Genomic DNA, 72,089 nt, shown 5'->3' on the forward strand with positions numbered 1-72,089 from the left:
TTTTTTTATGACATGGGAACCCGTAGCCGTACCCTTCGGGTGCGCACAGGGTAAACCCAACTCCTGTGCAATAGCTCGCAAACCACACAGAAGAGGTAAACCTTACTAGGCAAGCCTCGTGCGACGAGCTCAACCCAGAAGAAAAATCCCCTGATGTCATAGGCAGGGGGTTTCGAACCTGGGACTTTCATTATGAAAGCCCCATGCTCAACCAACTGAGCCACCCTTGCGGGTAAAGTTTTAGAGGTATTCTTCCCTATATCATTCCAGTAAATGGTGGTCCGAAGCAATTTACACCGACAATAACTTAGATTGTTCATAGTACTTTGTATTTAGTTCTATCTTTAATTCCGCCACCTACAACTGTACTCCAATTTTATTTTATTTTTAAAAGGGACATTTATGACTTATGACACTCCAATTTTCAGGGTTGCAGCTTATTTGTCACTATTTCACCTACAACTGGACCCCAAATATTTAAGATTCCAATAGGTTATGTTTTACTAATTTAGTCATATAATTATATTAATTTTTCAGAAACCTAATATGAACTTTATATACGAAAAATATGAATGAAATTCTAAGTCTTGAGCGAGATATACACATTTTATACCTTTCTCATACATAAAATTTTGATCATAATGTTTAACCCTTGATCGAGATATACACATTTTATACGTTCTTCATACATAAAATTTGAGCGATTATTTTAAGTCTTGAATGTTGTATCAAAGTTGTATACAATGTTGTTGTAGTTGTATTAATTTTACAAAAATCTAACATGAACTTTATACACGAAAATGTGAGCGAAATTTTAAGACTTGAGCGAGATACAAATTTCATATTGTTTTCATACAAACAAATTTTGAGCGGATTTTTTAAGCCTTGAACGAGATATACACATTTCATACATATTTCATACTGTTTTCATACCCTAAATTTTGAGTAAACTTTTTAAGCCTTGAGCGAAATATACACATTTCATACAACTTTCATACATAAATTTTTGAGCGAAAAAAATATTTAAAAAAAAATATATATATTTTTTTAAAATGTTTTGTATAGGGTTTGTAATGTTATGTTTTGAAAATATAAAATTATTGTCACGTTTCGTAAATATTTCTCCTTAAGATGTATATATAAGTAGTTGTCCCATTTTTAATTGCGCGAATTGGACCGATTCTTGGAAAACTTAAATCATTTTTTCGGCACTAGTTCTAACCATTAAATAAAAGGAGAAAACATAAATAGCCAATTAGTCTATTACTATAATCTATATTCAGTTAGTCCTACCAATTTTATACATAAATTAGTCTAGAGTGGAGTTAAACAACGGGAAGAGAAAAAAAATCCTTCAAAGACCTAAGAGATAATTACGGAAGTTTTTCATGTGTTATCTCCTATGAATCAACCCTAATTTCTCCATTAATTACATCATAAATATCTGTAAAACATTTATATCCAATGTTTAGAAAACATGGACGAAAGAAAGCAAAAAAAGTTTACCATCTCTTCACAAAGGTCAAATATGTTCTTGAACTATGCGAAATAGAACTAATTCACTGATCGTTAATAGTTGGCCACTGGGATAAATATGTTTTCACCTCCATTAAAATTTAAGTACTAACTATGCTCTTATTTTCAAATGGCAGAAGCTTAACACGCGGTGATGTCATGTGTCCCGCAATTAAAATTATTTTCTGCAACAAGGAGCAAATTTAAACCTTTCGTATAATTCAGGAGCAAATTTGACCCTTCTCCCTAATTTTAAGTTTTTAAATCTTCCGTATAGTTAGCGATAAATTTGACTCTTCTTCGTAATTTCGAGTTTTTAAATTCTTTTTGTTCCTATTTTCTCTCTCCGACCACTATCTCTACTACCAATCACATCTTCGCTTCCCTTTTCCTTACTCTTTCTCTCTTTCGGCCAACTCACCGCCGCCTTCACCATCAAGAGAGAATGTCCCTCTTACCACCGTACGTAGACTTAATAGGACCACTAATCTGATGCCACGTAATATCTAACCATTCAAAGTACACGTGACAGGCTTTGAAAGGATTAATGGACTTCCCCTTCAATGGTTGTTTCATGTGATTAACTTGTGGGGAATTCTTCTGCCATGGGAGTTTATATTTTACGTATGTATTGACGGAGCAAAACGTATTTATCCAATCAGGTCTCGTGTAAAACTATTACAGATAATATTTATAATTATTATTACTACTACTTAATAAATTGGTAAAATTAAAATAAAATAATTAACTTTTATGTTAAAACTAATTATATGTATTCAATGTCAATATTTACTAAGAATATAGCTTAGTATATTATAAGAATTTTTTACACTGTAGGCCCACTGAAAGGATATAATTTTACAAGTAAGTATCTTTAATATGTGGAATTTGTAATGTAGTAGAAAATAAAATAGGTTACCTGCTCCAATATGTAAAGGATTAAAGGTGACCTAATAATGTGAAAATTCTTTACAATAATGATGTATAAGTTTAAATTCATAGTACATTAGTTATCATCAAGTTACTAATTAATGCAAATCATAGATATTTACCATTTTGTTTGTATGTAATGTAACTTTTGTTGTATTATGGAAAAATTCACAAGTGACGTTCTAATAAACTCGTACTTTTTGTTAATTCGAAAAATTGATTAGTCGTTTATTAAGGTGATATAGGCAGAATTGACAAATTAAATTGGCGACAACCATCATGCTAGGTGATTGTTTCCAATTTCCACAAGCTTCTGATTTCCGAATGTTTGACTAAATGCAATGAATTTGGGCATTCACAAAATGAAACAAAAGATAGGTCAATCAAACAAGCTGTCTGTGCCTTGTGGCCAAGTCTCCCTCGAGGTTAAATAATTACATACAAACAAAACGCGATCAATTCTAAGGACTAATACAACGTAATGAACAAATGGTCCTGAATTTGTAATAAACTGCGTAAAAATTTTATGGCTTGAATAATAAAATTTTGATGCTGATATTGCTTCTTAATAAAAAGTATGATTTGGTAATTTAGTAGATAAAATCTTTGGTTGAACATGCGGTGGCTTAATAAAAAGTATAGTTTAGTTTCTATGCCGCTTTTTAACTTAGTCATGTTTGATCGGTATGAGATATGGGTTTGATTAATGGGTTCAGTGGCGGAGGCAGGATTTCAGTTCAGGGGGTTCAAAAAATAAAATAAGCACGCTTGTGTTGGCAAATGAGCGGGTCGGATCAGGAATAACTTAAATACATAAAGTATGCTTAACGAAGCACATAGCAATGGTAAATCAAAAAACAACTAACTTGCATGAGAGAACCTTAATAGTCCAATAATATATAAAATTTGGAATATAAGTAATACCTTGCAGACTTTTATCTAAATCACGCAGTAAGGCATACTTCCTCCGTAAATGGTTCGGAAGAGCTTCTATATCTGAGACAGTGTCATCAATGTAGCAAATTGTTAAAAATCAAAGTAGAACTACACATAGGAACTAATTCCTATATAATAAATCAAGCATCACTCTTGCACAGACAATACTAAAAATCATGCTCGAAGGCCGAAGCAAGAATAGTGTTGTCAAAGGCCTGCTTGAGGCGTACATAAACCTCGAAGTTGGGTGAAGGCACCTCCGCTCATGATGAAGAAAAATATCACAATAAAATCCCACAATATAGGTAATAAACTAAGAAAAAGCTAATAAAGTAAGAAGTTTCCATTAAGAAAGGCAACTTGAAGATGCCATATTACAAAAGTAAAAGCTTGGGAGCTTTTGAAGCAAAAACAAAGAAACTAAGTTAGACTACACAAGCAAGACCATGGAGTTCACAATTGTACTCTACGAGGTTTCATATCTTGAAATGTCTTAATAATAGCATCATTAGAAACATTATCAAATACATCTTTTTCTAGATAAGGCACCAAACAACCGCTAAAAAAATCATCACTCATTTGACTCCGCAAGTCATTCTTGATAAACTTCATTGCTGAAAAAGCTCTTTCAACGGATGCAGTGGCAACCGGCAGAAGCAAAGCAAGTTTCACTAAGCGGAATACAAGAGGATAATTTGAATGCTTCTTTGTCTGAACTAATTTTTTTGAAAGATCACAAAGCCCTTTTAGATTGTAGAACCTTTCATCAACATCACGAACATCAATAATGTAACTTGCAAGTTGATTCTCAAGAGAACCCATATTGAATTCATTAAAGTCATCAGGATATAATTTAGCCATTTTCATTATTTTCCTGATATCAAAACTTGAAAACAAGTCAATTGGATTCAAACAAGAAATTCCATGAAGCAAATCAGTTGTCGCTTCGCCAAAACGATCTTTAAGTTCTTGAAGTTGCCAATCAATAATATTGCAAAATACCTCAACACGATAATGATGAGAGACTTTATTGTCACCAAGTCTCCTTCGTGATCTTAAAGAGCTAACATATGGCTCCTCAAAGTTAGGTACCAAAATTTCATGCTTGATACAAAACAAAGACACCCTAGCAATAAGAGAATCCCATTCTTCATCCCTATATGCTTGCAACCTTATTTTTGCTACTTCAACAAGTAACATGGCATTTACCAAATCTTGCTCCTTTTTTTGTAAGCATTTATTAAGCTCATTTGTGATTGCTAAAACATCACTCATCAAATGCAACATGAACGCAACCTCATATGTTCGACAAGCTTCAAGATATCCCATTGCTTTGGCTCTTTCATCCAATAATCGTGCATCAAGAACAAGTGATTCAAGAACATTAAGAATAGAGCCAAACATAAGAATAAAATTGTTGAAAGATTTAAAATGAGATCCCCAACGCGTATCACAAGCTCTTGAAAGACCAAGTTCTTGATTCAAGCCACTACCGGTTGTAAGCTCACCCAAATCTAGTGCCTCTTGAATTCTTTCTTTTTGAGAATCTCGAAATTCATCCATACGCTTAAAAGAAGATCCCAATACATTCAAAATATTTGAAACCAGCACTACAAGTTTTCCCACTTCAATACATTTTTTCGAGACCGCAACAAGAGTTAGTTGAAGTTGATGAGCAAAACAATGAATGGAATGGGCTGATCTACTTTCTTGCCTAATCAACATTTTAAGGCCATTGATCTCACCTTGCATATTGCTTGCCCCATCGTAACATTGTCCACGCACATATGATAGACTTAAGGAATGTTGAGCAAGTAAATTAACAATTGCCCTCTTTAGAGATAAAGCACTAGTATCTTGAACATGAACAATGTCAAGAAGCCGCTCCATCACAAATCCATTTCTATCAATATATCGTAAGACAATAGCCATTTGCTCCTTGCGTGATACATCAAAAGACTCATCAACTAGTAAAGAAAAGTAGTCACCATTTAATTCCTCAAGAATAGCTTTAATTGTTTCTATCTTATAAAAAAAAATATTTGAAGTTAAGAGAAGGCATTTGTAAGTTAATTTATGTCCTAATTTGTCTTTTTGCTGCGATTAGTGAGAACACTGAGATATATTCATTTATATTAAAATTACAACTGAAAAATTGCATCTGAAAGTTGACTATCATATCTCCAAGATTCCATGGGTATAATCTAAAAAGCAAGAGAGAAAATTTTGCAATTGACCAATTCTCAGTCACTCCGGGCAAATTTAAAGCAATCGAGCTAAAATTTATATCAAATATACAAAATAACAACAACAACAACAACAACAACAACAACAACATACCCAATTACCCAGTATTTTAATTATGGTATGGGAGAGATAGAGAAGCTAAAAACCCTCAATGGCAAGACGAGATCTAGAGAAGCTCCTGGATCTACGGTTATTGTTTCTACCTTTCTGCTGCATCAGCTAGTTGTCAAACAATGGAAATGAAAACAAAGAGGATGTGTATGTCTTTGATGAATGATATTTAGTGGGTTATATATAGACATATTAGAGACGTGGCTGGTGAAGGTGAAGATACAATGAATAGACGATTAATGGGACCGTGCCACGTCAAGTTACTCTAAATAACAACAACAACAACAACAACAACAACAACATACCCAATTACCCAGTATTTTATTCTCGCAATAAAGCAAATATATAGAATTTTAGAAAAGATAAAAAAAAAAATGGAGAAAGGAGGGATCTAAGAACTTACCGAAGAAGCCATGAACGGAGACCAGAGAGCAGTGGCGGAGGCAAACAAATCAGCAAAAAAAACTAAGCAAAAAAAAACTGAGCAAAAAAAAAAAAAAAAAGGAAAGAAAGGTGTTAGGTGAGGTGACTTTGACGGAAGAGAAGAGAAAGAAAACATTTGGTTTGTTGATTTGAATCCAATTAGATTTGTCCCCTACAAAACTAGGTCGTTTTGTCCATTTATTTTAATTAAATATAACGTTACTAAACTACGTCGTTTTGTCTAATGAACAGCTGAAATAAAATGTTCAGGAAAATATTGCAAGTGAGGCTGCTGGGGTTCGAACCCGCGTGTAACGGGCAACTCTGAACCCCCTGCGCCACTGAGCTGCGCCTTTCGTTTGTTTTGAGGGGGTTCAATATTAAATATATACACATAAAATAAAAATTTGGCCTTATATAAACAGTGTAATTTTTCGACTGAGGGGGTTCGGATGAACACCCTCGGATATACATAGATCCGCCCCTGAATGGGTTTAGTAGGTTTCTCCTTCGTATACAAATGTAATCTTTTAATCTATTTCAGTTCGGGTGTCTATTGCTATCGCCCTATTTTCTCTTAGGGATCGTTTGTTACACGGATTGAATTATCTCGGGATTATAATCCTGGAACTAATTTATTTCATCTGGGAGGTGGGATAAAATAATCCCAAAATCAATGGGATAAAGTGGGATATCCACCATTAAGTTTGGACTTTATTTTATACTCTATTTGGTACATGGTATAAATTAATCTCAGGATAATTTTATATCTTCTATCAAACATGGTATAAAATTAATTTCAAAATTAGTGATAAGATATCCACCTTATACCGTGCACTTAGGGGCCGTTTGGTATGCGGATTAAATTAGCCGGGGATTATAATCTCGCATGCAACTAAGTGAACAAGTCAAAATGATCACTTCATCTATAAATGTTTTGCTCGAAAACCATGTGAAATGCAACACTGCCGTGCCAGACAAAATTTGTACCTTATGACTTATGAGTTCACTTTCATATCTTTGGTTGAACATGCGGTGGCTTAATAAAAAGTAAAGTTTAGTTTCTATGCCGCTAAATGTTTTGCTCGAAAACCATGTGAAATGTTTTTTATTTTGTAGATGCAACAATGACGTGCCAGACAAAACTTGTACCTATGAGTTTGCCACGTGGATTTTGGGTCCGACGTCCAGCGACAAAAAATTTGGTAAGTCCTTGCCTTTTCTATGAGCCCGTTTGGATTGGTTTATAAGTTGATCAAATCAGTTTATAAGTTGATCAAACTAGCTTATAAATTATTTTATTCACTTATTTGAGTGTTTGGTATAATAGAAAATAGTTTAAATTAAGTTAAAAAATCCTAATTATCCTTAAAGAAAATTTGGCTCCAATAAGTGATATTTCCCTCCAAAAATTTTCCCTCCAATACAAAGCAGTTATTAGACATAGCATGCTTAAGCTTTTCATTCTTCCGATACGTAAAACTCATAAATTTATCTCCCTCTAATATTTTTATATAATTTATACATACATAGCATGGACATAGAAAGCTTTTTTGGTAGTCTTCTTAGCTGACATTTGTTTTTGTTTGCTATTTTAAGACTCTTTTGTTTTACGTTTCTTTTTGTTTGGTTTCCTAATAAAATATTCACTAAGTCTACTTAGTGGTTTGTTTAAATTTTTTTTATATATACACCTAATTTAGTTATTTAGTCAACCTATATATGCGGTCTATCAATACAAACTACAAGTTAATGTAAATGTACCCTATAAATATCTTTTAAACAATAGGAAAAAAAAGTCCTAAATTACATACAAAAATTATCTAATTTTTTGACGAAATTGCATTTATTTTATATAAAAAATAATTGAATTGAATCAAAATTTAGTAAAAATATTTACTCAATCCTATATAATATTTAGCTAAATTGAAGTAATTCAACATGTCAATTACAGCCAATCATAGTGTTGATTGCTTGTCTCATCCAGTTTTTGTCCTTTTTTTAAAAATTGATTGAATTAAATTAAAACTTGCTAATTGTTCTTCAATTATATCTAATACTTATCTAAATTCTTGCTAGAATAAATCTTTAATTCAAAGTCAACAATAGTGTGACTACTTGTTAAACCCACTGTTTAAAAAAAAAAAATTGATTGAAGTAAATCGAAATTTGCGAATTGTTATTCAATTCTATCTAATATTTAGCTAAATTGAGATAATTCAATGTTTTCATTATAGTCAACTTGTTGTTGACTAATTGTTACATTCACTATTTTTTTTTAATTTTCTTAAATTAATTTAATTAAATCAGCACTTACAAAATATTTATTCGATCTAATCCTATCTAACGCTTAACAAATTGAGACAATTCAATGTTTTAATTAAAGTCAACTACTTGTTACATCCATTATTTTTTTTAAAAGTTGATTGAATTAAATTAAAAGCCGATAATTGTTACTCAATCATATCTAATACTTAGCTAATATGAGATAATTTAATATTTCAATTAGAGTCAACTATAGTGTTGACTGCTTGTTACATCCTTTTAAAAAAAAATGATGGAATTAAATCAAAACTTGCTAATTGGTACTCAAATTTATCTAACTCTTAGAAAAACTAAGACAATTCAACATTTCAATTAAAATCAATCATAGTGTTTGACTACTTGTTATATCCACTTTTTTTTTTCTTTCAAATGATTGAATTGAATCAACACTTGGGAAAACTTTTACTTAATAATGGTTGATGCTTAGCTAAATTGAGATAATTCAACTTCAATCAAAGTCAACCATAGTGTTGACTACTTGTTACGTCTCTTTGTATCGTTTCAGTTTTATCGAATGCGATGAAGAGACACCACTTGTTACATCGTCTATTTAAAAAAAATGAATTAAATCAAAACTTGCTAATTGTTATTCAATTCTATCTAATGCTTAACTAAACTGAGATAATTTAATATTGCAATTAAAGTCAACCATAGTGTTGACTACTTGTTACATCCATATTTTTTAAAAATAATTGACTTAAATCAAAACTTGTTAATTATTACTCAATCATATATAATACTTTCCTAAATTGAGATAATTAAATATTCCAATCTAAGTCAACCATTATCATAGTGTTAACTCTCATAACATCCACTATTTTTGTTTAAATTGAATGAATTAGATATGAACTTGCTAATTGTCACTCAATTCTATTTAATAATTAACTAATTGAGATAATTCATATTTCAATTAAAGTCAACGATAGTATTGACTACTTGTTATATCTACCTTTCTTTTTTAATTGATTGAATTAAATCAAAAGTTGTTAATTGTTACTCAATCCTATACTTAGCTAAATTGAAGCAATTCAATGTTTCAATTAAAGTCAACCATAGTGTTGACTACTTGTTACATCCACTATTTTATTGATTGAATTAGATCTAAACTTACTAATTGCTACTTAATTCTATCGAATACTTAGTTAAATTGAGATAATTTTTATGTTTTAATTAAAGTTAATCATAGTGTTGACTGCTTGTTACATTCATTATTTTTGTTTAGATTGATTAAATTAGATCAAAATTTGTGAATTGTTACTCAATTTTATTTAATACTTGACTAATTGAGATAATTCAATTTTTCAATTAAAGTCAACTATATATTGACCACTTGTTGCGTCTATTTTTTTATTAAAAAAAATTGATTAAATTAAATCAAGAGTTGCTAATTGTTACTCAATCCTCTATAATGCTTTGCTAAATTGAAGCAATTCAATATTTCAATTAAAATCAACCATAGTGTTGACTACTTTTTACATCTACATTTTTTTTTTGTTTAAATTGATTGAATTAGATCTAAACTTGGTCATTGTTACTCAATTCTATTTTATACTTATCTAATTAAGATGATTCAATGTTCCAATTAAAGTCAACTATAGTATTGACTATTTGTTACATCTACTTTTATAAAAAAAAAAATTGATTGAATTAAATCAGAAGTTGCAAATTGTTATTCAATCCTATCTAATACTTAGCTAAATTGATGGAATTCAATGTTTCAATGAAAGTCGACCATGGTGTTGATTACTTGTCACATCATTTATTTTTGTTTAAATTGATTGAATTAGATCTAAACTTGCTAATTGCTACTCAATTCTATTTAATACTTAACTAATTGAGATAATTCTATGTTTCAATTAAAGTCAACCATAGTATTAACTACTTGCTACATCTACTTTTAAAAAAATGAATGAATTAAATCAAAAGTTGCTAATTGTTATTCAATCCTATTTAATACTTAGCTAAATTGAAGCAATTCAATATTTCAATTAAAGTTAATCGTAATATTGACTACTTGTTACATCCACTATTTTATTGATTGAATTAGATATAAACTTACTAATTGCTACTCAATTCTATCTAATACTCAGCTAAATTGAGATAATTCATTGTTTCAATTAAAGTCAACTGTAGTGTTGACTACTTGTTACATCCACTTTTTTTTTAAATGATTGAATTAGATCTAGAGTTGCTCATTGTTACTTTTTTTCATTTAATACTTAACTAATCGAGATAATTCAATGTTTCAGTTAAAGTCAATCATTGTAATGACTACTAATTACATATACTTTTTTCTTTTAAAATTGATATAATTAAATCAAAATTTGTTAATTGTTACTCAATCTTATATAATACTTAGGTGAATTGAAGCAATCCAATGTTTCAATCAAAGTCAATCATAGTGTTGAGTACTTGTTACACCCACTGTTTTATTGATTAAATTAGATTTAAATTTACTAATTGCTACTCCCTCCGGATAAAAAAAAAGAGTCCACTTAGCCATTTGCATACCCCTTAAGAAACTACTCACTCCAAGAAAAAAGTGTGTAAATTGACTAAATAACCCCTAATTAAATAGGCATTAAGATTTGATCACATAATACTTAATAGGGGCAACTAGAAAGATAAGGTTAATTATTTCTTGATTTAATAAGTGGACACTTTTTTTGACCCAAGAAAAAAAGGTTAAGTGGACACTTTTTTGGATCCGGAGGGAGTACTTAATTCTATGTAATACTTAGCTAAGTTGAGATAATTTAATGTTTCAATTAAAGTCAACCATAGTGTTGACAAACTCTTACATCCACTTATAAGTTGGTCAAACCAGCTTATAAATCATTTTATTCACTTATTTGAGTGTTTGGTAAAATAGAAAACAACTTAAATTTAGTTAAAAAGTGCTTAAAATAAGCCAAAATAAAGAAGTTGCTCAACGCCAACTTATTTGTTTTTGGCTTAAAAGCCATTTTGGTTTGACCAATAACTTTACTCTTTTATCCCTTATATTTTTTGTTAATTTCAATACTACCCTTACTTCTAAAAATCGTTTAACACTTTTATCCAAACACGTAACTGCTTATTTATAAATTAACTTTCAGCACTTAAAAGTACTTTAAATACTTATGCATAAAAGCCACTTTTTTTCAGCTAATCCAAACGGGCTCATATCTCCTCTCTGAAATGTCTGCTACTTGCTTACTTAATGTTTCCATTCACCACTGTTTCTCGGCCTAATTAACTCTTACTCCCAATTTTAAGTGTCTTAGTTTGACTGTGCACGAAGTTTAAGAAATAAAGAAAGACTTTTGAATTTTGTAGTCTGAAATCAAATATGTGTAGTTCTTTAAATTTTGTGGTCTTAAACTTGCTATGTAAAATGTTGGAATTGAAAAACTTAAACTTGCTCGGATGGTAAACACCTTCCACCTCCAACTAGAAGATTGTGGTTTCGAGTCACTAAGGGAGCAAAAAGGGAGCTCCTCGGGAGAAGGGTAAAATAAATAAAAAAATCTATCACTTCTAAATTTAGTTAGTTCTCTATTTCTTCTTCTCACAAGCAATTTCATAATTTATTCAAAGACACTCAAATAATCAACACCCCAATTGTCTTTTCACAGTCACAGGTCGAAGCTATGTCAGAAAAAATATTGTTTGAGAAATTTCTCAAAGGAGATGGTTTGCATTGTTATTCCGGTGGTGCCCGTAAATAATGGAATACGCATTTGAAAATGAATTGAAGGTTAGCAGATGGAGACGGGAGATGTGGCAAAGTAATGAGGATGTGGGGCCCATGATTCCAAATTATTTGGCAGTTGGATGGTCCGCTTTCCATTTGGAAAAGATTGTCGAGCAATAACATGCCGCCACAAGTATGACTAGTTAGGGGAAATTAGATCTCTTGCCATCGTACAATTTGAATAAAAAAATTGACTTTTTCAGATTTTTTTTTTTTAAATCTCTTATGTATAAAAAATAACGATCTCTCGTAAGAAGGTCATAAAATAATAATAAAAAAAATTGTAAAGAGTTAAAAAGTCATTTCTCGTGACTAGTCATGTCTCACAACGACTCCCTTTGTTTCAATTTATATGAACCTATTTCCTTATTGGTCCGTACTACAAAGAATGACCTCTTCTATACTTGGAACACTTTACCTTTATGCAATGATTTATAGCCACACAAAATATATGTGACTCATTTGAGACCACAAGTTTAAAAGTCTTCTCTTCTTTCTTAAATTTCGTACTCAATCAAATGAGTTCACATAAATTAAAACGGAGGGAGTATTAAAATTTGTCCATCACATGGTAGTCATGTAACAATCCAATATAGGGCGAAGTGTACAAATACCTCATTTTTGGTCATTTCATTTAAGTAATACCCGTCTTTTTTTTTTTTTTTTGTAACACGAGTATCCACTGTTTCTTTTGAGGGCAGCTATTTAATAAATGACATATCTTTATTTTTCTTGCAATTTATAAACCTTTTAGATAGAGCTGTCAATATGGGCTAAGGGTCGTGGACCGACCCAACCCAGTCCATGATTTGATAGGGTTGAGCTTGAATTTTTGGAGTCCATTTAAGAACAAGGCTTTTTAGCACGGCCCGAGTAAGCCCACTAGCCCGCGGGCTTGAGTGCGCGTGGGTTGAGCCAGTCCTTGGGCCAAATAAAAAAATTAATTTAAAAATAAAAAATAGAAAGAAAGTGAAGTTGTAAAGACAACCCTGTCACAAGCAGATTCAGATGTGCTGGTGTTGATACGTCATAAGTGCCATGGAAGTTTCTTTGAGAAGTTAATTGTTACTTTAAATGGATGGAATACTGTCATTTTCTTTTGCGTTTTATTGAGATCTATTTGAACAAAGCTAGGTTAATATTCGTATTTAGATAATTTATTGCTACTCATTAACTATTTAGTTTGCTATTAATATCTCTATTTGGTTCGAGTGATCAATTTTTAATATGTTAAGTGTATGTCAAAAGTTATTCAGTTTCATAGAAGGTTTGGTCCCTACAAGGTCATCTTCTTGCTTAGTTATACCCAAAATATTTGCATAGAATGGTAGAGATTTCATACTGAAGCCATACAATCAAATCTTTACTTGAAGCCAAACTTAATATGTACTATTAGAATCATTTTATTTGTGGATTTGAGACTTGGTCAGCAAGTAGTAACACCATGTAATAATGTAAATATTTAAGTTAGCATTTTTAAATAGGAATTTAAATTAAAGAATTATGATTTTTTTTAAAAAAAAAGGTGGGCTGGCCCAGCTAGGATCGCAGCCCACGTAGTGATGGGTTAGGCTTGTTGTTTAAAGGTCCATCAAAATGGTAGGCCAGCCCGGCCTGGCCTGTCAAATTCCAAAGCCCATGTGGGCTAGCCTGAATAGGTTGGACCAGCCCGTTTTGATAGCTCTACTTTTAAATCTGAAGATCCATTTTGAGATAACTGAAAATCCTATGAAAAAACATTAGACAACAATCTAAAATCCAGTAAATGTTAGATAACAGTCTAATAATTTGTCAATTTTAAAAATTATATTTGTATAACTTGTAAAAATAAAGATAAAAAATAAACGATGGCCTAGAGGACACTTGCATACAGGGAGAATGACGTATATATACATAAGAAAAGAGTATATTTATAAATATGACGATACTTTTAGTTAAGGTTCTGTGGAGAAACAATAATAGATAAGAGATGACTTGGAAAACAGAAGAAGATATGAAGTCTACGTATCCGCACTTATTTCCATCCCCAGAAGAGGTTTAAGACGAGACGCCATTGTCCCTATGTATGTATTTCTTTTAATGCCTTCGGGTCATGTGTGGCCATGTTTCTTGCTGTTGTATTGTAGCCCCATAAGGTGATGTTATTTTGGGTTGCTGTGACAGAATGGTAGTGCCATATTACAGGGGAAACTCTGGCAAAATTTTTGTAGAATTCCCGAGAACCTAACATTCGAGGACGAATGTTTCTAAGGGGGGGGATCGTTGTTACACCTCGGACATTTCATGTGGTTGTGCTGTGAATAGACTAATGCAAGCTTAAGGTGAACATAAAGTCCATATGACCTTAAGGAGGGTATTTGGTAGCTTAAAATTGTATACTACAAGATTTTTGAAGTATTACAAAACAGAGAAATTAAGTTCGTTGAATGAAGTGAAGTATAAGTTGTATTTGGGAAGGTTTAGCAATTATCGAGTTGATGATTATTTAGTAATGTCTTAAGGAGGAGCTATAGGGATCCTTAGATGGTTAATGAAGTGTTATACAAGTGTCAAGAAGGTCCCACAAGGATTGGAAGTCAAACGAATCAACTAGAGAAAGTTCAGAAAAAAGTGGGTTATACGACCACTTATACGGTCCGTATAAGGGTCCGTACAACCTTTACAGAGAAGTTCAGTCCCTGGTGGTATTATACGGTCACTTATACGGACCGTATAAAATTGTACGGATCGTATAAGTGTCCGTATAACTCAATCGGGTCAGATTTTCTCTACTTATAAATAGATGACCCAAATTATTATTTCTTATTTCCTTTCTTCTCCACACCTCTTGAGAGCTCTAGAAAGTTCGTCACACCATATCAACACAAATCCAAGAGAAATCAAGGATTAATTACGAAGAATCAAGAGAATCAAGTGAAGAAAGGCTCACTAGGGTTGATAGGAGTCAAGAATTCCATTGGTATTGAAGTTGGGGTTTCTTTCAAGTGAAGTATATTCATCCAAAGTTCAATTTTACATGATCAAAGGTGATTTTTACATCTATTTCATGTTATTAAGAGTATTTGGTTGTTGAATAACTTGAATGAAGGAAGGAAGAAGAGCTCAAACATGGATTTAATGATATTCTTGAATAATAACTTGACTTGAGTCATAGTTCTTGGTATGCCATGAGTATAATTTTGTTGTGGATGATACTAATGACGTTGAGGAAGTATTATGTGAAAATGAATATGGTATTATGTTGTAGCTATGGTTATGAATGACTTTGAAAAGGAATTTTGAGGATTGAACAATGTTAAACTTGAAAAAAGTCTATTGATTATGGTATTATGGGTGTTGATATTGATGTTTGGGAGTTGTTTATTATATGGAGAAAGTTGTCGAAACAAAGGAAATGCTGCCCAATTTTCATTAGTTCTTAGTCGCTTTAGTTTAGACTTAAGCATGTTTCAAATAATTTAATTTAGTACGAATTCTCTTGAATGTAGAGTAGTGAGCTTGGAAGGAGAACGTTTAGTCGTTAAGAAGACATAAAGGTATGTAAGACTAGTCTCTTTCTTTCAAAGGCATGACTCTTATATCACCATCTCCTATATATGTTCTCATGACCTTTTTACAATCCAAAAGTTGAAAGTCTAAGATTATTAAGAGCTTCCTATGAGATAGAGATAAGATGTGTTCTATGATAATGATGGGGATGACGATGATTCTATTTCTAGAGATTATAAATCTTATGAATTGATGCTATTATGAGAATAATGATCTTATTTTATGATTTTCTTGATGTTGTTCATTGTTGATGATCTCACTTCATGATACTAGTTCCTTCAAGGTGAGACATAGCGATGGTGTTTGTTCCATATAATCGGAGGTTACCGACTTTATGTCACTCCGATAGAGTTATAGCTTTTACTTGAGCTCTCATGCATGCTTTATGTTATGTATATGTGAGTTTACACCGTGCTTAGTTGGCCGGGCAGACACTACTATGATGGGCGTAGTGGGCAGCTATGATGATAATTACATCGTGACTAGTTGGCCGGGCAGACACCACTAGTGGGTGGCATAAGATGGTTACCCCGGACGCGGGCTAATGATGATCACACCGTACCTATATGGTCGGGCAGTTTATGTGTGTATATATATGTATGATATGATGTTGTTTTAATATAAAAGTTAGCATGCATGACTCCGCCTTAAGAGGCAATTAGTTACAAGTTATCCCTTCATCTTATGCTCTCTCATTTCTTTATTATGTTGTTATACATGCCTTACATACTTAGTATATTGTTTGTACTGACTTCCTTTCTTTTATGGACGCTGCGTTCATGCCCTCAGGTAGATGATGTGCCGTGAAATTATGGGATATTCGATGCTAATTCCTTAAACTTTTATGACTCTTTAAGCACTTTTGGTGTTACTTTTCGTGTATTTAAATCGTTTTGTAGGATAAGATGCCCGGAGAGCATAACGGAGCAAAATGGAGCAAAAAAAGCTGAAATGCAGCACATGCGAGCAGCACTTGCTGCAGCATGTGCTGACAGAGATATAAGCAATTGAAGATAGTTGGTGCAGCGCCTGCAACACCACATGCGAGTAGCATGTTGTGCCTGCGAGAAGCACTTGCTATAGCATGTGCTGCACCACAGCTGCTTGCACAACATGCTATAGTTATGCACAACATGCGACTCGCAGGTTGAACATGCGACACTAGATGCGAGTAGCATGTTGTGCACGCAGGGTATTTTTGTCCACAAATTGTTCCCGTTTTGGCAATGCTATAAATAGAATGCTAGGGGACAAACTCATCTTTGACATAAAACACAAGTTCTTGGAGGCTAGGGTTTACACCACACTTTGAAGTTGAAGCTTTGGTTGAGCACTTTCTTGAACCTTTACTTCATTTATTTAACTTCTTGCTTTGTAATGAATATCTAAGTGTGTAGTATTTCATTTCTATACTTGAACCTTGTTTATGGAAGTATAAATTGTTAAAGTTTGGATTGAAACTCTTGTTTTGCTTATGTATTGAATGATTTTTATATCTAATGAAGTGGGTCTTGGTTTCTTTAATTAATCTCGTTTTGAATGATTCTTAAGGGAGTAGCTAACCCTAAGACTCGCCCATTTACTTTGATTGAGCTCGGAAGAGGAAATCTAGGTTGGGAAAGATTAATTAACAAGAATTTGGGTCATTAAACCCATCTAATAATTTGAGCTCAGAAGAGGATAGTTATTTGAGGTTAAATTGATTGGACCTAATATCACACTCTAAGGCTTGGAAAAGCTTAGGGTGAAATTCATTGATTTGGTTGGAAAACTTTCAATGAGATTTTAGAAATCATTATCTATTAACATAAACCCGTTCTTAGTTGTAAAATCGTGAAATACATTGGATCGTTACTTTAGCGTAATTTCCTTTGTATCCAAACTTGTGGCCATCGATCATTTTACCTGCTTTCTAGTTAGTTTTATCTTTGTTAGTTTTTAATCAAAAACCAAATATTGAATAAGTGTTTGGCTTAGCTTAGTTGGTGATAATTCCTTACTTGTTTAAATCGCCTAGTATATTATTCCCTGTGGGATCGACCCCGACTCATAGTTAGATAAATTATATTGCGACGACCGTGTACACTTTCTCTTTGAGGAGTTTGGACGTTATCAGTAGACAGGGAGACGACATAGACACCTATGAGCATTATCAGCAGATATACAAGAGCACTCCACTACTCCGGAGTTGCTGCTTATTGGTATATTCTTTTGTGTACATATTTGGGGCATGGCGGGTCCTGTCCCGTCCTTAAGATTTTCAGTATTCCAGTTAGAGACTCGTAGACATATGTGGGTAGTAGATGTCTTATGATCTTTTTAGTGTATGTCTTGTATATCATTTTGTAGTCTCGGGGGCTTACACATTTGTATATATATGTTTTGAAGGGTAATTGAAGACTGTTTCATATTAAGTGTTGCTTTGAGAATTGCATTTATTCAGGACGAGGCAGATGACAAAAGAAAAGGTGGTGCTCGGTAGGCTAGCTCCGGGTGCCCGTCATGGCCCTCTAGTTGGGTCGTGACAATCGTGCCATGGGTATGGAGTCTCCTTTATTAGGGAGCTTAACCCCAATATGGGACTTCCTGGCACATATCTAAATTTAGCCAGACCTCAATGTGAGACCCGGACACTGGCTAGAAAACCCAAAAACAAATTATAATCTCTCCAGATAAAAAAAAGTCTCCACTTAGCCTTTTTTTTCTTGAGTCAAAAAGCTTGTCCACTTATCAAATTAGGAACGAATTAATCTTATTTTTTCAGATTTGCCCCTATTAAGTGTTATGTGATCAAATTCCAATACCTATTTAATTAGGGGCAGTTTAGTCAAATTGCCTATTTTTATCTAGGAGTTAATATTTTCTTAAGGGGTGTGCAAATGGCTAAGTGGACACTTTTTTATTTTATCCGGAGGGAGTAATAGACTAAATATTGACGTTCAATTATTAACGCGCAACACACATTCTTAGAGACTAGTTATTTTAAAAGCATGAATATAAATGTTGGTGGACCAAAATATCCTTCAAATATTGAACGACTTTTACGCCCTTTGTAAGATTACACGTTTATTTGAAAATTAAAAATTGAATATTGGATAAAATTGTAATATTAGAGTTTTACTAAGTATTTAAAACTTTGATTTCCGATTAAGAATTGGTATTTGACTACAATTGTGAAAGGCAAAATACATCAAATCATACTTAAACTATACCCAAAATGTTGAGTTCACACTCAAACTATACATGCGACCTATTACACACCTGAACATCTAAAAAGTGAATTTAATACCACCCTAGAAGTTGATGTGGCACAAAAAATATTATAATTAAAAAATAGGAGAGTGAAATGTAATTTTAATGATAAAAAAAAAACTAATTTTAAAATTTTAATATTGAAATGAAAAATTATAATTTTTTTAAAGAAATTAGATTTTCATAAATACTTTTTTTTTCATTCCTTCTCCATTTCAACCCCCCCCCCCCACCTAAAAAAACTCACCCCAAACCCTTCATCTTCATCTTCATCGTCATGAGCACCACTCCCACCCCCTCCCCTTTCTCCACCTCCACGCCACCCCACACCGACGCCCCAAACCCTTTTTCTTCATCATTTCAAAGCCACAAATAAAAATCGAAAAATTCAAACTTCAAAAAATGGTTCTCTTCAATTCCACAATTTTTTATCTATCAACTAATGGATCAAGCCTATAAACTTTATACATCAGCAGGGGCTAAAAGTTCATAGCTAATTAGTTTTTAAAGAAAAAGAGTTTTAATTAAGCAAAAATTTGCCACCACCACTGTTGCCTCCATCATCCCCACCTCTCCACCACAAACAATTTCACCACCCACCATCAAACCCACTACCGACCATTGCCCCTATCTCCTCTGTCTTCCTTATCGCTACCTTGAAAAATGAAGAATGGTTTTGGGGTGGAGCAGTGGGAAGAAGAAAAAGGGTTTGGGGGTGGGAGTGGGGCTGATGTGAAGGTGGAGCAGAAGAGAAGGGTGGGGTGGCAGTAAGGTGGAGGAGAAAAGGGGGTTGGGTAGCGTAGAGATGGAAGAAGGAGTGGGGATGGGAGTGGTGCTAATGAAAAAGAAGAAAGAGGGTTTGGGGGGATTTTTCATCATCATCAGAAGAAGAATGCAAGTGGGGGAGGGCGGTGTTTGGTTGGTGGCGGGCTAGCGGCAATGGTGGTGGTTCAATGGTGGAATGGTTTATTGGAACATTGTAATAATTAATTAGGTATTAATTAATGTAAATATAATTAACAAAAGAAAAATCAAATGAATAAAGAAAAGGAAAAGTATATAGTTGTTTTTAGAAGATTTCCATGTGGCACTGATGTGGCGGAGAATGTGTAACACCTCCCCTTGTGCAACTGGTTATGTGCGCATCAGGGTGGTATTAAATTCACTTTTTAGATGTTCGAGTGTGTAATAGGTCGCCGATATAGTTTGAGTGTGAACTTGACATTTTGAGTATAGTTTAAGTGTGATTTGATGTATTTTGCCATTGTGAAACTATAATTCTAAATCTCTACACTATAAACAAAGACAAAGTAGTACTTTGTAGTGGATTGGTTGTATATATTATTATTTCAAAGGAGATGACATATTTTATGTGGTTAACTTAATTGTGTAATAAACACTTGAGAATACGCGAAACTTTTTTTTAAAATCGAAAATATCTAATAAGAACATTTTATCATGTGTTCAGGTGTTCAAGTGGAACATGCTGTAGTTTGAGTCTCTAAATGAAATTTACTGACAATTTTAAAGGGCTGTCAATATATTCCACCTAACATATTTATATTTTTAATAATAAAATATTTATAATTACAAATACTATATAACTAATTCAACTAAATGCATCATCTTACATGTTCAAATGATATTAAATTCAATCGTTATATCAATGTAAGAACATTCATTTTCATTATTTAAACAAATATTGCATTTAGTGTAACATCAATAGCTATATATCTTTAAACAAATTGTTCTTCTTATCGTTTTAATTAATTGACACAATGCATACGTACAAAACACATACACTAAAACTAGTACATATATATATATATATATTTATTGTATTGTTAGCATACATAAACTCCCTAGTTTCTTTATTAGGTTAGCCATGATATTGACATGGTTGGTGAGAAGCTGTCTTCTGAAGTCAAAATGATACTCAAGAACTAGAATAGCTCTTGAGAATAGACTTTTTAATTAATAAGCAAGTACTCCAGGAAACATTTTCTCAAACTGGATATATCATCTGTGCTTTGCAAACTCATATTGACCCCTTTAAAAAAAAAAGGTCGAATCGCCAAAATATAATGTCCTTAGGCCATTCACCATCTTAATTAGGGTAGTCATATTGGCCAATTAAAGGCTTTGTGGGACTAATTTCATCCTTCTCAAAATTTTCCTCTATTGTTCTTCAACTAAAGTCAATAAACGTTTTCACGTATTTCTTCAAAAACGTTAATCCGTTAGCAGTAATTTTATTCTTCTCTGAACAAGTATATTTCTGATCGTCATAATATAAATATAGCACGTCACCTAATTGTTTTAATATCTTATTAGTTTAAAGGGGAGTTAGAACTAGAGAAATGATAATAATTGTCGTGTATGATCAAGAAGTCATAGTTTCAAGTTAGGGAGGCAGCTTTTTGCAAAAATATATGGTGAGACTGCGTACAAGAGCGGATGCAGCATATCGTTAATGAGTTCATCCGAACTTGCTATTTTTGACAAAGGAAACAGATTTATATTTGAAAGCCACTAAAATTTCACTAAATATTTGATTTGAACTTATAATCTAAGAACATTACAAGTCGACAACTTCAAGTTTAATTTCTTAATTTGAGATTATGTAATGGGTTCAAACAAGTTGAACAGGACCTCATCCCGAGTTTTGCCATCTTGAACCCCAAATCCATCCCCAAATTGGTACATGACATAGGCCATTCGTGCCTCGTTTATTACATGCTTAACAAGTTTCCTATGTGATGTAGAAAGCGTACTAAAATGGTAATTGATCTTCTTCCAGGAATCCAAGATTATGCTTTCGATATGCTCTCTAGCTACATCCTCTGACACATTTTCCTCTTGCATGTAACATAAAATTGATGAAGCAACATCACCTCTCTCTAGTTCCGCCTACAATATGAGTACAAATATTATGAGAAGTACTAGCATACACCAAGTGGAAAAAGGGGAAATTTTTTTAGAATAGAATGAAGAAAAAAAATGAGGTAAGTTTGAGATCTAATTTTACCGCTGAGGTACCCTGGTCATTGCAAAGTCGAATTATAATTGAAGTGTGGTAAACAATTTCTTGGAAATTTGCGCATAAATCAAGCCTTTCACTTATTATTTCATTTGTCAGACCAAACATCACATGAAAGGAGAGCAATGGACCGGAGGATGAGATCAACCCATTATCAAGATACTCTGCAAGTGTTGGTATATGGCCTTTGCGGTACCACATAGCTTCCACCAGCAATGATTTACAGAAGTTGACCCACTGAATTATTGAAAACATCAGAAGACTTTGGTCAAACATATGTATAAAAAAAAATCATGGGTACAGGAATAATTTGACCTTTTCAAGTATAGAATTTAATTTTTGACGTGAAGACAAATTGGCTCTTTTGGGAATGGATCCTGTGGTCTTTTCATGCTATAACATAGATAGGCGATATTATAAATTGGCATGAGAGAATACATCTAGTTTTAAGGCAGTAACCTAGCACCTTAGGTTGATACTCCTATATATTTTCGAACCTGTTCCACGTTTGTTAATTTATCTTAGGCTACGTTTTTGAGCATTTTATTAAAATAATATCTTTAATCTCCTGAAACTTTGTATTTTCTGTTGCCATTATCTAGTAAATAAAGAGAGAGGGATTCGGAATGGGGAAACCCCTAGTCATGGGCAGGGTGAAGTTACGAGTTCGGCAGGGGGCAATGGCTGTAGCACAGACTTTATATTTGTTGAAAAAGTCACTTGGTTATGTATAAATAGCTTATTATGTATCATATTGATGTCCTATCTTAAAATTAAAAATGTAAATCTAAAATCATGGATCCGACTGCTTCTTAGTTGACGCGACTCTAAATTAGTCAGAACTATGTTATAATATATGAAAGACAAGCTACTTTAGTACTTACCACTTGTTTCAGATAAGGTAATGCTGAGGATCCACACTTTTGTTCTTGAATTTCAAACGATATCTCTTGCATTGTATCATCCAATGCTCTGAAACAGATCTGCATACACTCTGGTAACAGTTGTACTTCATTTGCATCCCACCTAATTTAACGTAAAAAAAGTCGTTTTTATGATTACTTTGCATTTAAATAATAGCTTGATTAATTTTAACTTGTATCAAATGTTTTAGGTTGGTTGTGAGGACCTACTTCTCTATGGCACGAGTAAATTTCTGCACATCAGCTAATGAACCGTAAATATCATAAACATCATCTATAATTAAAATTAATTGAATCACTTTGGTGAGCCATTTTCTCATGCTTCCATGTTGAGGCTCAGAGGCAATTCCTACAGCGTAGAAGAAGCTTTCTACTATCCTGTCCCTTGTAAAGTACAAATCTTCAACTATGGAAAGATTCCTCCACCATCTGTTTAATTCACAAAATTAAAAAGTAATAATATTATTTTCAAATCAGAAACGACAAGAAAGTGATTCTCATCTGCCTTAATTAGCGGGCAGAATATTCAGTGAAATAGTTGAGGTGACCGCAGTCTGTCAACACACAAACCGTTTTAAAAAAAGGTGATTAATTAATTATCTTATTACATCTTTGAGATCTTTTTGGTGCGTGGCTTGAATTATATTGAAGTTAAGTTTTGCTAACTTGAGCAACATTGGATTATTGTTGCCTTCTAGTACATCTTGGGCATATATGTGTTTTCTAACGTCATACCATCTTACTCTTCTTGCCAACGGATAATTCAAGCTATTAGTAAAACTGTCAATATCCGGTGATATAGATAAAATACTCTTGAGGTTTTTGTCGTTTAGTAAATTTTCACCATCCATGCTCAGATATGATCCTTCCAAAAGCTCCAATAATGTTTTGATATCTGAGACTTTCTTTGTCACGAGTTTCCCTTTGCCATCGAAGAAGTCCTTTAACATATCTGTACAGCAACAAAAACTTGAAATTTGGAAGATGGATACACTCAAATAATTAAGAGATAGTAATGAAGTGCATATATATTTACCGTGAATCAATATTAATTGGTGTATAGTCTCAATAGACTTAGAAAATAATTAGTTAGGGAATTTGTAGTTAATGTTAAGGTAAGTCAGAAAAAAAAAATTCTCTTAATATGCTAAACTGAACATGTAAAAATGAAAATTTATTTTTAGTATTATATTGAACAAGTAAAACTGGTCGGAGAGAAAGTAATTACTACTAATATGACCTTGTGAAGCATGGTAGCCATGTTCCCTGAGGAGCCTGAAGCACAATGCAGTGGCATAGAGATCCTCCTCCTTTGAGCTTGAATAATTAACACCACTATTCATGCACATAACAATCTTTTCCAAAGCTTCCTTGGTTTCATCCTCGAAGTAACCACTGAGGGCAAGCTTGTCAATTCTGTCTATAAGCTCTAGAAGGGCCACTGGAGTAACTGTGGGGTCCAGTCCCCTATCCCATATTTTAAGAAAGGAAAATTTTTCTTCCTTTGACAAATTATACATTGGCAACAATTGTGGACTTGGCTAACAAGCCAATTTCTTTGTTCACATTTTCATGATGTAAGCGCTTACCTCATCATAATCGTGATGTAAGCGCTTACCTCACCATAGGAAATTCATTCCTATAAATAGGCAGCTTATGGTTCATTTGTATCACACCAAAATCTCAGACAATACATCTGAGTGAGAGCAAAGTGAGGTATTCCATAGACTGTAAGAAAATAGTCTGTGAAGAAAAATAGAGTGTGAGTGATATTGTTGTGAGGTGGGAAAAATCAAAGGAGTGTTTTTCTTTTTTGAGTGTGTAGTGGTCTTTGGAGTATTTATACTCGTGACTACACAGTGTAAAATTCCTTACTATAGTGATATCAGCTGCTCCTCTTAGCCGTGGTTTTTCCCTTATTCAGAAGGGTTTCCACGTAAAATCTTGGTGTCATTATTGCTGCATTTTATTCTTGCTGATTTAACCATAACTTAGTGTTCCGCGTTTATCACTAATACCGTGAATATTATTTTTGCAGGTCTATTTATTCCCAACAAGTGGTATCAGAGCCAAGGTTCTGTCTGAGTATGCTCTGTGGTTGCAGCACAGTCTGAACTTCCACATCAGAAAAGAATTACTTTGGTCTTCGAATAAAATAGTATTTGTATTTGTGATAAACAATGGAAGCCAACACTAGTAGAATGGTTACTTTGAGTGGCGTAAATTATGCCATTTGGAAGGGAAAAATGGAAGATTTGCTCTATGTCAAGAATTTTCATCAACCTGTCTTTGGAAATAAAAAAGCCTGATAATAAATCAGATGAAGAGTGGAATTTGTTGCATCGGCAGGTTTGCGGCTTTATTAGACAGTGGGTTGACGATAATGTGTTGAACCATACACATGCTCGGACCCTATGAGAGCATCTTGAAAGTTTGTATGCTCGAAAAACTGGTAACAACAAGATGTTTCTGATAAAGCAAATGCTGAGTTTAAAATACCACGATGGTTCCGCAATGACAGATCATCTGAATATTTTTCAGGGGATCATGAACCAGTTATCTGCTATGGGCATTAATTTTGATGAAGAAATTCAAGGCTTGTTTCTACTTGGTTCCCTACCAGATTCTTGGGAAATTATTAGAACTTCATTATCAAATTCTGCTCCGGATGGTGTGATCTCTATGGATCTTGCCAAGAGCAGTCTTTTAAATGAAGAGATGAGAAGAAAATCTCAAGGTTCCTCCTCATCAGATGTCTTGGTGACTGACACTAGGGGGAGAGGCAAGAATCGTGGTTCTCAAAATAGAGAACATCATAGAAGCAAATCCAGAAGCAGACTTAAAGATATTGATTGCTATCATTGCGGGAAAAAAGGGCACACAAAGAAGTTCTGCCGGATTTTGAAAAAGGAAAATAGAGATAAGGAGGAAAAGAAAGAAGATGGTAATCGTGTTGCCGCTGTCACTACAGAAGATCTTGTTACTGTCCTTGATGCGGATCTGATAAACATTGCTTGTGATGAGTCAAGCTGGGTTGTGGACAGTGGTACCGCATCTCATGTGACATCAAGGAAGGAATTTTTCTCATCCTATACTCCGGGTGACTTTGGAACTTTGAGTATGGGTAATGAGACTATATCTAGGGTGGATGGTGTTGGAACGATTTGTTTGCAAACTAGTACTGGAACTAAACTAATTTTAAACAATGTAAAGCATGCACCTGATGTTCGTTTGCACTTGATCTCTGTTGGTGTTTTGGATGATGAGGGATATGTCAGTACCAATGGTGCTGGAAAGTGGAAGCTCACTAAAGGTTCCATGATTGTGGCTCGTGGCGAAAAGCGTCGTGGTCTATACTGGACTACGGGCTCTACCTGTGTTGATATGGTGAATGCAGTTGAGAGCAATAGCTCTTCAACGTTATGGCATAAGAGGCTTAGCCACATTAGTGAGAAAGGACTAAATGTTCTGGCCAAAAATAAATTATTGTCAAATTTCGAAAGTGCTAAATTAGAAAAGTGTGAGCACTGCTTGGCTGGAAAACAAAATAGAGTTTCTTTAAAGTCTCATCCTCCTTCAAGAAATACAGAGTTGCTTGAGTTGGTGCATTCAGATTTATGTGGTCCAATGAAGACAAGGACTTTGGGTGGTGCACTTTATTTTGCTACCTTTATTGATGATTGCTCAAGGAAACTTTGGGTCTACGTCTTAAAGACTAAAGACCAAGTGTTGGGTGTCTTTAAGCAGTTTCAGGCCTCAGTTGAAAGAGAAACTGGAAAGAAGCTGAAGTGTATTCGTACTGATAACGGTGGTGAATATTGTGGACCGTTTGACGAATACTGCAAGCAACAGGGTATCAGACACCAGAAGACTCCTCAGCTTAATGGTTTAGCAGAGAGGATGAACAGGACCTTGATGGAAAGAGTCAGATGTTTGCTTTCTGAAGCAAAGTTGCCGAATTCCTTTTGAGGTGAGGCTTTATTGACCGCTGCACATGTTATTAATCTATCCCCTGCGGTTGCTTTGCAAAGTGATGTTCCAAACAGAGTTTGGTATGAAAAGGATGTTTCCTATGACCACTTGAAAGTGTTTGGTTGTAAAGCTTTTGTACATGTGCCTAAAGATGAAAGGTCGAAATTAACTGCCAAGACAAGGCAGTGCATCTTCATTGGTTATGGCCTTGATGAGTTTGGTTACAGGCTATATGATCCAATTGAGAAGAAGGTTGTGAGAAGCCGTGATGTTATCTTCATGGAGGATCAAACCATTGAAGATATTAACAAAGCGGAGAAGATAAAATCTTCAAGTTCTGAAGGTTTAGTTAATCTTGATCAAGTTCCTCATACAAATGCTGATGAAGTTGGTGGGCTCTATGACGATGGTGATGCCCAGAATCATGTTCCAGATCAGCATGTTGATGATGATAACGATGCTGCTATTGATGAAGTAGATGCTCCTACTCATGAAGTCGTGGATGAGTCAGATATTCCATTTAGAAGGTCTACTAGACAGCATGTTCCTTCTTCCCGTTATTCACCTAATGAGTATGTATTACTCACTGATGGGGGAGAACCTGAATGTTATGAGGAGGCCATGGAAGATGAGCACAAGGATCAATGGATTGAAGCCATGCAAGATGAGATGAAATCTCTGCGTGAGAACCATACTTATGAGTTGGTGAACTTGCCTAAGGGCATGAGAGCTTTGAAGAACAAGTGGGTGTTCAAAGTTAAAGCCGAAGAACACAACTTGAAGCCCAGATACAAAGCTAGATTGGTTGTTAAGGGATTTGGTCAAAGGAAAGGTATTGACTTTGACGAAATATTTTCTCCTGTCGTGAAAATGTCCTCCATTCGAACAGTTCTTGGTTTGACTGCTAGTCTTGATTTGGAGATTGAGCAGATGGATGTGAAGACTGCTTTTCTTCACGGTGACTTAGAAGAGGAGATTTATATGGAACAACCTGAGGGCTTCAAGGCAAAAGGTAAAGAAAATCTTGTATGCAAACTCAAGAAGAGTCTATATGGATTGAAGCAAGCTCCCAGATAGTGGTACAAGAAGTTTGAGTCTGTTATGGGGGAGCAAGGCTACAAGAAGACTTCTTCAGATCACCGTGTGTTTGTACAAAGATTTTCTGATGATGACTTTATCATCCTTCTGCTATATGTGGATGATATGTTGATTGTAGGCAAAAATGCTTCCAGGATTGACGAGTTGAAGAAACAATTAAGTAAGTATTTTGCAATGAAAGACTTGGGTCATGCTAAGCAGATTTTGGGCATGAGAATTACTCGTTCGAGAGATGAAAATAAGCTTTATTTGTCGCAGAAAAAGTACATAGAATGTGTACTAGAGCGCTTCAATATGAAGAGTGCTAAGTGGGTTAGCACACCTCTTCCTGGTCATCTGAAATTGAGCAAAAAGATGTGTCCTACAACAACAGAGGAAAAAAAAAAAGAATGGCCAAGATTCCTTATTCCTCTACCGTCGGAAGTTTAATGTATGCAATGGTATGCACTCGACCAGATATTGCTCATGCAGTCGGTGTTGTTAGCAGATTTCTCGAAAATCCAGGGAAAGAGCATTGGGAAGCTGTGAAGTGGATACTCAGGTATCTAAGAGGAAGCTCAGATGAATGCTTGTGTTTTGGAGGATCAAATCCAATTTTGAAGGGCTATACAGATTCTGATATGGCAGGTGACCTTGATAACAGAAAATCCACTACTGGATATTTGTTTACTTTTTCAGGGAGAGCTATATCATGGCAGTCAAAGTTGCAGAAGTGTGTCGCACTATCTACAACGGAAGCGGAGTATATTGCGGCTACTGAAGCTGGCAAAGAGATGATATGGCTCAAGAGATTCCTTCAAGAACTTGGATTGCAGCAAATGGAGTATGTTGTCTATTGTGACAGTCAGAGTGCAATAGACTTGAGCAAGAACTCCATGTACCATGCGAGAACAAAACACATCGATGTCAGATATCATTGGATTCGTGAGCAATTGGAAAGCGAATTGTTCTAAGTCAAGAAGATTCACACGAATGAAAATCCTGCAGATATGCTGACCAAGGCGGTACCGAGAGACAAGTTCGAATCGTGCAAAGAACTTGTCGACATGCACTCAAATTAGAAGCCAGTGTACCCTCCTTCAGGTGAATGGGACTGGAGGGGGAGATTTGTGGGGTCCAGTCCCCTATCCCATATTTTAAGAAAGGAAGATTTTTCTTCCTTTGACAAATTATACATTGGCAACAATTGTGGACTTGGCTAACAAGCCAATTTCTTTGTTCACATTTTCATTATGTAAGCGCTTACCTCATCATAATCGTGATGTAAGCGCTTACCTCACCATAGGAAATTCATTCCTATAAATAGGCAGCTTATGGTTCATTTGTATCACACCAAAATCTCAGACAATACATCTGAGTGAGAGCAAAGTGAGGTATTCCATAGACTGTAAGAAAATAGTCTGTGAAGAAAAATAGAGTGTGAGTGATATTGTAGTGAGGTGGGAAAAATCAAAGGAGTGTTTTTCTTTTTTGAGTGTGTAGTGGTCTTTGGAGTATTTATACTCGTGACTACACAGTGTAAAATTCCTTACTATAGTGATATCAGCTGCTCCTCTTGGCCGTGGTTTTTCCCTTATTCAGAAGGGTTTCCACGTAAAATCTTGGTGTCATTATTGCTGCATTTTATTCTTGTTGATTTAACCATAACTTAGTGTTCCGCGTTTATCACTAATACCGTGAATATTATTTTTGCGGGTCTATTTTATTCCCAACAGTAACAGTGTTTGAAAATGTGCAACTCACTTCCTCTTTTAGCTTCTCAGCTTGAACTTTGTACTTCTCTTCCTGCACGAACAATTAAATAAATAAATGGGTGGAGCTAAGGGGAGCAAGGGGGTTCGATCGTCAGAATATTACACTGTATTTTCATGCATATATAGTAGACATAGCAAACCTTTGACTTCTTCGTGTTTATTATATATACATTGGATCTTCTTATTTGAAAATTATGACTGCGCGACAAATTAAGTAATATCTTCCAACGTTAACATTAAGAGATAAAAGTAGGTATAAATGATTAAGGTTCGAATACTCACAGAATATTGACTTGTAAGAGAAAGCAGATGATCATATTTCCAAGTGTTTGGTTTATAGGTAGAAATCCTCTTTTCAGGATGACTTTGTTTTTTCGTAGTGTAAAGTTTCTGTGTCTGCATGGTGGATAAAATGGACATAATGTTTCTGCAAGCCATGGTTTGAGATAGTATCATATTGGAAGGTGCAGGAGATATATATAAGAACAACTGTGAGACAATACATTAACTACTAATTTTTTTATTATTGTTGTCATATATAAGTAACATATATAACAAGGTGATTGCTTGCCATCCGTCTAAAATTTGGTGTACAAAGTCATCTACTACTTGTTGCTGGTGGGCGGTAGCAATATACCGTGAAATTGGTCTAGGTGCGCACAAGTTGACCCAGATATCACAGTTATTTAGAAAAAAGTAAATGGAGAAAAAAAAATGAAATTGTACTCCTTAAATTCGAAAACCAACAAAACAAATATAAAACGCGTTTTAAAGATGCAAGATGAGAAAATTATTGTATGGGCTTGGAAATATTAAGAGAGAGGAATAAATTTTCCTTTCTTCTACGTTTTCTAGAAGTGTTTAATAACTCTATTGACGAGTACATTCAACTTGAATTCTTTTTGGAAAGACTAATTAAGCAGGTGTTTGAAAATAAAAAATGTTGTGTTTGAAGTTATATTGAAAAAATGTATCAGGAAATTGAAATTGTGTTAGGATTTGCATTTTAATTTGAAAAAAGTTAAAAAATTTGCGAGCTATTTTTTTTTTCGCTTGACTTTCAAACTTACAGCTCATATTCAATATTTTTTCTGTAAAATCAGGCCAATAAATAACCAAACTTTGTTCTAAACAATATATATAAAAAAAAAAAAGGAAAAAAGGTTCCACCGACAAATGCCTGCAAAGCTTGTGCAAGTAAATGAATTTACTCTCAGCCAATCCTTTTGTTTCTAAACCTTGCGGTCCTCAATTATATCAGGAGGAAAAAAAATAATTCAAATGTGAACGTTGTAAACGATTAAAATGAGCCTCAAAATTGAGTTGAAAAAGGATTTTGATCGACTTGAATAGTTTTCATTAATTTTACAATTACTTATTTCAATTTTTTTGCGAAATATTATCGAGCTTATTATGCCTTGTATTCTACTAACAACATTTCCATACTCATCAATGGTTCTCGAACAAATTTCTTCAATCATCCATAGGCATACACCAAGGAGATCTGCTATCTCCGTATGGGAATCTTAGTAGCTCAGGTGAAGGTTTGATTTCCCACCTTGTAATCCCCTACTTCATCTTGCTCGACCCCTTATATATAATAATTAAAAAAAAAAAATATATCTCCGTACATGTTTTTCATGTGCATGGAAGTAGTATCACACAATATTCAGGGGTGCTGTACTCCAAAAAAATTGACAGTATTAAGATTCCCCTAAAAGCCCGCATATCTCATATTTATTGTCCGCAGATGACCTTACCCTCCTTCACGAGCCAATACCAAGAATTCTGACACTATCTATCATCACCATCCTTAACAACTACAACTATGGCTCCGGACAGAAAATAAATTTTGCTAAATGTATCAAAAATCGATCATATTCGCAACTAATACTTCCCAAGAAGATATGACATCCATTTCTAATGCACTCAGCATCAAACCTAGTACACAGTTTGGAAAATTTCTATGTTTTCTGATTTCTTATAAAATAATCGGAAAGCAGGACTTCCAGTTCATAATTGACAATATGAAAGAGATTAGCGGGCTAAAAATGTAAGTTCCTGAATATGGCGGGGCGTACTATTCTTGCAAAAGCTACTCTTAATTAACAACATCCCAACCATATACATATATATATTGTGTGTGTTAATGCTAGCTTAATGATTGAAGCTAACTAAGTTGGTGTGAATGAGAAATAGAGGAAAAAAAAAAATGGAAGGAAAATGAAGTTTAAAGCAAAGTTCCTTTTGAAAGGAACTTTGTACCACATTAGTGGTAGAAAGAAAGAGTTATGTGATTATATTAGAAAAGACTTCTTCTAGCTCTTAAAGAGTTGAGAAGAGGGACTCCCCTCGCGCCATTGTCATCGATCGGCTAGGCTTTGGATAATTTTTTGTGTAAAATATTAATTTAAATTAATTTTTGAACACCATGCCTTTTCTGAACAGGTATTTTCCTATTTTGAACAGGTATTTTTGCGGCTATATAAACAGAGGCAATGCCTCATTTTTCAGCACTGAAAATTTCCGAACTTTGCATACTTTCTTACAAATAACATATCGAGTCCTTGTGTGATTTGTTGCCTGATTTGAGTTCGTTGAAGTCGTAGGCGTTTGAGGTACCGCTACTCTGGCGATAGGTATATCCGTTTTATCCTGGGAGGAAGTAATCCATGACCTAGGGTATAGTGAGGGGATTAAATTTCTTAAGGACACACAGTAAAGTCTGTGGTCTCGGATATTTTCTAGTTTCTGTATTTTTATGAGTTTTCCAGTTTCTGTTTTTTTTTCTTCTAAGTTTCTGGTTTTTCTGAACACAGAGTATTAACAAACTTAAGGAATTCAATATTATTTTTGTGTTCATCTTTTTCTGTTCATCTATTATAGAAGGTTAAAAGGAAAAAAACGAAGAAACAAAAGTGCTTTCCAGAAATAAAAAAGGAATTTGTATTTTGTTTGGAAACTAAAATCTTCGAATTTTCTACTCCGGTTGAGATTAATGTTTTCATAACTTTCTATTCATTTGGTTACTTGATTTGAAGATATAAAAACTTCATCAAGTATAGAATATACAATTTCCTGCATTCGGTTTGAAGTGTTTTAAATCTGTTTGTGTAAACTTTATTCTGTTTGAAGAAATAAAATCTTCACTGTTCTGTTTTAAATTTGTTTCTGTCAAAACTGATTTGTATCGAAGATTTAAATACTTCACCCTTTATTAAATTTTCCATTGTTTCGTTTGCGACAGAATTAGGAGAGCAAACTCCAAATCTAAATGCTATTGCTACTGCCACACTAACCGCCGCGGTTGGCTCGACGAGCAATGTTGTTTCATCCAGTTGAGCGACACCGACTCCGGCAGAGAAGCCCGTAAAATTAACCGGGATTGATTTCGAACGATGGCAACAAAAGATGTTCTTCTATTTAACTACTTTAACCCTTCAAAAGTTTATTAAGGAAGACATTCCGGTTCTACCGGAATCAACACCTGATAATGAACGTTTTGTTGTAACTGAGGCTTGGAAGCACTCAGTTATAAGAGGGGGTTGGAAGCTCGAGAAGGAATACCAAAACCTATTTCACTCGCTAAGTCTTTTTGCATCCATGGTTGAATGGTTAAAGCGTCCAACTCATAAGAGGGGATTCCCACTCTCTTCTCTGGTATTGATGCCACCTCAAAAACTGGAACTCCTCTCCTTACAGTCAAGTGGCTTTAACAAATGAGCTTAGATAGCTCAATCAGTGCGCTCTACGTCTCGTGCAAGATGTTGGGTGGCATGGAACTACTGGTAATTAATCCATCTGCTGATGGTATAAGCGGCACCTTATTTATCAATTTCGTAGAATATAGAAATCAAGATGATTCACTTTTTTTTATGTTTCTTTAGCCTCTGATTTTTAGCCACAACTTAAAGGAAGGGGCATTTTCGTGGACTGGATGAGAGAGATAGTCATTCCGAACTCTTTCTGCCCTTGGCAAACCGAAGGAAGAGCAAAAGGAAGGTTGGGTGCTTGTGGGGCACGAAATCTTGCATATAGGCAACCAACTGACGTATACAAACTGCAAAAATAAGCAACTAAAAAAGCTAGTGCTCAGATGGTAAGCGCCCTTCACTTTCAATCCGAAGATTGCGAGTTCGAGTCACCAAGGGAGCAAAGGAGGGAGCTCCTGGGGGAAGGGTAAAAAAAATAAAAAAAAGGCTTGGAAGCACTCAGATTTTTTGTGCAAGAACTATATTCTTAGCGGACTAGAGGATAATATTTACAACGTCTATAGTAATGTGGGAACTTCAAAAGAACTATGGGATGCGTTGAAAAAGAAATATAAAATTGAAGATGTCGGATTGAAGAAGTTTATAGCTGTCAAGTTCCTAGACTACAAAATGGTTGATGGCAAGTTTGTTGTTACTCAAGTTCAAGAGTTGCATGTAATTAGTGGCGCGTTTCACGTTGCGATAGGTATATCCTTTTTTATCTTGGGAGTTCGAGTCACCAAGGGAGCAAAGGAGAGAGCTCCAGGGGGAGGGTAAAAAAAATAAAAAAAGGCTTGGAAGCACTCAGATTTTATGTGCAAGAACTATATTTTTAGCGGACTAGAGGATGATCTTTACAACATCTATAGTAATGTGGGAACTTCAAAAGAACTATGGGATGCATTGAAAAAGAAATATAAAATAGAAGATGCCGGATTGAAGAAGTTTATAGCCGCCAAGTTCCTAGACTACAAAATGGTAGATGGCAAGTTTGTTGTTACTCAAGTTCAAGAGTTGCAGGTGATTAGTGGCGCGTTTCACGTTGCGACAGGTATATCCTTTTTATCCTGGGAGGAAGTAATCCATAACCTCGGGTACAGTGAGGGGATTAAATTCCTTAAGGACATACAGTGAATTCTTTGCTCTCGGATATTTTCTCGTTTCTGTGTTTTTATGAGTTTTCCAGTTTCTGTTTTTTTCTTCTTCTAAGTTTCTAATTTTTCTGAACACATTTCTTCTAAGTTTCTAATTTTTCTAAACACAGAATATTAACAATATATATACAGTCAAACCTCTCTATAATTGTCATTCGTTATAATAGCATTTCACTATAACGACCTGATTTTCTCCGGAACCAATTTTTTATGTTATATTTTACTTCTCTATAACAACATTCTGCCTATAACAACAATGACATTTATTATAGCGATACACTCTTTGTAAAATTACCTCTCTATAACAACCACACTCAAATATTGTGTAATAATATTTTATAAGACATATATTATCTATAAAATAAAGTATTAAAATATTATGATAATCATCATTAATGTCAATTTACATAGTAAATTTCAAGTACGAATATCTAAAAATCTTCAATTATACTATTATGTTCTTAAACAGCCTTCAAAGGAAAGCTATTGAATTCCCTTTTGCTAAAAGTTTGAAAAACAATCTTCGTCAATTCAAACATTATATTATTACTAAGAGATCGAAATTTATGAAAAACTTTGCAATTTTAGAATTCTTACACCAAACTTAAAATTTTCAATTAATTTAAATGCATATGTTCTTTATATTTTAATTCTTTATCGATATGGTATAACTAGTTATGAATTTCTTAGTTATTTATTAGTCTTTTCAATTTTTAATTAATGAAATATGAAAATTAATTGGGATTTTAAAATTAACAAGTAATTTGGTTTTGTTTATACTAGCATAAAAAGTAAAAAATAATAAAATAAAATTATATATATATTGCGTAGTTTTGTTTATAACAACTAAATGAAATTTAAACATGAAATGTCAGTATACATATATAGCAGCACCTCCCTATAGCAATCATGAAATTTTCGGATATATATATATATATATATATATATATATATATATATATATATTGCGTAGTTTTGTTTATAACAACTAAATGAAATTTAAACATGAAATGTCAATATACATATATAGCAACACCTCCCTATAGCAATCATAAAATTTACGGACAAACGCTGTCATTATAAATCAACGGTGTATCACTCCGTTATATGTCTATTACGAATTCCATTGACAGAATACAACGAAACTTCATATGGGGATCAACAAATTCGCGCAAGTAACTCCATAGTCTTAATTGGAAAACTATGACGTCGGTCTCCTAAAAATTTGAGTGGTCTTGGTATGCAGCAAGCGATTTTTAAAAATCAGGCCCTGATTGGCGGGTCAACTTTTTAAGAATCCTAAGTCCTTTTAGGCGTCTATTCTCATTAATAAATATTGTCGGCCTCTCACCATCTTGGTGTAACATTTTTAAGGGTTGGAAAATTTGTGCCACAAATCTGGATTATTGGTAATAATTCTATGAACTTTTGGAATGATCAATGGAGACTACACCAATAATTGTTCCTCGGACAACAACTTGAGGGTCCCCTAAATAAACACGAAGCAAATTTGACAATAAGCCAAATCGTTCGTAGAAACTATACAATCTTGACTTGTTCCATTCATTCGCCAACAGAGAATATATATAGGATACAATTTTGAACCCTAGTGAAACAAGGAAACTAAGATCCTAGTTAAACAAGGAAACTAACTAATATATGGTAATTAGTGAAACAAAGAAACTAACTAATATATGGTAATTATCTCCCTACAAATATGCTACCAAATAATATCAAATAATATAAAGATATTATACCGCAATACCCCCCCTCAAGTTGGAGCATGGGAATAAAAAATGCCCAACTTGGAAAGCAAGAAGTCAAACTGAGTTTTGCCGAGAGCTTTGGTAAAAATGTCTGCCAATTGTGAAGATGTTGAAACGTGTGACGGAGAAATCAAACCTTCATTAATTGCATCATGAACAAAGTGACAATCTACCTCAATGTGCTTTGTTCGTCCATGGAAAACCGAATTTTTTGCGATGTGCAAAGCGGACTGACTATCACAAAACAATTTGATCGCCTTGGGATGTTGTATACCTAAACTCAACAACAGACCTCTCAGCCACTTCAACTCACAAGTGACCGCAGCCATGGACCTATATTCAACCTCTGCAGAAGATCTCGAAACTGTGTGCTGCTTCTTTGTCTTCCAAGAGATGGGAGATTGACCTAGAAATACTAGCCAACCTGTCAACGAACGACGAGTAAGCGGACAAACCGCCCAATCAGAATCACACCATCCCTGCAAAGTCAACTTACTGTCGGCACGTAACAAAATACCCTGTCCTGGTGTGCCTTTCAAATAACAGACCACTCGTAAGGCCGCTTCCTAATGTTCAATCCGGGGTTCTTGCATGAATTGAGACAAAATATGAACAGAATATGCCAAGTCCGGTCGAGTGACCCCCAAATAAATCAAACGCCCGACTAATCTACGGTAGACCTCCGAATCCGACAACAAATCTCCATTTGCAAGGCCAAGTTTATGATTTTGCTCAATAGGGAACCCACTTGGCTTTGCACCTAACAATGCTGCTTCAGAGATAATATCAAGAGTATACTTGCGTTGACACAAAAATAACCCTGATGAACTACGAGCTACTTCAATACCCAAAAAATATTTGAGAGACCCAAGGTCTTTCATTTTGAAACAATCACTCAAATAGGCTTTGAAAGTTGCAAGTGCAGCGGAATCATTCCCAGAAATAATAAGATCATCAACATAAACCAAGATATTAATCTGAATATTCCCTCTAGTAAATGTAAAAAGGGAATAATCAGAATAAGATTGAAGGAAACCGTACCCTTTCAAAGCAGTCACCAATTTGCAAACCAACATCTAGGGGCCTGTTTCAACCCATACAGCGATTTATGCAAACGACACACCAACGTAGGATCTGGACTTTCGAACCCGGGAGGGAGCTTCATATACACCTCCTCATCAAGGTCACCATGTAAAAAGGCATTATGAACATCCATTTGGTGAAGTTCCCAATTTTGGATGCTGCAATGGCTAGGAAGGCTCGAACAGTAGTCATCTTGGCGACCGGAGCAAAAGTTTCATTGTAGTCAATCCCTGCTTGTTGATGATTTCCCAACACAACCAAGCGCGATTTGAGCCGTTCCACGTCTCCATTTGACAAAAACTTGGTCTTGTACACCCACTGATTACCAAGTGCTTTCTTACCCGGAGGAAGATGTTCCAAAGTCCATGTACCATTGTCTTCCAATGCACGTTTCTCTTCTTTCATTGAATGTCTCCAACCTTCGTGTTTCATGGCTTATTTGAAGGTCTTAGGATCCTTACCCGAAATAATAGTTGCAAGAAACTTACGATTATTTACAGAAAAATTGTCACAATTAATATAGTGTGCCAAAGGATAAGGAGTACCGGAGGATTGATTGTTAACATGAGTTGTAGGGGACGGACTATTAGCAAAAACTGAGTGTGTCACATAATCACGAAGCACAACAGAGGGAAATTTCTCCCGAAAACCACGCCCCAAGCCACCTTCCACATTCGTGACTGGGGTATGGTGTTGCTGCCCCCCCTCGATGCCAGCGGGCGCTGGCTTCCCAGCGGGCTGTGCAGTGGCTGTTGGCAGCCGCTCAGCCTCGCTGCCAGCTGGAGTTGGGTTCCCAGCGGGCTGGACAGTGGCCGCTGGCTGCAGCTCGGCCTAGCTGCCAGCAGGCGCTGGTTGGGCAGTGGTTTGCGGCTGCTGCTCAGCAGCCTCCGAACTATCAACTTCGCCCCCTAATTCATCCCCGTACGCCATAAAATCACGATCAATTTCAGCACCCTCATCAAAAAAACTAGATGAAATATTAACATCTTCCGGACAAGCAAAAGGAAACACATTCTCCACAAACTTTACATCACGAGAGACAAAAAATTCCTTCGTATCAAGATCAAATAACCGCCACCCTCTCCTACCAAATGGATATCCCACAAACAAACACTTTCTGCTCCGACTAGCAAATTTGTCACCCTGAGTTTTTTGATTATGAGCAAAGCACAAACACCCAAAAGTACGAATAGCATCAAAAGAAGGAGGTTTATTGAATAAAATTTCAAAAGGTGTTTTATTTTTCAATTTGGGTGCGGGGGTACGATTTATGAGATGAGATGCAGCAAGAACGCATTCACCCCCCCCCCCCCCCCCCCAAAAAAAATAGGCAAATTGGCCTAAAATCTGAGAGCCCTCGCAACATTCAACACATGTTTATGCTTCCTCTCTACCCTCCCATTCTGTTGCGGAGTACCCACACAAGAGGTTTGAAACAAAATACCAGTGGCGGAAAAATAATCGATCAAACAATTAAATTCTGTACCATTATCACTTTGTACAACTTTAATTGTTTGATTAAATTGTCGATCAACCATAGCAACAAAAGCCATAAATATCGGAAACACTTCTGTTTTATCAACCAACAAGTAAATCCAAATAGCTCGGGAAAAATCATCAACAATTGTTAAAAAATAACGAGCTCTGCACGACGAAACATGGCGATATGGGCCCCACAAATCACAATGTATTTTCTCAAATATTCTAGATGCATTATTATCACTTAAAGGAAATTTGTCTCTAGGATGCTTAGCACGTAAACACACTTCACAATCCTTTGCTAAACTACTCTTATCACTACTGACATGAGGAAGCAACTTAACTACTCTTTCGAAAGGATGCCCCAATCGTCGATGCCACAATTCCAATGCGGACGTTGCCACGACAGTAGACACATGTTGCACCGCGTCCGGTTTGCTAAAATAGTATAGTCTGTCCCTCCTAACTCCCGTTCCAATCAGCTCCTTCAGTGGGTCATGAATAGCACACATACAAGAATTAAAAGAGACAATAGTATGTAAATTATCAGTAAGTTGGGGGACGGAGAGTAAGTTGCAACGTAAATAAGGCACATAAAGGACATGATGTAAGGTGATTTTATCTGACAGTCGAACAGAACCTTCCAAAGAAGCAAGCACCTTTTCACCATTAGGCAAACCAATAGGACAATCAACAGTATGGACATCAAACAACCACGATTTCTCACCGGCAACATGATGAGTAGCACCAGTGTCAATAATCCAAGAAAAATCATCAAACTTACCTTTCAAGCGATTTTCGAGAATTGTAGCATTACCAAAACATCCCGTAATAGCCTTCCATTCATCGGAAGTAAAGTGCTGACCGACGGCAGCGTTATCTGATGCGCCCTTGAAACGAGTAGGCGTGATATAGTCCCCGGGTCGGTCTTGAGGACCGAGAAAATAGGGAGAATTAGACTCAATTTTGGGTGGTGGTGGAGGAGGTACGCGTCACCGGCCATGAAAATTTACGATGAAGAGAAGAAAAAAACGTGTGGCTTTGATACCATGTAGAAACTATACAATCTTGACTTGTTTCATTCATTCACCAAGAGAGAATATATATATAGCATACAATTTTGAATCCTAGTGAAACAAGGAAACTAAGATCCTAGTGAAACAAGGAAACTAACTAATATATGGTAATTAGTGAAACAAGGAAACTAACTAATATATGGTAATTATATCCCTACAAATATGCTACCAAATAATATAAAGATATTATACCGCAATATCGTTACAAGGTAGAGTCAGAGAGTAAGGTCTTCGTAGTCAATTTAAGGATTGGAAAATTTGTGCCAAAAATCTAGATTATAGGGAATGGAACTTGTATAAACTTTTGGTGTGATCAATGGATACTGCACTAATAATTGTCATTCAGACAATAACATGAGGGTCCCCCTTAATAAACACAAAACAAATTTGACACCTAGTTAAATCATCACAAGGTAGGAAGTAAGGTCTGTGTAGACACCACCTTTTCCGGACTACTTATGGAATTATATTGAGTATGTTAATATTGTTGTAGCCAAACCATCGTTAATGGGGCATGGGATTCGTCAAATTCACCTTCCTACAAATATCATGAACACCATTCTTGCTACTCCTTTAACACTACAACAGCAGTGCATTGACTCCCCAGTATTGTCTCTTACCCTTAATGGGATCTTCTTTTTTTTTCTTTTTTTTTTTTTTAAATTAGAAAAAAGAACTGCTTAGATGCTTGCCAGAGGCTCGAAATTGCGACCCCCCTTAATGAGATCTTCTCTACCAAAATTGCATATTTTTCATTAATGGGCCAATTCACCCACTTAACTACCGTTAAATAATATTTTTTTCGTGGATTTGGAAATTAAATACGCCTAATAAAATCAAGTTCTTTTTATGGCTCTGTTGTATATCATAATTGTTTACCCTCTAAATTCTATCTTGTCATATTAGGATTGGTCAAGATAATATTTGCTAAATATGTAATGCATCCCCTAAAACTCTTGAACAAATTTTCCTAAGTTGTTACTGTCAAGACCCAAATCTGACACTCAGGCCGTGACCGGGCACCTGACGAGCTTCTACCCATAAGGCGAACCCTCTAAGGAAATCATGCGAAAATTAAGGAATAAGATGAATAATATGCAAAGTCTCATAATATAAAGAAAAGTGCGGAAGTGAAATACAAATACTAAGTCTTGCCCATAAACCCTATAAAAATGTCTAAGTCATGGAACTACTAGTCTGAATATAAAAGCACGAGACGTAGCTCGGAATACTACTACGTCAACTAAAGAAGAAGAGGCCGCCATGATCTAATGGTGGCTCACCTCTATTGAACTGGACTGAACGAAGCTAGAATGAATCAAGTATTGGCTACCTGGTCACCGTTAACCACACCTGCACATATACAACATCAACAAGCGTGAGTCTAAAAGACCCAGCAAGATCATCGACACTCTCAGTTGTGCTGTCACTATTGGGATGGGCCCTTGCTTACCCCTAGGGCGAGTCTTTGAAATCCTTGATAATGCATAAAAGCAATTACACAGTACAAGTATATTAATATATTTACAAACACTGAAGAACAAGCTGAAATCATGGAGCATAAACAAGCAAAACATGAAATACTCTAAATCTGAATGTATGCTCAAGGGACATAATACGTATTTGTCTATGTCTTACCCCGTCTTCCGGAGAGGGAATTATTTACCCCCATCTTACCCGGACGAGCAATAGATGAAATAAACTGAATCTGAATCTATGCTTACGGGACATAGTACGTATTTGTCTATGTCTTACCCCGTCTTCCGGAGAGGGCATTATTTACCCCCATCTTACTCGGGTTACTTAAAATTCTAGCATCTATCTCTCACCGAACATCAATGGGGCCTGTGGAAGTATGCCCCTCTGAAGATATGATAAGTGGAACATATATCCAATCAATACCACGTCAATAGTATATGTGTATAACAAATATCTATTTAAGCGAAATTACGCTAAAGGACTCATACGGTCATTACTTTAGAAACTTGGAAATTATCCAATTTAGATCATGCTTGCCCACTCACACGAACTAAATGGTTTAAATGCATACATACAATACAAACCATATGCTTTTTATGAAAGGCAAGTAAACTAAGAGTTTAAGCCTCACTTGCCTTATAACCGGAATGCAAACCTCTCTTGAAACGCCTAATTCTCTTCAAACGATCTCCAATAGCCTCAATCTATTTAATAACACAAATAATGGGTTCAAATTAGTCTAGGGGACTAATTCCATAATTTTAGATAACCCTGGGTCAAAGTCCAATAACTATCACGCTATTAGTAGACTAATCCCTTTAATCACCGCTATGTTCAACAACTCAATTGGTTTAAAAACGTTTCCACTATGCTGTTAATGATATAATTATAAATCTTCTCTTATCATTTAAACTAGAAGAGAATAGAACTAAATGGCAATTCTTTATCTGATCAAAGAAAGAAAAAGAAGTTAACAAAATCATATACTTTGTGGTTTGAAAATTTTGGTACAAATTCCTATGTACAAAATCCCACTTGTCTATTTTTTCTGTGTGCGCCCATACACACATAGTCTCGGCACACTACGGTAGAAATTCAGTTTCATAATCATCCATCCCCATATTTGAGTTATACGATCCATGCCTTATAATAATATAATTACACAATAGTTGGAGATGCCAAAATGAATTCCTTGTACAATGTTGAAATAAAATCTAAAAAGGTATTGTTTATTATTAAATAATATTTCTACTCCCAAAGCCTAATGAACACAATCTTGACACCCATAATCATTACGTCCCCAAAGATGAATTCTCGTCATTATCCCATAAAGAACAAATTGTGCTACAGATCCTAATTCAATTCATGAAACATGGATATAGAAGGAACTAAGTGCAGTACCTGAACATGACCGTTGGAAATTCTAATCTTCCTCACTTTCACAGCAAAACCTCTCGTCTGATGTTTCATGTTATTCCCCTCAATATCAGAATATTATACTAATACCTAGTAACAGTCTAAGACGTGGCCCGTAAATAAAATAGTGGGTCTGGCCCACTTATTTACTTAACTGATTTTCCCATTTCATTTATTATATCATATAACCTATATTTTCCAATAAATATATATACCTACATATAATATGAATATAATCAATACCCGCTCCGATATGAAACTCGTTAAAATTAGTAGGCTATAATTAAGAAAATAACTCTAAAATTCACTCGAAAAATATCGGGCTGTTACAGTTACAATGTTGTTCTGTTCTGGACTCTAGGTAATAATAATCCCCCCTGGTTGGATTGCTTCAGTCATATTGCTAAACTTAAGTATAATAATAATTTGACATTGAAGGAGCTCCTTCCTAATTTTTGTTTATTGTATTTTAGGCTTACTCGCTATTTTAATGTTCATAACAACACTTCAAAACCCACCTCCACAGATATTACTAGAGCTAAACTTTCCATCACTTAACATGTGAAACAGCATCCACCTAAACAAGCTATGGATCAATTTAAATCCTCCCAGGAACTTGCTTCCTCTGCTACCTTAGTTTGTAAAGATGCATATTAAGTCTCCTTTTTCAACAACAACAACAACCAAAAAAAAAAGTATGGTAAGAAAAGGCAAATTCTTTCTTGTTCTTTGGGAAAAAACTGTGTTCAATCATATCATGGATGTACAATTTTTATCTTGGAAAAAACGTTCAACTAAATAGAATCTATAATTTTCAATTTATTACACTAAAAACATAAAATTAATCTTAAATTTATAATGAAAAAATAACTCAAATATGTCTATAGACAGCAGAATTTTGTTTTTCTTTTAAAAGTAATGTTTGGAAAAGCTAATATGGTCCCAGAAAAACCGGTAAGATGTCATTTTAGGAATTCGCCTTATGTAATAGTATATAAATGACACACATTTTCACCTATTAATTTAAAAAAAAAAAAAAAAAAAGAACTCCACCATAAGTTATATGGTGAAAGAAGATGTTAGGATTGGTCGAAGTATATTTTTAAAAATTCTTTCAAGTAATGCCCTTTTAATATCCGTAAGGTGATTACTTACTGACATGACTAAATTTATATGGCAAGTTAACACACGTAAGCAGCCCCATTATATGATGACTCAGACAGTCCAGTTAAAAAATGTAGGCATTATCTACACCTAGTTGTGAGTTGATAATGGAGAAAAGGCAGATATAAAATTTTAAGTACCAGCTGGTTAATCCAATAATTGTTTTTCATATTCTATATATGTGTTAAATTTATATAAAGGTAAATATTTGATTGTGAAACCATAATTATCAGTGTAAATTAATTTGAAATTATTACAGAAATACATAAACTTCAAATCGTGTATAAAAATACAAAACAAAAACCTAAATTCTTCTAATTCTTCTTCAAACAACTCCAAACACCAATTTTTTTTATTTCTTTTTAAAAAGGAATTTGTTTGAAAGAAAAGGAAAAATTTAAGAGAACTATTTTCTTCAGCTTTTCCATATTTTATTCTTTATGGTCGATTCTGGATGTAAGTTGGTAAAACATCGTTGTAGAGTATTAGTGTCGATCATAAGGTTTTTGCAAAAAACTTTATTCTTGTCTTCGTGTCGGATTAAAATTTGTATAATTATTTCGAAAATCTTTTTAACTTGAAGGAAATATAGAAAATTTAGATTTTAATTTGTCCTGTTGTTATTCATAGGTGCAAAACGAGAAAGGTGTGCGAAATGAATAGTTAATGTGGTCCGCGTTCTGAAAAGATAACCTGTATGACTGTATCCTTTAAGGGATGCCATAAGAACTAAATGAAGATATTTTGGTTTTTAGCTTAACCCAATTACAAAGTCCAACTTTCATCCAGATGCAAAGCATGCTTTAGCACAGTAAAAGGCATGTTAATTGGAAGCTCCTCACTTTGTCTCTGTTTAAAGGGAGGATATACAATACATTATTGCCGAATTTTGTTAAATCTTATGCCAATACTTATATAGCCCCTTAAACTTGTTAAGATTTTTCATTTAGACACTTAAACTTAGTCTTGTTCCTATTGAGTACCTGAAATCAAGTTAAACTGTGTTTATTAGACACGACATGCCTATCTGGCGGAGTGCGTACTTCCCACCATTTCTCAGCTCGTTAAAGCCAGAGGCGAATTTAGGATTTCTGGAGCATGGGTTCACGTAAAACATAAGAAGAAGAAAATGTATTAAGCAAGAATTGATCCCTAGTCCCGTAGGTAAATAACTCAACTTTCAACCAAGTGCACCATTTAGTCTTTTGTAGTATGTATTCCAATAGATAGTATTATACTAATTTTAGAAAATATGTACATAAAATACTTAGGTTTTTGGCGAGACTATGTGTTCACGTGCTTCAAAAATAGGGCCTAAAATCGCCCCTGGTTAACGCCTTGAAAATGGCTATTTCATTTTTACTTTTGCTTCTTTTTTTTTTTTTAACTGCGTTTCTCCTTCTTCCTCACTCTCTCCTATCACCACCTCCGCACTTTCCAGTTTCCACCACCATCCACCTCCTCCTCTCGCCACCTTTCCCTCTTCCTTGTCCATTAGTCACCATCTCTGGCTGAAAAAGTTTACTTCCTTGACAAACCCGCTCCTTCATGACATTTAATGACATTTGGAGCCTTGTTATATGAAATGTTGATAGCAGTTTGTGTTATATGGCATATTTGAGGAGAAGTGTCTAGTTCATGTCTTGAGCACTTTTTGTATTATATATAAGTGTGGTGAGTGGACGAACACAACATAAAATGCTTGTACCACAAGCTTTATAAATTTTACATGCAATGAATACTTGTACCAAGAGCTATATAAATTGTACACTTCAATCAACTACTTTTAATTCCATGTGGACAATAAATTGTACACTTTAACCAACAACTTTTTAATTCCATGTAGACATATATCATAATACTGAATATTTATTGTCTTCTCATGTATACATGTATGCACCGTCCGTGCACTTTTACTGTCCATGTTGATTTTTCTTCTTATTATTATTAATTTTAACCTTCACATTAATTACTCATTTTCAAATCATTTTCCAAGGCTATTGACATTATACACCAATAAATATGAATATTATGGTAAAATATATACTCTCTCTGTCCCATATTACTTGCCCACTTTCCGTTTTACTTGACCCTTAAGAAATCATAAATAAAAGATGTATTTTACTATCACACTCCTATCTCTCTAATAAAGGGAGAGACTTTTATCTCCATTTTCCTTCTTTCTCAATACTTTAAACATGAAGAGAGGACGAACAATTTATTTCCTTCGTCCACTTTTACTTGTTCACTTCTAACTTTTCAGGTTCTTTAAGAATTAATAAATGAAGTATATATTTTATCATAATATCCATATTTATTAGTGTAGTATAGTCTCAGTAGCCTTACAAAATAATTTAAAAATCAGTAATTAATGTGAAGGGTAAAATAAGAAGAAGAAAAATTTCTTTCTCTTGATATGTTAATGTAGACGATTACTTTTGACTTTTCATGTTATTTACGAATTAATTTGATGATTTACGATATAACATATATCTTTCTAATTTTGATTTCTCTGTAACAATTATTTTTATCTATAATTGATAATTAAAAAAATTATAAGGTAACTAATTTACCCCTTATTAACATATTTTTTAATTAATTTAATAAAAATATTTTATTAGTTTTGCTTTTAAAAAATTCAATATATACAACACAATGGTTCTTATGTTTGGATCTGAATAGTTAATTAATTGAGATGGATATTAACTGGTCGGTATAAATATGAGATATTAAAGAATTCAAAATAAAAAAAATTAGGATCAAACTATTAATTTTCCCTCACCTTCTTACTAATTTTTTTTTTTCACATCGATGAACAACTTTTTTTGTCATGACAATGACAAATTTTAAAAAACTATTTACAAAATACAAACTTTAAAAATTAGTTAATTAAAGCGAATAAGGCAATATATTGCTAGTACATTAGAGAGATCAGGATTTGCACAATTAAATGGGTCCCACATTTCAAAGAAAGCTGTCAAGACAGAAAATAGTACGAACAAGATACCATGAAGAACAACAACTTAAAAGCACATAGAGACTGATATTCCGATATTACCCCTATCAGGCATGTCTGCTTCAGTTGTGTCACTCACACTTCATATATAGGTGAACTTGACAATGACGACATTACGGATTGGCCATAAGAATTATTCACTTTTTTTTTTTAATTTTTTTTAAAAATTAGTATTTGGTCATGAAAATTTCAAATACAACTTCAAATTGTATTTAAAATTTGAAAAAAAAAAACTAAAACCTTGTTTTTGACAACCAAAACCTTATTGAAAAGTACATTTCAACAACAAATTATTATTTGCAAAAACTATGACCAAACATAATTTCAATTCTAACTTCAAAAATTCCAAAAAAAAAATGATTTTTTTTTTTGGTTTCTATGGCCAAACGCCTACTACATTTCTAGTGGTTAAGTAGTTGAGAGAGAGGAGAATGTTTCTGGTGTTTAGAGGCGGATCCAAGATTTAAATTTAGTGAGTTCAATCTTATGATTTTTAGCATTGAACCCGTTATATTTTTAAAGTTAGGGATTCACCTCTATAATTTATTATAATTTTAATAATTTTTGATATATAAATTTAGGTTCCGTATCAAAAGTTTGGGGTCCAATTGAACCCCTACCTTATAGGCTAGATATACCTTTGTTGGTGTCACTTATGGCAGATTCTAGCAACTGTTCCTATCTCTTGCTAAATTTCAAGTTTAAAAAAAAAAACGTTAAAAACGATTTAGTACATATTCACTATTTTACTTTTCTTTTCTAGCAATCTAAATATATATGTGTATTGCATATTACTGCTTCCCTCACTCGAGAGGTAGAGATTCAATCAAAGAAGATAAGACGTGTTGTCGAGTTTCTCTATCTTGAACACCAAATCCATCTCCATTTTGATAAATGAAGTGTGTGACTCGTGCTATATTCATTATGTACTTTATTAATGGTCCCAGTGATAATGCTGAATTGTCAAAGCAATATTTGTTCATTTTCTTCCAAGTCTCCTTCACCATGTCTTTGATATCCTCCCTTGCCACATCCTCCTCAACATCTGCTTCCTTCATGTAACACAAGACAGACGATAACAAATCACCTCTTTCCAGTTTAGCCTGTTAATTAAGTACTTGAAAATGTGAGATAATCGTAACTTCAAAGGTTTTTTTTTAAAGAATTCAATTTTTATACTTGTAATTTTTTTTTATAGTATTAGATCTCCTAATAAAATGAAATAACTACAAGTAACTGTTCATAATAAGAGGAATCTGTAACTTGGAAAATAAGGAAGGTAATTAACCAACCACGACAAGTTAAAAATATACAATGATAGCGTAAATGTTTTTTAGTAATTACTAACTTATTCTGTAAAGCACTTACTATTTTTTTAGTGCTTTGTGAGAGTAACAATTTGTGTTTGGCAAAATCATTTGAGAAATATTTTTCTTCATAGCTTGTGTTTAGCCGATATTTTAAGTATTTTTAAGTGTGAAATTACCCAAAAAAAAAGAAGAAGAAAAGAAAGTTACTAGTACTAGTTTTAATTTGGTAAAATTAATTTTTTGACATAGGTAATATTGTCCTAAAAAAATAAAAAACACTTACTTCTTGGAGAATTTTTTTTTTGTCCGCAGTTGAAAAGCTAAAAACAGCTTCATGTAGTACTCAAAAACGTTTATTTCTTTAGCAAAAGCTTGGCCAAACATTTTATTCCCTAAAATAAGTAGTAAAGGAAATCCAAAAAAAAAAAAAAAAACACTTTTGGCTTTTAAAAATTTGACCAAACATGTCATATTCAATAATAATACAGTCAGACCTCTCTATAATGGCACCCGCATATAACATCACCTCTTTGTAACAATCAACTTTTTTCGAAACCTATTTTGTATCTTATATTTTACTTCTCCATAACAGCATTTCCCTTATAACAGCAACAACCAACTTTATAACAGTAAACTCTTTGTAAAATTACCCCCCATATGACAACTATCTTCTTTTTATGGTAATATAATAATTAACCATCTTTATAAAAATGGAATATCTATGATTATCAATAATAAGTGTAGAGATTTTGACCAAATATTTGATCATTTAATGAACTATTACAATAAAAAATATTATATGAATATATATATTTTCATTATTAAACGATTTTCCTTCGTTATACAAAGTGTGATTAAGCTTAGAATTTGTCAATTAAAAATGAAAATTAAATTTTATGCATCTTTTTTTGCCTATAACAGTGAAATATTATTTAATTGTTACTGTTGTTATAGGTGTATAACAACCATCCTCTATAACAGCTGAAAAATTTCGAACCCAACGATGCTGTTATAGAGATGTTTGACTGTAGTAGGAACAGAAACTAAAAATATTACTGCTACTAAATAATTAAGTAGTCCATCCTTTTCAAAATGTTTATTTTACTTTTCTTTTCACTCCGTTAAAAAGAATGACTCTTTCCATTTTTTAGCAACTCTTTAATTACAATTTTCCAGATGATATGTTTAAAATCACAAGATTAAAGAGCATTTTGATATATTCTAGCTATATATCTTTAGTTAATAGCGACAAGATTCAAAAGTTTTATTTACTTTTTTAAACTCCGTGTCAAGTCAAAACCAGATAAATATTTTAAAATGGAAGGTTATTACTTACGGCGAAGTCCCAAGGTCGTTGCAAAGTCGGATTATAAGGGAGGAATAGTGTATAAGGTCGTGTTTATTAGTAGACGTGAGATGAACTGCATTTTTCATTAGTATACTTTGAAAAAAAAAAGTAAAAAGAATGTGTGCATGTATTAACGTAACTGTAGCACATGAATCTCTTAGTGCACATGTTAGTGAATATGAATACATGTGTATATTCTGATATATTTATTTCATTAGATAGTTAAACATTTCTTTTTTAAATTTTCTTCTATTCAAACAATAGCATGAAGATGAAATGAAAGAAAGAAATTTAAAAAACAATTTTACTCTAGCTAACTATAATAAGAACTTTTGTTGTTTAGTGTTTCGGAGTTGGTTCCGTCTATCACAAGTAATTATTAATACTCTAAAAAGAGAATATATCTAACAAATTACAGTTCATTTGTAATGGTTAAAGGAAGTGAAAAATGTGATAAAAGAGTGGAGACATGACATCCACCGGAACATAAGCATGAGTCAAGTGACAACAATTAAATATGTTTTGTTGATGGTCCCAATCACCAATAAAGAATGTATAAGCAGTGACTGAGATATCAATTAAAAAGGGCAATGGATGATACTCTAGATCATCAAATGAAGTCTCTTTTCATGATGATTTTGTTTTTTTTATAGTGTGAAGTTTTTGTGTCTGCGCAGTGGCGGAGCCATGATTTTCATTTAGGGAGTTCAAAAATTTTAAAAGGTATTCACGACGAAGTCAGACGGTTCAACATCTACTATATATACATAATAAAATAATTTTAACTTTAAAAATATACTGTAATTTTTTGCCGAGGGGGTTCGGATGAACCCCGGGAGCTAACGTGGCTCCGCCACTGTCTGCATGGTAGAAAAAATGGACATAATGTTTCTGCAAGCCATGGTTTGAGATAGTATCATATTGGAAGGTGTAGAAGATATATATAAGAACAGTTGTGAGAACAAATACATAAACCATAATTTTTTTTTATTAATGTCTTCATATATAAGTAACATATATAACTAGTTATATTGCTTCCCATCTGTCTAAACTTTGGTGTACAGAGTCATATAGTGAGAGGTAGCAGGTATTCCGTGAAATTAGTCGAGGTGCGCACAAGCTGATCCAGATATCACGGTTACGAAAAAAAATAAAAAGTAAGATGGAGAAAGGAAAATAACAAAAATGAATTTGGACTCGTTAAATTCGAAAACCAAGTAAAACATAAAAAAAACGTTGTAAAGGATGCAAGATGAGAATATTATTGTGTGGACTTGGAAATATTAACAAATTTTTCATTTTTCTGGTCGAGAGAAGAAAAACGTTTCCTCCTTTTCACATATAAAATAAAAAATAAAAAATTAATGTTTTACATTTTCTAGAAGTACTGTTTAACTCTATCGATTAGTATATTCAAGGGGTGTTTTGCTAAAAGGCCACTCTCAATACTTATTTTGACAAAATGCCATAAGTCTCAAAGAATTGGCTAAAGGGCCACTATTTATGACATCATCAAATGAAGTCTCCCATGTTGTCACCCCTATACCCAAAGTTTAAAAAAATACAAAACAGCCCCCAACCACCAACATTTAATTACCCCAATTTAGCAGCCAATTTTTTTTTGTTCCCTCCCTCCAAAAGCTTGTTGCTCCCCATTTCTGCACTTTTCCGAGTTTGCGCATAAATCTTAGTCATAGTCTATAATAATAATCACGTCTATAATAAACATTCAATACATACTCACAGCCGATAATCATAAAGATTAACTCAAGTCTATAATAAACAAAAGCACATTCAAACCACAGACCAACAACACAGTTAAATAACCTTGTCATAAATTACCACTTACAAAAATTTGACCGTTCAAATTCACAAGGCAACATCAGAGTTGTCATAAATTGTTTGTTAAAGTAAAAAACAGTTAAAACTAAGCAATAAAATTGTTTGTTATCATCCACCACACACAAATTAATTGTTATCATCCACCACACCCAAATTAATTTCCTCGACAACAGTCGACATAGCTTTGTCAGCGTCAAACTCAACATTAGCTTCATCATTAGGGACTTCTTTTTCATTCTCAACTTCATCATTGAGGACTTCTTTTTCTACCTCAACTTCAGCAGCAGGGACTTCTTTTTCAAACACAACTTTAGCAGCAGACTCTTTCTCGACTTCAATAGCAGACACATCAGCAAGGAGATCTTTAGCATTGTCGAGCAATTGGCTGATCAACATCAACCGCAACCTCACCAGCAGCTTCATTGAGAGTCTCCTTCTTCTTCTTCTTCTTCTCCTTCTTCTTCTTCTTCTTCTTCTTCTTCTTCTTCTTCTTCACCTTCTCGCTCTTTCTAATTCTTTCCCCCTCAACATAAGAGACAAGAACCTTCAAAGACTCCTCAATATTCTTCACACGTTGCTTCAGTTGCTCATGCTCCATCTGCCCACTTGGTGCAACACGACCTATAGATGTCCCAACACCAACATTATCTTTTGCGGCTGAATTACCATCGAGATCTTTCGAATGATTATCCTTGTCCTCTTGAGTATAGTCCTCATCAAAATGCTCCATAGACTCCTTCCCCTTCCTACTAGAAGCCTTTCGAGGAATTTTTTGGTGTAATCAAAACAGTCACACCTTCAAGTTCATGCTCCAACTCATCAATGATTAGTTCATTATTTTCATCATCATATGGCAGCAGATTTTTCATGTAATCTTGCTCCAACTCATGCATTGTAGGGATGAGGTAAGGGTGCACCATCTATAAATAAAGAAAACATTAACATTAAGCTTATCTTTTTGCCAAAAAATTAATAATAGACTCCAAATTTATACCTTGATAACTCCAGCTCTCTTGAATGGATCTCCTTTAGCAAATCGCTCCATATTCTTCGTGTGCCACCTAAGAATCCTAGGAATAGGGAAAGGAGCCTCCTCTGATTTCCCAGCATTCCTTTCAAGTGCAGGAAATGCTTCATAGGCCCAGATCTATAATCACATAAATAAAAACTGAGTGAAAAATAAACAAGACATAGTCTATACTCTACTGCACCAGTGGTCTATAGTATTTACCATGAATGCCCAGGGGAAGCCATAGAGAGCATATGATGCAACCCTTTTCTCCGCGTGCACTTGATGGTGCTTGGGAATGTCTATCTTGTTCTTCAAGTAGTCCAGAGTGAGTTCAAATGATTCCTTTCCCCAAGGATAGCTATTGAAGAACTCCAAATCGTTTGCCATTTTTATCGTGTCATGATCCACACCCCTGGACACATCTTTGGCAAGTAATATTGTGTGTAGAAACCACACTAGACAACATTTAAGCTATTCCTCTTTGGTCAGCCTAGGCCCTCTGATCACCGTCAACAGCTTTTCTGCAGAAATCTTTCTATCGCGATAAACTTTTGTGCAAAATGCTGCCCCTTTCTTAAGTGCCCTTTCCTCTCTAGTTCGGGTGGGATATGATCCACAGTTTAGACCAGTGATCAAAGGAAACTCATTCAAGCCAAAACATACGGGCTTGTCATTCACCAAGAACCACATCTCGCGCTTCTTCTTATGAACCACATGAAAAAGAACTGTATAGTGCACCAACATTCCATTGAATCTATTGAAGTGTTCTAATATATTTTTTAAGTGACCAAAATAGGAATGCCTGAACATTTTCCAAAGTTTATGATCTTTTATCAATGTTTTAAAATCAGCAAGTAATGTTAGTCGACTCATAATTGAAACTTTTGCTGGAAACAATTCGTAATCATCCAACCAACTTATCAGACCATACTTGTCGACGTCAATTGTCCTTGATATGGCACCGATAACGGATCAACATTTTAATCACCACCAGACTCCTCAGAAACATGGGGATCATCTCTTTCACCTTCCTCGACACTAAACACATCATTATTCTCCTCCGAGTACGCTTCATTTTCAGGTTCTACAGTTTTTCTTCTTTTACCTTCTTGGCTAACTTCTCTACCTTTTCTTTTTCTATCATTAGATATGGCCCTAGAACGGGTTTGAATTATGCGCCCTCCTCTTACTCTAGTTCTAACCATTTTTTAGAATCTATATATAAACAACACAGTGACATTGATCAGCCACGACAAACAAACAAGAATAGTCGACCAAAAATCTATTAATAGACCATACTTTACAAAAAGCCAAAACAGAAAAACAAAGATCGAAACAAGAAAAATAAGTAGAAATAACACATATTTCTAGCAAAATGGAGCTCTAAATGCTCTGGAGGAGTTGCTAAATTAAAAAAAAAAAAAAAACCTGGAATGGAAGGCAGGAGCGTTACCAAGATTGGGGGAGAGGGAGAATTCTGAAGGAAAGTTCAGTCTTTTTTAGAGCGGGAGTTGGAAGAAGTGGGGAGAGAGAAGGGGCTTTTGTATATTTTAATAATAAGTGAAAGATGACTTAAGTGTATAAGTTGTAAATTTCAAAGTTTTTAAAATTATAAAGTGACCTTGGGGCCACAACCCTTAATCCTAAAATGAAAAAAAAGGAAAAAGAAAATGAGTGGCCCTTTTGCAAATTAAACTAAGGGAGTGGCTTATTTGCCAAATACTCTCTACATTCAACTTGAATTCTTTCCGGAAAGACTAAGTAGGTGGTGGAACATAAAAGATGTAGTGTTTGAAGTAAAAGTGTATTAGGAAATTAAAATTGAAATTGTGTTTGAACTTGTATTTAATTTGGAAAAAATTGAAATTTTGTAAGCTAAAAAGATTTTTCACTTGAGTTTCAAACTGATCTTCAGTATTTTTTTTTAATTTTTTTAAAATCAAACCAATATATAACCAAACTTTGTTTTGAATAATATATATTAAAAAAGGGGGAAAAAGTTCTACTGACAAATGACTGGTGAGTGCTGGGTGTACAAGTAAATGAATTTGCTCTAAGACCAATCCTTTTGTTTCTAAACCTTGCGGTCTTTAATTAAATCAGGAGAAAAAAAACATTCAAATGTGAAACATAGTAAACGATTTATACGAACCTCAAAATTGATTTGAAAAAGACTTTTGATTGACTTGAATGGTTTTCATTAATTTTACCGTTAGTTATTTCAAATATTGAGAAATCTTATCAAGCCTATCATGTCTTGTATTTCTACTAACAACATTTCCATACTCTTCAATGGTTCTCCAACAAACATCTTGCAACCATCCAGAGGAATACAAGGAGATTTGCTATCTCCGTACATCTTTATCATGTGCATGAAAGTTCTATCACACAATATTCAAGAGCCCGCAACTTTTTTAACCCAAAAAGTGTCTAAAGTTACCAAAATACCCTGCTAAAAAAAGAACCATACCTTCTGCGCACAAAACTTGTGTGCAACACGGGTTTGGTAAAATTCCCATGCCTTTATTCTTTTGAATAGTTTTGAAATTCACGGTTTTTTCGTACTTTGACCAAAGATTAGTCATGTTTAATAATGCCGGAATATGACTACTAAATATAGAACCTGATATCTTTTTTTGCGAACAATAATGTAGGCTTAACGCATCAAGTATACCTATACGTTTGGATCGTCGTTTCAGGAGTTGTAGGGTGCCCTGAAGTAAGTTTTGTTTGTTTGGAAACTTGTTATCTTTAGGTTTAAGTGTTTTATTTTATAGGGTTTTGATTAATTTAGGACGCCGTATGAGTTACTATTAAATGATAATAAAAACTAAGATAACTAATTATCATTAAGAAAATAATACCAAAAAAAATATAATATTAACATAAAATGTACATTTTATTTACAAATATACAATCTCCATCGCCCTAAGTCCCACATATGGGAGGCTTTAGAATAACCTTAGGCCTAAGGCGAACCCCACCACTCCCACAACTCTCACCATCATCTCCATCCCCCCCCCCCCCCCTTCCTCTTAATCTGTGCACGCTCTATGGTGTGATCATCCTGTGTTCCCTTCCTAGAGGGCTTGTTCACTACATGCTTCCTATGGGAGACGATAGTGGTCGAAATGTGATCTTCAGGAGATGACTCTGTCGGAGTAGGAGAGGGATCCACAGGCACAGAAGAATGTACTTGAAATAACATATAATCAATTTAGTTTATTTTTATGCTAAACTAAACATAAAATAACATATAAACAATTAATTTAATACATTATTTTATTGAAAAAAATCAAACATGTGTGTTGATGGGATCCTGAGATGGCCAGCTAGAGGGATCCTTAGAGGGCTCCTGAGCCGGCTCATCAGTTGTCTCCTAAGTGGGCCATGGACTCGCATATGTAGATGGTGCCGGAGCAGGAGACGGGTCCACAGGCGCAGAAGAATGAACCTGAAATAACATATAAATAATATAGTTTAGTTTTATGCTAAACTAAACATAAAATAATAAATATAAGCAATTAACTTAATACATTATTTAATTGTAAAAATTCAAACCTGTGTGTCGACGGGCTCCTGAGATGGTTGGCTAGAGGGCTCCTGATATGGCTCCTCAGCGGTATCCTGAGCGGGCTCTGGAGCTGGAGACATGTCGAAATCCTCGAATAAGAAATCAAAGTCCAGCTCCATGCCACCCCGTAGATCACGAGCTGGTCGCTCACCCTGTGACTGACAAATTGACGGTTGTGTAGGTGATTGCCACAACATGTGACATGAAAATAAATTCGGCATATATACAAGTGTCGACGGACGCTTTGAAGTCGATGGCCGGCAAGAAGTCGACAGGATCTCTGAAGTCGACGGAGGCTGCTAGGTTGGAGCTGGGCCTGGTATATGGTTGTCAGGCTCATCTACTAGACCACGGCCCCCTCTGGCCCTACACCCTCTGTGACCAGCCTCTCTGGCCCTACCACCTCGGCCACCAGCCCCTCTGGCACTACCACGTCCACCCCGCTGCCTGATGCCGGACCTCAGGAGCAGGCTCGTCGACACGTCCGAGCTCCTGCGCCTGCTGTATACCACCCTCGGCTAGCTAAACCATCCGCGCTGCATATCCCGCTGTCTCGGGGGCATCCATATGGTCCATGCTCTCCCAGCGCATCCTCTGTACGGTCCGTAACTGCATTTGTTTGCAAATATTAATGATTGAATAAATTTGTAACTTAATACATAAAATGATTAATTAAGTTTAAGACTAATAAAACTTACCAACGCGTCATACATTCATGAGAGAGCTGCATATCCTCAGCCATCTGCACGAGGCCTCGCGGGGTTGCCAATCAAGCCGCGAGTGATCTGAGCGTACCACTGCATGTACATCTAGACAGGAGTCGCATGTCCGACCACCGCTAGCTTCCCCACCCTCGGATCCCAACGGTGGACGTAGAGCTGCATAAAGGCCCGTCATGCATCGGTGATGGTCGTACGCTCATCCCACATGTAATGGTTATGCTCCCAAGTCAACTGCTCAGGTAAATTCTGTACATGGCCGAACTGTCGTAAGACGCGATCGGGCGCATGCTCCTCAACGATGTCCATATGTATCAACCGACACCGCGACCTCCACGAGGGCTCACCAGTGCTACAAAATGTCGGCAGCTGATCAAAAATCTAATCATACGGCGTCCATATAAAAGCCTATAAAAATAATTGAATTAGTTAATAATAAAAGACTAAAATAGTAAAAAATAAATAAAAAATAACACACTAATGTTAAATAAAAAAAACTTACCGTGTCCGACGTCAAACAATCCAGCTGATCTATGAATGGGAGAATACTGTGGTGCGTATCCGCATCTCGGATAACGCCTCCTCTCGTCCATTTCCGCGTGTATGGCATCGCCTCAACAATATAATCAACCGGAGGGGCAGCAGCTATGGGCTGAAAAGGTCTCATCCTAGTCCATACCCATATCTGAAAGGGTTATTAAAAAAATATTTTATCAGTCGTCGTTTCAAAAAGCTATTTTTAGAATAAAATTATATACATTTAAATATGGTGCTTGGAGGTGCGGGAAAAATGCAGCGATATTGGTCTTCACGCCAATAGACGCTAGACAGAATTCACGATACATGAAAGCTAGAACAGCAGCGCCCCAACTGTAACATTCCAACTCGCCCAGATGATCCAAAAAGGGCAAATACCTCAAGCTCACATGCGAACCCGATGTGTCCGGGAACAAAATGCCCCCGACTATGACAAGAAGGTACAAACGAGCACGTCGGTCAACATCAGCCTGAGGTGTGTCCTCTGTAATCGGATGCTACATGTCTATGAGGCGCAAGTGCTCGAAGAAGGAAGAGATCAACAGCCGACTCTGTCCCCATTTATGACCCTCCTAAGGCACGAAACCAGTGAGCCAGGTCAACTCCTGCCGATAAGACGACATCTGCTGGGGCTTCTCAATATATAAAGCGCGTCGATCGACCTGGAGACCGTAAAGGACCTCCACGTCCTGAAGGGTGATGGTGGTCTCACCAATGAGGAGATGAAATGTATGGGTCTCCGATCGCCATCACTCAATCATGGCCATCACAAGAGCCCTGTCATGCTGTACGTGACTAGCAGTGACGCAACGGTAGATACCACCCCGATATAGTATCTTTAAGACACGAGGATGTGGGGGCCGAGAGGCTAAAATATCCCATGCTTGCTCCACAACCCTGGGATGGACCAAGCGAGCGAGATCTACATTCGAATCCCGTACTAGCTGGGACCTATGCTGCTGTTGTAGGTGAAACACCTCTGGCTGGAATGGCCCCGGATGAAGGGGCGCGGGATCCATGGAGGTGTCGTATTTGTTTTTCGCATTTTTAATTACATGTATTATTAATTATGTAATCTTTAATCAAAAAATTATAGCTCCACTCACTGGTCATTCTGAGACTTAGTATGTGACCGCACACCAAAGTTTGCGGTGCCGCATACTGAACGCATATTCAGCTCTTTTCCTTCTTTTCACACCATTTTGTCCTTTTTGTGCCCTGGAATCAATGCACCTGAAATAATAGCAATACACACCAAGAATAGCCTCATATCATAGATTAAGAACACAAAAACCAAAGCAAAGAGACTAAAATAAGTGGTAAAATCACCACTTATCAACACCGCCAACTTAAACTCTTTGCTTGTCCCCAAGTAAATTAAAACCAAAATTTCAATGAGGACCTATCAATTCACTCTGAAGTAGTATCACTATCATTCATTAATTAAGCACAAAACTCATGACTTTGGTTGGTACAAATAATTAGGCTACAAGCATGTGAATCTTTAACCAAATAACTCCCTCATTTTCAAATACAAACTCAAGAATGCAATGGAGTTTCAAAACAATCAAGTAAAAACAACCAAGCCTCAAGAAGTGACTCAAAACCACTAGGTTACTAGATATGCTCATTTGACTCAACTTGAAATTTCTCAACATCACCAATCTATCGTAATTCATATGCCTTCACAAGAAAAAAAGTCCCAAAATCACTATATTCACAACAACAACAACACAAGGGACATATACACAAAGTCACTCACACTCAACAAAGAAATTCTAGTGCTAACAAATATCACACCATAAGCTTGGACTTATTTTCAATTATCACTAACTCAAGAACATTCGGTTGGAGATCACCTAGGGAATTTTTTTTAAGCTTGTAATGTAGGCTTAGGGAAGGGTAGGATAAGTATTTGGGATACAAGTGACTACGCCCTCCTTGAACACTACACAATACTTTTTGTCCACATTCCTCTTCATTTCAAAACATCACTCCTTCCTTTGCATACTAGTTTCCCCAATTATTCCAACTTCTTTTTGCGCAACCATTTGCTTGATTTCTAATGTTTTTGTTCTTTTCTAATTCTTTTTTTCACAAAGATACATAATTTTTTTTTCACAAAATGTTTGTAACTTTTTTGTATTTTTCAAATTTTCTTCATTTCTTTTGACTTTTCCACAACACCAATCTTCACCACTTCTCAAGCAACACTAACACCCTCAACTTAGGCTTTTGGCCTCAAATTCACAATTTAATGTTCAAGGAGGGAAAGATTCAAAAGAGAAGATTTCATCAAGAAGGGTAAAGGCTTGTAATGTGGCAATCAAAGGAAAAGTCATAGGCTCAAATGTGGTTACTAGTGATATTATTTTTGCAATGGTAAACTAGAAAGACTAAAGAGGCTTTTTCAAAAATCACAAAGATAGCCCAAGGTCATCTCTCCAACCAACATAATCAAAATTAGCATTGAAAGACTAACCGGGCAAGTTCTAGATGATAAAAGTAAGCACAAGAATTATTCAACAAACACTCACCACACATAACATATGAAATAGTCAAGATGGATCAATTTCACTTCCTAAGCAAGAGCAATTAGAGCAATATCTCATAATCTAAAGTAAACCCATCTAGTAGGTAAAGAGTCACAAAATGAGCCAAAAAGTTGTCACAAAGATCATTCTTTCTATGCATCTTGCTTTTCATTTCACTTAACTTTCACTTGTTGGGGTATGCTCAATTAAACGCTTCACATGCAAGAGACTAACTCTATTAGTACCAAACAAGCCACAAGTTTTCACATTTTTGCTCAAAGGAGAACCTTCACCTAAACTACAAGACTAATTAAAGAAGCTAAGAAAGAAAATAAAATAATAAAAGTGAATGATCCACAACAGGCCAACAGAACAAAATTTTCAAAAATTTGGCCATGTTCCATTTGCAACAACATCTATCCACAGCCACACCAACAGTCATAAAGCAAGACTGACAAGGACACATAATCATCATAGATGGTAAAATAAGCCCGGCAAGGGCACGCAATATCCATACATAACATAGAAGCCCAACAAAATCTCATTGAAAGTCTTCCAACCAAATCAATAAATTTCACTCTAAGCTTTTCCAAGCCTTAGAGTGTGCTATCAAGAACAACTAATATAATATAATCTCATGTAACTTTCCTATCCCTAGCAAAAGTTATTAGATGAGAGTTATGCACCAAATTCTTGTTAATTAATCTTTCCCAACTCAATTCTCCTCTTTTGAGCTCAAATCGAAGTAAATGGCCGGGTCTTAGGGTTAGCTAATCCCTTAAGAAACATTAAAGAACAAGATTAACTAAAACAAACATTAACTCACTTCATTAGGAATAAAAATCATTCAATACATAAGCAAAAAAAGAGTTTCAATCCAAACTTTAACAATGTATACTTCCATAAACAAGGTTAAAGCATAGAAATGAAATACTACTCACTTAGATATTCACTACAGAGCAAGGAATTGAAGAAATGAGTAAAGGGGTAAGAGATTTCTCATCAAAACTTCGAATCTTCAATCCCCAAGTATGGGTGTTGGAACCCTAGCTCTCCAAGACTTGTAAAATGGCCAAAGATGATGATATTTTCCTTCAAGTATTCCATTTATAGTTGCACAATTTTCCAATAAAAAATATGTCAAAAACAGCCACTGATTTTCGAAATTTGCAAAACTGTCCCATTTTTGCAGTTTTGCAAAACTGTCCAGTTTTTGCCATTTCTTCAATTTGGCTTCTTTTTGACTTGTTTTTCACTTGGTTTCTTCCAAAGCTCTTCTCAATTATATGAACCAACTTATCACAAAACTCTAGGAGAGTATTTATAGGAGGGAAAAAAAGTGCAAAAGTGGCTTTTAATGACGCTCTGCGGACCAAGTATGCGGTCGCAACTGGAGTATGCGACCGCATACTCTGAATTCTCTCCGCAACTTCGATCTTCTTTCTAGTCAACATGCGACCGCAAAATAAGTTTGCGGAGCCGCATAATCTTCGCATCTTTGCGCATTTAGCTCCACTCACTGGTCATTCTGAGATTGAGTATACGACCGCGTACCAGAGTTTGTGGTGCCGCATACTGAACGTATATTCAGCTCTTTTCCTTCTTTTTATGCCATTTTGTCCTTTTGGTGCCCTGGACTCAATGCACGTGAAATAATAGCAATACATACCAAGAATAACCTCATATTATAGATTAAGAACACAAAAACCAAAGCAAAGAGACTAAAATAAGTGGTAAAATCACCACTTATCAATTATACTAAGGATGTTCAATCCTAAACTAAAGATGTTCATACCTAAACTAAGGATGTTCAATTATACTAACTGTTACACCTAGATTTTTTTTTTTGTTAATGCACAGTGAATAGACTAACCAAGGGCACGAGGTATACGATGTTTTAATAAGTAAGAAACAACATTTGATGATTCTAAATGAGATTTCGAAGATATTCGAGGTAATAGAAGAAAGTTTGCCAAGAAAGGCAAGACATACGTTATATATCGGAAAGGATTTATGAGTAACGAATTAATGATGATTTGATGATGTTTTAGAGAAGAGGTATAATGTCTCTTATATTGTTAATGAGGTATTAAACAAGTGTTAAGAAGGTTCCATAAGGATTGGAGGTCAAACGAGTCGACGAGAACGAAATCGGAATAGCTGGGCATTATACGGCCCAACATACTGGCCGTATAAATTATACTGGCCGTATGTTAGGCCGTATATTTATCCCAGATTGGCAGCCTTTACTGGACCAAACATACGGCCCGTATAAAAGATACGGACCGTATGTTCGTGTCGGGACAAATTTTAAGTTGATATAAGGAGGACCCAAGTTCATTATTTCATTTCATTTTCTCACTCCACACCTCAAGAACCCCCTAGAAACTTCTCCACACTTCTTCCACAATAACTCAAGAAAGATTCATGATCAACCTCATCAAACCAAGGAAATCAAGTGTAAGAAACTCATTAGAGTTCATCTAAGTCAAGAAATTCCAATGGAAGTGAACTAGGGTTTTGGTGTAAGAGGAGTATTTCTGCTCAAGGCTTATTCCTACACTATCTAAGGTAAGTTTTATGGTATTTATATGTTGTTTAAGGTATTGAGAAGTTGAAACACTTGGATTGTAGAAGGGTATAGAAAATGGGTCATGAATGTATGAATAGTGTCATTTTTGAGTAATAGCTTGGATTGAGTCATAATTCTTGATGGGTTATGATTATGGTTATGTCATAAATGATGTTAAGAACATGGGATAAGTATTATATGTGATAAAACACAATAATGAACTATGGCCATGATTATGGAGGAATTGAAGCGAAATTGTGAGATGTGGATAATGTAGATGAACGATGATTGTTGCTTATAATATTGTGAATGTTGTTATGGATGTTTGGGAGTTGATATGTAATATGAGGAAAGTTCTATAAACAAAGGAAATGCTGCCCAATTTTCTCTAGCATTAGTAAGCACGTTCATATAATCGATTAGCTAATGTTAATGTGAATTCTCTTGAAGGTAGAAACGTGAGCATTGAAGGAGAACAATCAAGCGATGAAATTGTTAAATGAAAGAGGTATGTAAGGCTAGTCCCTTCTTTCTAAGTCTTGACTCCTATGGCATGAATCCTCCTATCTTTCCATGATTTTCCTACATATTGGAAATTATGAGTCTACAATTATAAAGAGCTTCATACGAGATAAAGAAAAGAGATACGATACGAGCATGACAATACTGATGATGAAACTAAGTCTAGAAGTCCTCAAGCTCATGATATGAAACTCCTACGAAGCTAATGATACTTATATGATTCCTATGATATTATTTTCCCTACTTCTCCATGACTTTCTTACATTCCGGGAACTATGAGTTAAAGTTGATAAAGAGCTTCTTATGAGATAAAGAGGAGAAATATATCATAAATACGATAATAATGATGATAAGTTAAAGCCTAGAGATTCTGAAGCAAGATATGATGTCTATGAAGTTATTGATCCTATTTATGATCCCTTGATGTTGTTCATGGTGTACACTCACTTTAAAATGTTAGTTCCTTCAAGGTGAGATATGACGAATATGATCACTCTCTAATGTAATCGGGGGTTCTCGACCTTATGTCACCCCGATATTGTTATATATTGTCTATAAGCTCTAATGCATGTCCTATGACCACTGTTTCGAAAATTATGAGTCCATGTTCATAGGGGGTTTCATATGAGATAAAGGTAATAGATATGTTACGAGCACGACGATAATAATAGTGATGATAATAATGACGATGGCGCTACTAGTGATAACGGTAATGACGATGACGATGATAATAGTGATGACGCTAAAGATGTTTATGGGATTTTATGTATATGTGCCTATGTATGGCTATTATGAAACCCCGAGCTCATATGGCCGGGTATATATATATATAATGCACGCGCACCACTGCAGTTGGGTACGGATACCACTGAGCCTTGGTAGGGCTAGGTACGCATAACACCAAGCTTTATTATAACTGGGTACGTAAAACATCGAACCTATATGGTCGGGTATGATACTACTATGTATTCGAATGTATGAAAAGCCCGGAGGACATGTATGTGATAATGTCGAGCCACTACGTGGCCGAATACGGATAATGTTTAAATGTGTATGAGCAGATACGATACTATGCTATATATATTATACGACGATGTATGCACTATGATGATAAATGTACTATAATTATATATATGATATAGGCATGAAAGGTATCCACCCTTAAAAGTTACGCAGGTTATATCTTCATCTTATGTCTTATGATTTCTCTATTATGTTCATTTCATTCATGCCTTATATACTCAGTACAATATTTGTACTGACATCGTTTTCTTTGGACGCTGTGTTCTTGCCCACAGGTAGACAGGGAGGCGACTCAGATTTATAGAAGCCGATAAGCAGACTTTTGAGAGCACTCCATTACTCCGGAGGTGCCATTGATTTACTGTTTTGTGTATACGTATGTTTTGGGCACGACGGGGTCCTGTCCCGTCCATATGTCTAGTAATCTAGTAGAGGCTCGTAGATACGTATGTGTGGGTAGCATGGCCTCACGATGTCCTTATTGTATGCATATCATTTTGATAGCCGAAGGACTTATGTATATAAAAGTAATTATGTTCAAAGTGAAAAATGGTTTTCCCATGATTTGATTATAAGACTAATAAATGAACGCTTGATGTGTACGATGGGTAATGATACGAGCGGTGCTCGGTGGTTAGCCCCGGGTACCCGTCATGGCCCCTGATCGGGTCGTGACACTAACTAACTAAGACTTTAACGAGAAATTATATTAACTATCTAAATTTGCGAATTAATAATTGTTACTTAATTATTATACTAACTACAATTAGCTAACTAATATTATACTAATGCTACTTTAACTCTTAAACTAGGGATGTTCAAACCTAACCTAAGGATTAAATACAATTAACTAACAAATAAACTAAGGATATTCAATTATACTAAATAACTAAGACTTTAACGGGAAATTATATTAACTATCTAAATTTGCGGATTAATAATTGTTAATTAATTATTATACTAACTACAATTAACTAACTAATATTATATTAATGCTATTTTAACTCTTAAATTAGGGATGTTCAAACCTAACCTAAGGATTAATTACAATTAACTAACAAATAAACTAAGGATGTCCAATTATACTAACTAACTTAGACTTTAACGGGAAATTATATTAACTATCTAAATTTGCGAATTAATAATTTTTACTTAATTATTATACTTCTCTCATTCAAAACCGTGCATGAGACTTTCATCTCACACGGCTCCTAAGTGATAAAAGAAAGAAGAACCCATTTTCTTTCTTTTTTGATTACCTTCCTCGCGTATGTATAAGACCGAATCCATTCGATTTCTAAAAAGGATTAGTAATCCTTAAATTTTCGAGGAATCCTTCATCAGTGGTTGTGAATGAATTTTTTCAATCTTTTCGACCTTGGTTTCGTAGGAGATAGAACCATCTGATTTAATTCGTTCTCAATAGCCACGAGATGATCATCTTAGGGTGATCCTTTTGTTTACAAAAGAATAAAGATCATTTCTATTCCAAGATGGGGAGTTTGATTTTCCCCATCGGCCTATTTGTAGAATTCAATTAAAAAAGAAAAAAAAATCTGTATTTTCCATATCTTTTTCCCTTAACCCAATAGATAAAATTTCTTAATGAAATTCTGTATCACTAATTGTCAATTTTGAGTGATGGAAAATAGGTTCTTTTCTTTCTATTTTGTCTTCAAAATCCATTTTTTGTTTTAGATTTCTAGAAAAAAATCAATAGGAAATAGCTGATTAAACAATGAAAACAAAATAAAATTGAACTCTATTCCTTAATTGAGTATAGAATGATTTAGTTACAAGAGTTCAATTTGAGGCAAGCCTAAAATATAGGAAAGTCCCAAGTTAAATAAAAAAAAACTAAGACTCTAAACTCAAATCTAAAATAATGAACATTCAACTTCAAATTCCTATTTGAACAACCTTTTTTGGTTATTGATCCATTTGACTCATTACTAAACTAAAATAGCTTCCTCAATCTCGACGATTGCTTATCCATAGGTTATTATGAGTTCAAGACAGGCTGCTATGGTGAAATTGGTAGACACGCTGCTCTTAGGAAGCAGTGCTAATGCATCTCGGTTCGAGTCCGAGTGGCGGCATACCGTCTTCGAAAAAGGATAAATAGATCCTATAATGAATTCAATTCCCGATTTCCATTTTAGAATTATGTAATTAAGGGAATCTTCTTTTTTAAGATTTTTTATGATATTTTCAACCTTAGAGCATATATTAACTCACATTTCCTTTTCAATCGTTTCATTTGTAATTACAATTCATTTGATAACCTTTTTAGTCGATGAAAGCATAAAACTATAAGATTTGTCAGAAAATGGATGATCATAGCATGATCGCCGTTGGTCAAGTAGGACCCCATCGTCTAGTGGTTTAGGACATCTCTCTTTCAAGAAGGCAGCAGGGATTCGAATTCCCCTGGGGGTAGGGTACTACGAAAGGAAGTTGATCATGGATTACTAATAAGTCTAAAATTAATTCTTCCTGGGTCGATACCCGAGCGGTTAATGGGGACGGACTGTAAATTCGTTGGCAATATGTCTACGTTGGTTCAAATCCAGCTCGGCCCAATAATTCGTCAATCCGCCATGAGATGATATAAGGATTAAATACAATTAACTAACAAATAAACTAAGGATGTTCAATCATACGAACTAACTAAGAATTTTTTTTATACCCTACATATGCAATTGTTCAAAATAAAATGAAAAAACTCTAAAATAAGAAAAATGTTCATTTTAACTCCCAAATACTTTTGTATGATTAATTTGTAGGAGTTTGTAGGAAACTACCCTTTTAAAAACTTAATGCCACAAAGAATGGACCAAAAAAATAATTAACAATTTAACTTTTAACGTCGGTTTGGGTCTGGGCTTAGCACAGACCAAATGTCACAAGTTGAAAGTTATTTTCTCAAAAGGCTAAAAGTGTTCCAAAAATGGTGCTTTGGCCACCATTTATGACGTCAGCATGTCAGAGATGTGTTATGTCAAACCCCAGCCCCAAAGTTTTAAAAACTACACTTTGGACACCACAGTCCCAACATTTTTATTACTAGAAATACGAATAAAAAATAAAAAATTTCCCACCAAAAGCTCCAAATGCTACTGTTTTCTGACCAGTTTTCCGATGAAAATTTCGGCTTTTCACCGGATAATTGGTCCCCACCGACGGAAAGCTTCCATAGTTCAACCGTTGTAAGTAAAATCTGGTAGAAATCATTGAGAAAGAGCTTTCCTCATTGTTGTAAAATCTCACTTTTCCGGTGAAAATTATGGCGCCATTCCGTCAATTCTCCATTCAAATACCTCAGTTCACGACTGTAAGAGCATTATGTTACACCTCGGAAAATTTTCCGTTGGTACGTAAGTGAATGAACTAGTGATGAATATGAGTGTATGATGTCCATGAGCAAGAAATGATGGTTGATGACCTTAGGCGAGATTTCAAAGGTATCCGATGTGAGATGAGAAAGTTGGCTAAGTTGAGATGAGATATAAGGTGAGCAATGTACGTGCATGGACGTGGGTGATTAAAATGAGAAGTCTAAGAAATATGAGAAGTTGCAGAATTGCAACTGCCCAGTGGTCGTAAAGTGCTAGGACGGACCGTAAATTGGTATACGGTCCGTAAACTGGCAGCCGTAAATTGGCATGCAAGAACTTCAACTTTCTGCCAGTCGAGAAATGGTAAAATACGACCTGGAGGACGGACCGTAAAGTGATTTACGGCCCGTAAACCATGGTTGCAGCCTAAAGCTTCTGGTTCTAGAAATGGTTAAAGACGATCGCGAGAGACTGTTCGTAAACTGCAATACGGGCCGTAAACCATGGTGGACGACTACTGTTCACTCAACACAGATTTTCCAAGTCATTAAATAAAGGGACCAACACTTGTTTTATTTCATTATGACATTTCACCACTTCTCTCTAAAACTTCTCTCTACATCTATTATATGAGTTTTCAAGGATTATAAGCCATCAACAACATTAAACAAGTGAATCAAGAGTAAGAAAATCATCAAAGGTCATCCAAGGTCAAGAAATCCAAATGGAGAAAAATTAGGGTTTTGCTTAAGGTGGAGTATTATCAACCAAAGCTTGTCCCTACAACTTCTAAGGTAAGATTCATGATATTTACATGATGTTTAAGGTATTGGAGAGTTAAAATACATTGATCGTAGAAAATATGATCAACTAGGTCATGAATGATGAATAGTGACATTTTGAGAAATAGCTTGAATTGAATTATGAATGTTGTCGTGTTGAGATATGAATGTGTTATAAATGATATTAAGATCATGAACGAGACACTTTAGACGAATGGACGAAGTTGGGTGTTATGACCATGAATGTGGGTGAATTAGAGGCAAATTGAGGAGTCTAGATAATGTGGATAATGTGAATGACTAATGGTCATTGTTATGATATTAATGAAGGTATAAACGCTAGCATTGGAAGGAAACATGCAAGTGTAAAATAGTTCGACGAAAAAGTATGTAAGGCTAACCCTTCTTTCATAAGGCATGGTTCTTGGCCGAATTCCTAATTCCTCTATATGAGTATGTTGACTTCAAATGATTGATATTCCGAGCTCATAAGCTCACGATCCTTGATATATACTACGATTGTACTACGCACCTCATGTGACGAGTAAGACTACGATATAGAAGTGATGATAAGAATGTCGATGGTAATGATGATAATAATAATGATGCTAAGAGTGCCTACGGGCTATCATATGTACGTGTGCCTATGAAGGGCTAAAATGAAATCCCCGAGCCTATGGTGCCGGGTAGAGTAAATATTTACATATATGTATATATGTATCGAGTATGTATACGATTACGAAACGCGCGCACACCTCTGCAGATGGTACGGATAACCCTGTAGCCTTGGTAAGGCCAGGTATGAGCAACCTTGAGCCTTGGTTGGCCAAGTATGTATGAAACACTGATCCTATGAGATTAGGTATGCTATGTAAATGCTATGTATATGAAATGACTATGTATATAATATGAATATGAATGTGATAAGACTATGTATGTGAATACGAATACGAGCACAAATATGGTACGAGTACTATTATGGGATACGGATAATGATGTATGTATACGAGAACGTATAAGGAATGGAAAGTTCCTATGAAATGCAAGTAAGTGCTATGACGATGATATTACTGTCTCCCCTCCTATGCTATTTTCATATGTTGATTCATTATGCTTATATATCGATGTTGATCATGCTTTACATACTAAGTACATTCTTCGTACTGACGTCCTTTTGTTTGTGGATGTTGCGTCATGCCCGCAGGTGCACAGGCAAACAGACTTGATCCATAGCTGCTTGTTCGGAGATTATATAGCAGAGCTCCATTTCCTTCGGAGCCTTACCTTTTAGGTACTCATTCTTTTGTGTATATAATTATGGGCATAGTGAGGTCCTGTCCCGTTCATGTGATATATCATACTATTCTTAGAGGCTCATAGTCACGTGTATATGATTAGATATGTCTGGCCTTATCGGCCTATGTTTTTGTATATCATTTTATCGGCCACGCGGGCCCATGTACATTGATGCGGCATAAATGCCTGTGATGATATAAATGTGTTGTCGTCCATTGTGACTAGTTTGATGAATGAAAGGAAATGTATGTCTAATTATATGGCTCACCTAGATGAAAGCATAAGAGTAAGTTAAGAGGGTGCCCGGGTGGGCTAGCACCGGGGGCTCGTCGCGGCCCCCTAGTCGGGTCGTGACACATTATGTTCTGAATCAGGTACATCTTTCCAGTCAGTAATAGACCATAGTCATCAACGAATCATCTAACAGGCATAGACCAAAGTCATAGTCTATTATAGATTTTATTATGGCGTCGATTGCAGAAGATATTGTAGTAGGTGGTGATTACATGGGTGAATGGGAGGAGGCCCCAAAATGTTGGAATTGAAATTATATGAGCAAGGTGATAGTGTCGATTGCTGTGCATCGCAATGGTACGTATAATGACTTTGTTACGAACATAATGGAAAGAGGGGAGTTAAATTGTGAGCCTAGTGAATTGCACATTAGTTATATGCTTAATGCTTTGCCCACTAGGGGAAAAACTCATCCTTCTTTCATATCAAATGATAGGCAGGTGGAATTGTACATGCTTGATGTTGCTGCTGATGGTTCTAGACCTGTTTTAAGAATAAATGTTGTTGAGAGGTCTCAAGTTGGTTCTACATTAGCAGCACCACCCCCACCCACATACCCACCATTGCCACAACCGCCAGCCAATGACGTTTCGATACAACATGAGGGCATAGGTGATATTTTATGGGTATGGATGATCCTGATAGTGATGACGAAGAGTGTGATGGAGATAATGGGGGTGATGGGTAGCCACCAAGTGGTTCACAAAGCAACCACAACTTCAATGATGGAATCAGTTTTTACTATGGGGAAACATTTGAAAACAAAGAGTATTTAAAGGGCTTATTGAAGAAAGTTGCAATAAAGACCCCGTTTTGTTTTAAACCAAACAAGAGTAACAAAAAATATTATAAGGTGGAATGCACCTCTCCTAATTGTGGTTGGATGTTGCGGATCAATAAGTACGAGAACTCGGATATGTTTCGCATTTACAAGTACGTTGGTGATCACACTTGTAGGGTTGAACACGTTACGAGCACTCATAAGCATGCCTCAGTAGTTGTCCTTGTATCAGTCTTGATAAATGACTATATTGACAACAAAGGGCAAACGACATAGGAAATCCAGAGATCGGTTTTCAAGGAGTTCCATTGTAAACCAAACTATTGGCAGAGTTGGAAGGAAAGTGTAACGACACACATTTATACGACAAGTATGAGGGTATGTTATTGTCCGCCGTTGCACAGGATACTGAGAACCATATCCATCCAATTGCTTTTTGCATGGTTGATAAGGAGTGTGATGAATCTTGGACCTACTTCTTCGAGCAGTTGAGGTATACCAATGAACCAGACTTGTGCATCATCTCTGATAGGCACAGGAGCATAGCTAACGGTGTTTCCAGAATTTTTGAGCATGCTCGTCATGGAATATGCAAGAAGCATCTTGTTGATAACTTTCGAAAAAAATTCTAATGTGGAAATTCTCTTAATGTATACTATGTTGAAGCAAAGGCATATGGTTACCAGGGGTTCAACGAACATTTTCAGCAATTAAGGGATAAATGCCCCGAAGTAAATAATTGCCTCGAGTTTGATATTGGATTTGACAAGTGGAGTAGGGCATATTATTCAGCAAATAGTACGATGTGCTGACTACAAACATTGATGAGTCACGAAACTCAATGTTAAAGGATGAAAGAGAGTACCCTGTGACTGCCTTATTCACTTCCATTTCTAGGAGACGTGCAAATATCAGTGGTTCAATCAATTTATTTGTGCCTTCATCTGAAAAGACGCTAAGGGAAAAGATGAATGAAGACGACTCCTTGTTTATCAATAATATAAACGGGGATGCCAACGAGTTCACTATAGTCGGCAGTGGCCTAACTGTCAAAGTCAATCTACTGAACAAAAACATGTACTTGTAGAGAGTATGACTTGCTGAAATTACCGTGCTCTCACATGTGGCAGCCTTGAGATTGAAGTACGGAACTGATTATGGTTCAAGTATCTACGAGTATTCCTCGCCTATGTATAAAGTTCAGTCTTACATTCTTGCATTTGGTGAAACTATTAATGTAGTCCCTCCAGAGTCAGAATGGGAAGTCCCAAAGAAGTACACAAACAAGTATATTCCTCAACCACCTTACGACCCCAAACTTAGAAGGAAGAGAGTGAAGTGTATTCCTGGCATCGCAGAATCTTTCAAGTCCAAGGGAAGCAGTAAAGGGAAGAGAAACAAGTGCTCGA

At 35.1% G+C, this 72,089-nt stretch overlaps 3 protein-coding genes across 4 annotated transcripts; 1 reads left to right on the forward strand and 2 right to left on the reverse strand.

The window, feature by feature from the left end:
* Positions 1 to 3,709: 3,709 nt before the first annotated feature.
* On the reverse strand, positions 3,710 to 6,276 carry LOC132623381 (uncharacterized). Of its 2 annotated transcripts, none has more exons than XM_060338126.1 (2): positions 6,143 to 6,276; positions 3,710 to 5,348 (listed from the first exon to the last, which is right to left on the reverse strand). In XM_060338126.1, the coding sequence occupies exon 2, from the start codon at positions 5,311 to 5,313 to the stop codon at positions 3,835 to 3,837; it is 1,479 nt and encodes a 492-aa protein (XP_060194109.1). In that variant the 5' UTR covers positions 5,314 to 5,348; positions 6,143 to 6,276; the 3' UTR covers positions 3,710 to 3,834. The 2 variants fall into 2 exon arrangements, with proteins under 2 accessions (XP_060194109.1, XP_060194110.1); XM_060338127.1 differs by lacking the exon at positions 6,143 to 6,276 and adding an exon at positions 5,722 to 6,133.
* A 15,331-nt stretch (positions 6,277 to 21,607) lies between these two features.
* Positions 21,608 to 30,312, reverse strand: LOC132625094 (alpha-farnesene synthase-like). The gene is made up of 9 exons (XM_060339866.1): positions 30,094 to 30,312; positions 29,777 to 29,842; positions 28,241 to 28,250; positions 24,228 to 24,428; positions 23,591 to 23,939; positions 23,198 to 23,419; positions 22,949 to 23,090; positions 22,053 to 22,301; positions 21,608 to 21,934 (listed from the first exon to the last, which is right to left on the reverse strand). Exons 1-9 carry the CDS (start codon positions 30,265 to 30,267, stop codon positions 21,644 to 21,646), a joined length of 1,704 nt encoding a protein of 567 aa, XP_060195849.1. The 5' UTR covers positions 30,268 to 30,312; the 3' UTR covers positions 21,608 to 21,643.
* A 36,206-nt stretch (positions 30,313 to 66,518) lies between these two features.
* LOC132624615 (uncharacterized) lies at positions 66,519 to 66,629 on the forward strand. The gene is given in 1 exon segment (XM_060339368.1): positions 66,519 to 66,629. A coding segment is annotated over 1 exon segment (111 nt).
* Positions 66,630 to 72,089: the final 5,460 nt, after the last annotated feature.

Source organism: Lycium barbarum, chromosome 12 (assembly GCF_019175385.1).
Source record: "Lycium barbarum isolate Lr01 chromosome 12, ASM1917538v2, whole genome shotgun sequence".
NCBI lineage: Eukaryota > Viridiplantae > Streptophyta > Magnoliopsida > Solanales > Solanaceae > Lycium > Lycium barbarum.

What these genes read in the sequence shown, in the direction of transcription:
- LOC132623381 (XM_060338126.1), bottom strand. Translation starts at nt 5,313, where the DNA reads ATGGCTATTGTCTTACGATATATTGATAGAAATGGATTTGTGATGGAG.
- LOC132625094 (XM_060339866.1), bottom strand. Translation starts at nt 30,267, where the DNA reads ATGATACTATCTCAAACCATGGCTTGCAGAAACATTATGTCCATTTTA. An exon ending in CTCTTACAAGTCAATATTCT is followed by an intron (nt 29,843 to 30,093) that starts GTGAGTATTCGA and finishes TTGTTCGTGCAG; the next exon opens with GAAGAGAAGTACAAAGTTCA. An exon ending in AAAGATCTCAAAGATGTAAT is followed by an intron (nt 23,420 to 23,590) that starts AAGATAATTAAT and finishes TTGTGAATTAAA; the next exon opens with CAGATGGTGGAGGAATCTTT.